Source organism: Artibeus jamaicensis, unplaced genomic scaffold, assembly GCF_021234435.1.
Source record: "Artibeus jamaicensis isolate MK-2021 breed Jamaican fruit bat unplaced genomic scaffold, CSHL_Jam_final contig_387, whole genome shotgun sequence".
In the NCBI taxonomy this organism is placed as follows: domain Eukaryota; kingdom Metazoa; phylum Chordata; class Mammalia; order Chiroptera; family Phyllostomidae; genus Artibeus; species Artibeus jamaicensis.
Genome location: NW_026521812.1, coordinates 3,679,934 through 3,752,022, shown reverse-complemented (window position 1 = coordinate 3,752,022; position 72,089 = coordinate 3,679,934). Strand labels below are relative to the sequence as shown.

Below are 72,089 nucleotides of genomic sequence, written 5' to 3'. Positions count from 1 at the left end.
CCAGTTGTAATACTTCCTTATTTCTCTGGTCGTGTGTTCTATGTCACAATTCTTTCTTTTGCTTGTATGTTATTTAATTACCCAGTTTACTGTTGTGCCACTTTTAAAGCATTGCCCTTTAATTTTTCTCATACACCTTAGTTTCCAGTTTTAAAAAATGTATGGCTTTCCTCTGATCTTCAGGCAGGTTCTCCATGTCATTTATCATTTTTTGAGTGACACATCCTCAATCAATTAAAATCTGACCAGTTCTGAGTAAAACCAGAAATCCTTAATCATGCTTATTATGTGGAAAGGTATTTACTGTGTAATCATGTTCGCTTTTATTTATGTTACATTTTTTACTAAATAGTAAAAACTTTTTGCGTAGAACAGTGTGAACTCTGTACAGTACTATTCTAAGATGCTAATTTTATAACCTTGCCTCCCTGTCTTCTTCACATGGCAGTCATGCATGACACAGACCTTTACCAGGTTTCTGCATTAGCAGGCACTTTATGTGAAGGGTAATCCTATGGAAGCAGTAGAAAGGAGACTATCAAAATAGGAAACTTTGCCTGTTGTGTTTTCACCTGGCAGTGCTTTCTTTTGATGACATTCTTGATGAGCTGTCAGCAGTTCAAGTTCGAACCCTGCGTTCACAATCATGAAATAAGCCAGAATAAAGGGAAGAGTGAACTTTGTACATGCCAGCCGTGACACCAAACAGAAGCGGAGAGAGGGTTTATTTGGTTTGCTAGCTACCTGGTGAATTAACAGTTATACCTGCAAAGAAAATAATAACCTTTACAAAATTATGCTGTTTTATTAGCATCGGCATAATGGTTAAGTTAGTTTCATGAATTGTAGTTACATATGGATAACTTGGGGCAGATACCAGGATTCTCTAGAAGAAGAGAAACTCCCTAGTTTTTTAAATAATCACCCATAATATGATAAAATAGGGGGCACATGGAAGACCTGTGGAAAAAACTGATGCCTTATATTTGAAATGAAATGAAGATGATAAATTTACATTTTAAATGAAAATAACATGACAAACCGGTTCATCACATTTTAAAACCCAAACCAACAACTATTTATTTTTGTTTGAAATGGTTTTGTTGTTACTGGGGAGTTTTTTTAAATTCACTGTTAAATTTAGTTTGAATAACTGGAAATCCTTTTTATTTTTGAACATTTCTCTAACTATGGGTGAAGGAAGAAAGGAGAATAATAATAGTAACCATGGGAATAATTAAATTTGAATGCTTTGTACCACGTGCAAGCACTGAGCTATGTGCTTTGCACAAAATTTTGATTTTCACAACACTCTGTGATAGTGTTATTTGCCTTATTTTACTGGTGAGGACATTGAGGCACAGAGGTGTTAAGTAACTTACCCAAGGTCACATGAGTGATAAATGGTGGAGTTTAGATTTAACCCAAGGAAGCTGCCCCAGGGTCTGAGTTCTTAAACCTGTGTGTGTGTGTGTGTGTGTGTGTGTGTGTGTGTGTGTGTGCACGTGTTGCTTTTTCAACGCAAGCTGACAGTTAAGCTTTTACAGCCACTGTATTGAATGTATTTAGTACCTTGGGAACTATGCCAAGGCTAGGGCACAGAAATCAGTAATTTTCAATAAAGATTTTACTTATTTTTAGAGAGAAGGGGGAGGGAAGGAGAAAGAGGGAGAGAAACATCGGTGTGTGGTTGCCTCTCACATGCCCCCAACTAGAGACCAGGCCTGCAACCCAGGCACATGCCCTAGACTGGGAATCAAACCAGCGACCATTTGGTTCTCAGGCCTACGTTCAGTCCACTGAGCTATGCCAGCCAGGGCAGAAATCAGTCATTTTTGATCATGCATCTGAGAAGCTTATTGTCTCCCAAGAAAACATATATAAATAAGAAATTTCACGAGGTTGCAGAAAAATGCGGTGATAGTGGTGTATGCACTCAGAGTAGGGCTGCTCTGTCTCAGTCTTGGAGATGAGATGTCTTAGTCCCTTTGATTTCTTATTTTACCCATCGTGATTTTAGTTACCTTTTGTACTAGGCTTTCCAAATGTTCACCAAGTCTGGACCTTGTCCTGTCCTGAGCAGTGGACCCTTACCTGATTTTTGTGTGTCTCCTCTTGGATGCCTCACAAGTGTCCTCAAGCCAGCCTGTCTGAAACAGGTCCCTAACCCCTCCTCTTTTCACTGTCTCCCCTGCAGACCTGCTCTCCCTCCCCCTGGGTTTCTGCTTTGGTAAATAGTATCTTAGGCCACAAACCTGGAGTCTTCCTTCATCCCCCTCTCCCTCCGCCCCGCCCCTCATCAGCCACAAAGCTCTGTTCACTCGTCTCCTGGAAATGCCTCTCTCCTCTCTACTTCTTCCCACCTTCCTTCCCCCTGCCATTGCCCTGCCGCTGCCCTCTCTCCCCAGCACGGCTGCACTGAGGACCCCCACTGAGTTTTCTGCCCATTCCTGCCTTCTAGCCCAGTCTCCTGTCCCAGAAGTGATAGGGTTTTTTGTTTGTTTGTTTTGGTTTTTTAATTGTTCAAGTACAGTTTTCTGCCTTTTACCCCCATCCCAGCCCACACCCCCCCCCCCGTCCTCCCTACCTCTGTGTCATTTCCACGGCCCCTTGTTATTGTCCATGTGTCCTTTCGAGACAAGCGATAGGTTTTTAAAAACAAATACATCATCTTTTGCTTCTGTTTTAGCTCACTGTCCTCTCAGGATAAATATGGAAAGTTTTAACATGGCCTGTAAGGTACGATTTGACCCTTGCCCTCATCTCCAGCCTGTTGTGCCACTTCCTGCTCACCCTTCACACCCGAGCAGCCTGACTCACCTCCAAGCTGAGACTGCTAAATCCCTGTCCCCTCTCATGAGACTGAATGCCTAGATTTCCAGTCCATTGTTAGAGAATTGATTGGGTGAAGGTGGTGCTCAGCTATAGAACAAATAGGAGGAGCCACGGGGCGGGGGGGGGGGATCATTTTTAGCAGAAGGAATAGCATAAGCAGGCAAGATATTAATATCCTTTGCATGTAAGAGCCTATGTAAATTGGTAAGAAATCTCAGAAGGAAAATGAACAAAGGACATGAGACAGTTAACACAATAAATACTAGTTAGTAATATTTGAAAAGCTCACCCTCTTTAGCATGCAAGAAAAATCAGGTCAGCATTGCTGGTTCTTATTTATATCAGGTTGTCCAAGATTTGCACAAAATTCCTTGTTTACCAGCTGTGACAGTATGTTCACATGACCGCAGTCTTGTTTGATATGCACAGATTAATGTACGGATTCACATGTGTCTGCATAGGCATAGAAAAAATGTAGTAGTTATCACTGTGGCAGGGTTGTGGGTGACTTTCTTCCTTTGAGTATTTTTTATGTAATCACAAAATGACACGTCAACCGTTTGTAAAAGCCATACAGTAAAGCATCAATTTGAGATACTAAATCTATACAAAATTTTGCTTTCACATAAGGAATTGACATGCTAAAAGTCACGTCTTTGAGTTTAAATCTCCAAATTTGAAGCTGTATTCAGTAAGTGTACTTTTTGTCTTGCTGTCTGTAATTAGATGTTAATTTAAATTAACACTAATGTTAGCACTGACTAATACCGCACTTGACAGTAGGGGTGTGGATGGGGCAGAGCTGGCACGTGTCTTTCCTGAGAATCCACATCTTGGACACCAAAATTTTCTTCCCTTACTGACCCACTGTAGTACATTCCCAAATAGTGGGATTCTTTTTTTTATTGATTGATTTTTAGAGAATGAGAAACATCAGTTTGCCGTTCCACATATTTATGCCTTCATTGGCTGATTGTTGTATGTGCCCTGACCTGGGATTGAACTTGCATCCTTGGCCTATTAGGATGACACTCCAACCAACTGAGCTGCCTGGCCAGGGCCATGAAATTCTGAAGTAGGCTACTGCTTGAACATTTTTAATATGGGGTGGGTATTAGATTATATGTTCTTAAATTGCCAAACATTTTTTTTTGTAGCTGGAACTTCTTCCTGAGAGTCTAAACCACTGACTGATTTCTTCTTAAACAGACGTTCAGAAAATCAGCGTCATTTAAATTTTTCTTCACTACTTTTTAGGTACCACTACAAATATTTTTATAGACTGAAGCATAAAATGCATTCCTCTTTACTGTTTTTTGAAGTGACAGTTGGTGGCAACCCACAGTTATTATTGTTAATTAATTTCCAATAAAACTTTTTTTGGCCCTGGCTGGTGTAGCTCAGTGGATTGAGTGCGGGCCTGCGAACCAAACAATTGCAGTTCGATTCCCAGTCAGAGCATATGCCTGGGTTGCAGGCCAGTTCCCAGCAGGGGGACACATGAGAGGCAACCATACATTGATGTTTCTCTCCTTCTCTCTCCTTCCCCTCTAAAGATAAATAAATTAAATTTTTAAAAAATTTGTAGTTTTCTTAATACAGAGTTTTTTAAATTATAACAATTTATTTTGATGCAGGTTATTCACATGAATGCTGTCTACTTACCAGTCTTAAGAATTAGTATCTAGATTGAGTAGAGATACAGTAGTTGGAGACATGCAGTAAACATAATTTAACTTTCTGTTTAACTTACTGTAATGATTTTTTGGTACCTCAAACACTTTTGCTTTTACTTAGCATTTGTTATGCCTTATATTTTATGTTGGTATGATATGCGATCCTTCCCTTGGGAAATACAAGGATTTTTGTGACCAGGCATATTATTAATAATATTTTTTCCATGTGGTTAGAATACAGAAATGCCAGCCCGGAGGACTGGCTTGGGCCATGCCTGCGAATAGGTCCCAGGCCGGAATCCCGCCCTGCCCACCAGCGAGAGAGGGCGCAGACCTGCTCACCGCCTGAGCCCTTCCTTGCCCCTCAGTGCGTCCGACTTGCCTCCTCCGCTGTCCCTAGAACATTGAGAAGTTCAGAATTGGGATGTTAATTTAACTAAACTAAGATGCTAGCTCTAGAATTGAAATAGAAATTTAGTATATAATCCCTAAATTTATTTATAGTGTGTCTTCATCTAAGAGTTAGAATCAGGAATTTGGGAATTAGGTGGAATCTTAGAAACCATCTGGTCTCGTCTCCTAACCCAACAGAAAAGACTTGTTCTGTAACTTTCTTAGCTGTTGATTAATGATCTGCCTTCCCTGTTTCTTTGTTTTTCTTTTTCTTTCTTCTTCTTCTTTTTTTTATATCCTTCTGGGGATCCCACTACTTTGCCAGTATTTGTTTTTTTGATGTGACTTCATGAAATCTACTTCTGTGTGATCTCTGAAAATAAAAACATTTCCCTTTGTTCCCAGATATTTGAGAACAACGGCTGTTTTTCCTTTCTTGTGCTAAGGGTCCTGAGACTTTTCTTAAACAACTTTTTATATCCCATGTCACCCTACTTCCCTCTAAACATTGGTACCCTCTTTAAAAATCAGGGCAGGATGTTCTACGTGTTTCAAATGACTGTTTCTTCCTTTTGCCTGGATACTCCTGTCTGACCTTGAGGGTTGGTTTGTTTGTTTGTTTTGTTTTGTTTTCTTAAAAGTAATATAATTAAAACTTCATGTTTTAGTGTGACCTATTGTGATGAAAAATCTTTGTCTTAAACAGCTTTTTATTCGGTAAAATTGTGGAAATTTTCAGACAGATATATAGGGAGAGTAGTGTAACGAACACTCATGTTATCTGTCTCCTCCATTTAACTGTCATTAAGCATTAAAGCAGTAACAGGGCATTTTTGTCACAAGATACAGTTACACCTTACTAGGCAAATCTGTTCTGAATAATTGGTTATCTCAGTTTGTGTGTGTGTTTGCTGTGGTAAGATTCTAGATTCTAAGGGAGTCGCCTAAAACTGTATCCAAATCTATTTGTTACTAAGGCCAGATAGTGAGAAAATAACTGTGTTTTAAAGTAAATTACAGACATGCCATTCCCCCTTGAATGAGTTCTGAAAAATAAGCATATTTGTCTGCATAACCACTCTGTCACTAACAGAATTAACAGTAATTCCCTAATATCTTTTATCATTCAGGATCTGTATCTCTTAGAGCTGTTCACTTCAAACTGGGGTTCTGATGAAGGACCATGATATACAGAAGCTCTGGTCATTTTAATAAAAATGTGAACTTTTACATTAATCAATGTTAAATTTTATTTTATTGATATTGACTTATTCGGCCCAGGAAACAGCAAACTTTTTCTTAGAAGTCCAGGTAGTAACTAGTTTAGGCCGTGGGTCCTTTGGTCTCTGTCAGGGCTGCTCCGTGTGCGCACATTCTCACGTAGACACGTGAACACGGTGGCTTCAGTGAAACCCTTTGAACAGAACAGGTGTTAGCCCTTTGGCTGTAGTTTGCTGACTCCTGCCTGACCTGTTAAGGTCTTGGTTTTCTCTCTCTTAGTGTGGCTTTTCTCAAGCTTTGTATCAATTCGTTAAATACTGTTCAGTTACAATATTCAACTATGTGAATCTCCCAAACAGTAATGGCTGCCTTTTAACAGACAATGCTGTATGCTATGTACTTGATGTAGATGATTAAATTGAATCCTTAGAGGCGCCCTGGGAGGTACAGTGATACTAGTACCAATTTCCAGAAAAGTAAGGTATATTCTACACCATTAAACAGGTGTGAAAGAACACCCTTTCTCTAAAGGCAGACCTTTGATTGTCTCCGTCTTGGCCACAGGCATGTGTTGAGAGACTGTCAAGTGCAGCAGTGGCTTGGAATCACTGGGCAAAAATGTCTGTTTCCTAGTCTGCTGCTTGGGGAGCTGCGTAGAGAAGAGTTGGTTTAAATGGCATGTCCTACTTTTAGAAAAGAATGATCCCTGGGAGGCCATGTGGGTTCATGTTGTGTTCGCAAAGTGGTCTCTTCCCAGCCTGTCCCTTCCACCGCTTCTTAAATCATGGATGGTAATTTTGTTAAACCTTTTAGGCCCCTCCCTCATTATCTTCATTTGCAATTTGAATACACTTTAGCTAGAGTCATCTTTTCTGTATTCTAGGGTGTATTTTGGGTTTGGGTTTTTTTTTTTTTTTGCCTTTTGTTAGATTTTAGAGTAACGTTTGCTTTGTTTTTATGGCATTGTTTATTGTGGCCTTTCAGTTTAATATCCTGGTGTAGAAATTTTTAAATGTAGTAGCCTTGGGTGCAATTTGTCTGAAAAGCCAGGAGGTGGCAGTGTTTTCCAGGTGATACTTTAGGGTTGCAGGTTGCTGAAGTAATGTTTTTAAATATTGCTAAAGAACACAATATGTTCTTGTGTGTAAAATCATGGATTGAGGAAGAAGTTGCTTCAACTTCTACAATGTGTTTAACAGGAATTAGAAATGTTACATTTCCTGAAGTTAGGAAGGTGCACTTTTTGCTTTTTATTATCAGAAGGATATATTTAAACTCACACTAGGTATTTACTTCAGAAACTGGAAAAAACACCTGATTAAATCACGTTTTAATATTAGGCCTTGGGTAGTGGGAAAGTAACTGATTATTTAAATTTAAATCAAAATGGAACTAACTTCATTTTTCCTTCAGTAAACCTAGTATTTGTTAGGGTTTTTTTAAGAGAAAAATGTAGACTATAAAACAAGAGAAGAAAAAAAATGTTTGAGTCACTCAGATGCCAACTCAATAAAATAATTGTTAACATCTTGGCTGAATATGTAAACCAAAATGAACTCTAATCAAACATAATTTTTTCCCACATTTTGCACCTCTGTCCACATTCATGTAGTTTTATAATTTGTAAAATCTGTTTAGTAATCTGTTATATAAAACTGCTATACCTTTATTTAACCAGTCCCTTCAAGGTAGACACATAGGTTATTCTGTTATTAACAAAATTGCAATGTGTAATCTTATTTATACTTTGTTCAGTTTAATTTCTCAAGATACATTTTTTTAAAGATTTTATTTATGTTTTAAGAGATGGTAAGAGAGGGAGAAAGAGAGGGAGAGAAACATTAGTGTGTGGTTGCCTCTCACACACCCCCTATTGGGGACCTGGCCCTCAATCCAGGCACGTGCCCTGACTGGGAATCAAACCAGTGACCTTTCGGTTTTCAGCCTGGCACTCAATCCACTGAGCACACCAGCCAGGGCAATACTTTTGAAAAGGCGTCCTATCTGAGACTGCGCCTGGGTTTGCCTACATGAAAGACTACGCACATGCCTGGTGCCCAGGTGGGGCATGGGAGAGACAACCGGGTCAACGTTTCTCTCACACGTCGATGTTTCTCTCCCTCCCTCTCTTCCTCTCTTCACCTCTTTCTAAAAATAAATAAATAAGTCTTTGAAAAAAGTGTTGACTTCATAAACCCTATTAATGCAATAGTATTTCCTGAGGCTGCTTGCCACATTACTAATCTAGAATATGAACGCTACCTAGTTTAGAATATAAACTGCTGAGCTACAAAAATAATCATGGATTTGGAATTAATTTCAAGACTTCTTTGCATTCACAGAGATTTGCTTTCCCCCCGACCCCCCGACATACTTTTACCCTGCATATTGCCCTTGAGTTCTCCCCTCAGCTTATTTAATGATACTCAGAGAGGTAGACCTGCCTCTCTTTGTTTTAGCCTGTTTGATGGAAAAAATCTTTGCGAAGCAGTATATTTGACATAATTTTGGGGTTTTTTAAAATGTAATTTCTCTTTAATGAGTGTTTTTTGTAGTTTATTCTTATGGGATGTGTGTCAGTTAGGATGAGGTTTAGCTGCATGCAACAGAAATTCAACATGAAGGCCTTAATGTGGAAACTGGTTTTTATCTCATACTCAGGAAATCTGGAATTAGGAACAGGGATAAGGAGTTTCATGGTACCAGGAACTCAGGCTGCTTCTCCTTAACTGGTTTGTTCTACCACCCTTCCTCATAGTCTCACGATTCCAGGCTCCTTGAGCTCCAGCTGTCGCATCCTGACCCCAGGCAGCAAGAAGGAAGAAAGGCAGAAAGGCAAAGGGGGGGTTGCTGGCTTAGTTCAGCCCCTTTTAACCGACTTTCCAAAAGACACAAAACCATTTCATTTTACATTTCATTGACAAGACAGAGTCATGTGGCTTTTTGGCTGTACCTGTTGCCCAAGAACGGAAAAGGGTGGCACTTTATTTTGCCACGGGGTACATAGCTAGGCGTCTGGGTTCTGTTGCTTGTGAAGGAAGAAGGGCAGAGTGGATGCAGGGTGAGCAGCTAGGAGCCTCTACTTCGCAGTTGCAGTGTCATCGTGGGAAGTGATGCTCAGATCTCTGTTCTGCCTGTTGATTTGAACCTACCGTATCCATACTTGCTGTCATGTTTGTGTTATTATTTTCCAGATATATGTGCTAAGTACTTTTCACGCATTTCATATAATCCCCGCAACACCATCTATTATTACATACCATGATTGAGAAAACCAAGGCACACACAGATTGCACAACTTACCCGAGTTCTCCTAACTACTAAGTGCTTAGTCAGACATTGAGCCTGCTGCCTAAGATCAGTGCCAGTAATGGCCTCTGTCCTCTGCTTATTAATCTACCTGTGCATCTATTAATCAGGGCCACTGCCACCCCTGCCTCACACCTCATAGATAAAAATCATTTGAGGTTGCTTAAACACAAAACAATAATCAGGTTGAAAGGAGCATTAAAGTTGAGAAAATGCAATGAACTTGAGGTACAGTTAACACGCAGAATTAGATGCAGTGTAATCCTGGATAGGTTCGAGAAGTCTTGGGGTCCAGCCTGTCATTGTGTCCTAGGACACTGAAAGGCAGAAAAGCAAATCGAATTGTCTTTACTTGGACTCTCGGCATCTTCATTGTTTTAGTCACATAAATAATTTGGATTCTTACAAAAGACACTAACTAGTTATTTTGTGGCTGCAAGGAATCTTAAAGATCGTTATAATAATATTGTATTTTCTGATTTTCTCTTTGTGGGTTAGGGAAGCTACATTATCATTAATAATTTCTCTTAAGATATGGAAACCCAGTCAGAGAGATTTGGGGGGGCTGGAATGTGGGTCTTACGCTTATTAGTACAAACTAGGGCTCATTGTGTTGGTTTATGGAAATTCTTCTGTCAGTATTTTTAGAGAGAGAGACATTTTGGAAGATTGTGAACTTGATGAAAATGGTGCAGTGCTGTTTGTTAGAGCTGTCCCCTCCCACCCCCCACCCCACTCCTCACACACACGGATCTGTGAGCTCCTTGGGGACAAAAGTCTGGGCCTTATTCATTTTTTTCTCCAGTTTCCTTACTAGATGGTAGGTATTCAGTAAGTGAATAATGAATGAATGACTAGTAAATGAGAAAAGTTTGTTCATAAATGTTATAAATAATATCCCTGCTTCCTTTAAACTTAAGTCAATTACTCTACTTGAATAGAGGAAAAATAGGTCATCCTTTTTATAACTCTAGCAAGTGTGAGGTAGGTTGTAGTACCATTAATGATTAAACATTGGAACCACACAGGTCACCCTTTGAAAGTGGTGTGTTTGGAGAATTGCCTGTGATACACCTAAAGCACAGTGGCTGTAAAGGCAAGTAGCAAGAGAAAAAACTGGCAGCCTCCTGGCATATGAAAAGCTAATTATTAAATTTAAGCAATGAAAGTTGGATGTTATGTGACATGTTATCTAAGACAGCATTTTTAATGGGGAAAGGAAGGGACATGATTTGATTTAACATTGAAAAATAATACAGATTTATCGTTTTCATTTTAGTGTTCAAGACTATTTGTAAAATTCAGAAAACATTTACATTTAATTACTTTATTTTGTTTTATTTCTCAGGATGTGATCTTCGTGGTGGGAAGCTAAGTTTTTAAACTACCCCAATGGATGCAGACAGTGATGTTGCATTGGACATTCTAATTACCAATGTAGTCTGTGTTTTTAGAACAAGATGCCATTTGAACTTAAGGAAGATTGCTTTGGAGGGAGCAAATGTAATTTATAAGCGTGATGTTGGAGTAAGTATCTGAATTTTATTATGTATGCTACAGAGCCTAATCGTAAGGTGCTATGAATGATGTACTAAAAATGTATTCATTCTCCAGATAGTTTATGAGCATCTTACCATGTTCTAGTTGCACCGACTGCAACAGTGAGCCCTGAAGAAGTGGCCCCTGCTCTGATGACAGAGCAGCTTTTCGAGATGCTTACCAAAAGAATTTGGTAAGATTCGCCGAGTCTTACCAAAGAATTTTATACTGTTCTCTCAGTTTCTTTTGACTGAAGAATAGGGCTTTACTGGCGTGTATACTTACTTACTCAAATATAATTATGTTTGAATGAATGGTGCCTTAAGATACATAGATGGATGGATGGATGTAAATTTTATGTTGTCATAGACCTCTTTAATTAACCAAGATAGTTGCTATTTTTTAGTAACAGATTGCTAAAAGTATGGCTTATATCCTGATCTGTGCATGCTAAAAGTTAAACCTATAATATTTGAAATGAAAGCTGATAACTTGCTTTCACCCTTAGTGTTTTGAGATTACATTACAAATGACAGTGAGGGTTCATTTGGCTTTTGTAAACCAAAGAATGATGAGATATATATCTTATATTTTTTATGAAAATTAAGAATATATATGAAGGCTCTGAGTTCTAGAAATTAGATGCCAGTATACCTAGGTAAATTATTGTTAGTTCTCATACTAGAAACTAAGTAAAGATGAATTAAATTCAATTAAAACTTTCAATGACACACAAAAGATTTTCAAGTTCATCAACAATTCCATCTTCATTTTTAAAGGAATAAATATATCCGCTAAAAAGTTTAGAGGCGCAACTGCCTAATGCTGCTTAACAACTTCTAACATACCATATGGCAGAGAAGTCATCTGTCCTAGGAAGGGTAACTGAAAGGCTGAGTTGATGGGCAAGTTGGTGGTAAAAGACAATTAAATGTAGTGTTGTGTTTTGCAGTTACTTGTGTTTGGAATTTTATCATTTATTTTAGCTCAAATTTTATTTTGGATCTTGGTTAAATTTTGTAGCCCCAGACTTAATAACTTTCTAGTTTGATGCCACGGCACCTGACAGAGAAAGAGAAGACCTCAGAATGTAACCAGTGTTTTAAGGAGACTGAAATTACATTTAGCTCCAGCTTTTCTCCTGCACTCAAAATGAGCGTACAGAACTCGAATATGTAGTAGGTAGTTCAGCTGTGAGACGCTATAAAGTAGTGATGGATACCATGAAGCAGAGGAAGCAGGTTAGATAGAACTTACAGAGGGATGAATGGACGGGAGTTTGGTGGCACGGTGGGGGGGGGGGCGCCTCTGCCGCAGTGACATCCGGTGAGAGACTCAAGTGAAATGAATAAGAAGGAACAATATTTCAGATGCTGCAGAACTCCTTAGGGATGAACACATTTGCCATAATTGAGGGTCCATGTGAACTATAAATTCCAGTTAAGGGACTGGAGTGGACTGAGATTTATATAAACCATGTATTTTTAACTAATTAAATGTCTTTTTGGATTAATGCATTTTTTTGTTCAATGTGGTATTTGATTTCAGAATGAGTGGGTGATGTAGAGAATAGTTATTTTGCTCTTAGGTAAGATTAGAGTAGTATTTAAACATTAAAGTAGCCACACAGAACAGAACCATATATAAAAGTTAATCCTTACTCTGTTTTTTTTCCCAGAAAGTATTAATGAAGCTTAGAAAACCTAGAATTACAGCTACAATTTGGTCCTCAGGAAAAATTATTTGCACTGGAGCAACAAGGTAAATTTCACTTGGGTTTTACTTTTAATTTGCCCTTCATGGAAGGGACAGTTATAGACATAGGAACAAAAATTATATGTACAGTTCGTCATGTTCCTCAGTATAAAATTGACTTCCTGTATAATAGTCTCTTTTTTTTTCTCCTTAAAACCATAGTGAAGAAGAAGCTAAATTTGGTGCCAGACGTTTAGCCCGCTGTCTGCAGAAACTAGGTTTTCAGGTAACATTTTTTAAAAATATCCAAACTGCAGATATTCAAGAATTTATTTTTGTAAAGTAAAAATTTTGAGTTTAGTAGACTAAAGAAATCTGTACAGAAATCACTCTCATGATTGACCATTTTCTAGGTTTTTTTATACTGTTCTTCAGTGCAAAAATTTAGTAGCAAAACTTGTCCATCTGAGTATTGTTAATGGATCCTGGCTTTTTTCAGATTGTTTCTTACAGAGAAACACCAACCTGTTTATGAGTTAACTACCTTTTTAACTCTTTTCTCACTTTTAAACAACCGTGACCCACCTACCCCCCTTCAAAAAAACGTTTCTTTTCTTCCTAAAGTATGTTTGTGCCAGTTTATCTTTTTTTAAGATTTTTATTTATTAATTTATTAGAGGGGAAGGGAAGGAGAAAGGAAGGGAGAGAAACATCAGTGTGTGGCTGCCTCTCACTTTGTCTTCGCTGGGGACCTGGCCTGGAACCAAGGCATGCGCCCTGAGTAGGAATCGAACCAGTGACCCTTCGGTTTGCAGGCCTGTGTTCAATCCACTGAGCTATACCAGCCAAGGCACAAAAACATGTTTCTAATCCTGTCTAGAGTGGTGTAAGTGCGAGGATGAGCAGAGAGCTGCAGGACCTGTTGGTGTGTATACATTAGTTAGCTGGCTCTCCTGCTTGTACAGTGACCATTGCCGGCAGGTTAACCTCATTAGCTATTTTTAAAAGGCATAAATTTGAGTAAAATTAATACATATTATGGACCTGCTAGGTCACTTGCAAGTAATGCATAAATGAAAGAAAGGTAAAGATGAGCCATAGTCCCTAAAGAGGTGATGAGCCTGGGCTGTTTGCAGTTTTGTCGGGAAGTGATGGGAAGGTGAGGTTCCCTCTGATGACTTCAGCCTCCCGACTTGGGAGATGAGAGGATACACTGAAGGGCCCGTGAGTGGCGGGGTCCAGGCGCCCCAGGCGGGCAGTGTAGAGGCCTGATTAACAGCAGGCCGCTTTGCACGATCTTACAGCTTTCTATAACTATCGTGTGCAGGTGCTTACTTGGAGAATGGTTAGTTACCCAGAATTGTGGTTTTACTAGGAGTATTTGAATAGGTGATCAAATAAATCTATTCAAGATACTGTTAGGAGTTGCTGAAGTTATTCACTTGAAAGGACATTATTTTTAGCCTTGGAGCCTCTTGTCTTAGCATAAAATTAGAAATGGTGAGAGAAATCGAAATGAATTAAAAGCACAATTTTATCACTTTATCTTTCACTCTGTTCCCTTAAAGAAAACAAACATCTAACTAAACTCACAGAAAGGCCATTTTTACCTTACCGCATGTAAGACGGAGTCTGATCTTTGAAGTTCAGTGTGCGCCCAGCTATTTATTTATTGACTTTTAAAGTGACACATTTTATGTTGACTCTTGAGAGGACTGTGCTTTGATTTTTTTCCTGTTTGCTCTCCTATTTCAGTAGACTAAATATCCCATTTAAAGTATCAAAAAATTAAACTAAATGGAAGACTCAGAAGACCACAGATGAGCGGCTGTAGTCAGGTTTTGTTTGTTTTCCTGGTGACACTTTTGTGTCTCATAATTACAGCATGTCATGTGTTACTGATGAAATTCTGGGGCCAAGCTGAAGATATTTGTTTTATCTAATTTGTTATATTTTTAAGGATTGAAACTTAATGATTAAGAATTTCCCTGATGAGATTTTTTGTTTGTTTCGGAATAATTTATTGCGCTTTACTTCTCTCCTAAAGGTAATATTTACAGATTTTAAGGTGGTTAACGTTTTAGCAGTATGTAACATGCCATTTGAAATCCGTTTGCCAGAATTCACAAAGAACAACAGACCTCATGCCAGGTAGGTCTTTAAAAAATCAAGGTGACTTGCCAAATTTGAAATTACTTGGCATGCTATAAGTATTTATATATTTATATGTTATCTATAAGTTATTGTAATGTATATAAATTATATTGTGGCTTTTTCTATATAGTTATGAACCTGAACTTCATCCTGCTGTGTGCTACCGGATAAAATCTCTACGAGCTACATTACAGATTTTTTCAACAGGAAGTATTACAGTAACAGGTATTTTATGATATTGGAACCACGCTTGTCATTTATGTGCTGAATAAAAGGTGCCCGTGGTGAAGTAGCAACGATGTCTGATTGGTCCCTTTCAGTAACTTGTGCCCTTCAGGGGGGACCAGCCCTCTGATTTTTAGCACTGTAGATTAGTTTTACTCACTTTTATGTGCTACTTTAAAATCGAATAACATACTCTTTTGTGTCTGCCATCTTTCCCTCATCTTCGTCCCAGGGAGGTCCGCCCTCCTTGTTCCGAGTGTCTGTAGATTGCTCTTCACGTGGCCGTCCTGTGCCCAGTGTGTGGTGCGCTGTGTGCAGGCACTCGGAGACTGGCCAGTTTGTACTGTTGTGAATATTCTAGTATATGTTGCCCTGGCTGGTGTAGCTCAGTGGATTGAGTGTGGGCCTGCGAACCAGACAATTGCGGTTCAGTACCCAGTCAGGGTACATGCCTGGGTTGCAGGCCAGTTCCCAGCAGGAGACGCACGAAAGGCAACCGTACATTGATGTTTCCCTCCCTCCCTCCTTCCCTTCCCCTCTAAAGGTAAATAAATAAAATCTTTAAAAAATATATTCTAGTATATATTTTCATAATTTTTTTTAGTTTATGATATTTCATTTTAAATAGGAGAAACCCATTTTTATGAACTTGATAAAGGTTTTAGATAAGAAAAATATTTAAATACAATCGGTACCTATTTGTACATATTAATGTGTACTTTGTTATTTGGAAGGGGTCTTTTCAAAACGACCTACTAGGCCTCGATGTCAAAAGGTAGCATTAGCCACTGCAGGATGCTTTTTAAAGCTGCTACGGTTATAAATTGTACACAGACATCACTTGGGAATGAGGCCCAACTCTTGCCACAATTGAATTAATGGACATTTCTTTTGTGCCTGGAGTTTTTCTTTTTATTCCCTCAGCCCTTAACGGAGAATAAAAATTATTCACACTATTAAATGCTCAACAAGGAAGTTTTAGTTTTGACCCATCCTGTGGGTTTTCACAACTACCTCAGAGACCTTCACAGCCAGGGCTGTGCCTGAATCTTGAAGACAGAGTGGGGAGGAGCCATCTGTGTGTTTCCTTCTCCCACCTCTGTGTGCACTTCAGAAGGAGCCCAGACTTTGAGGGGCTCTGAAGTGCACTGATAAATCTCTGAGTATAGAATAAAATGATGCATATGTAAAGTCTCTCTTTATTGAGTTAATAGATAACTAAACAACACAATAATGAACTAAAGACAATTGGCCTGCTTAATTAGTGTACATTATAGATTTACATCTGGAATATTTTATGAAATGTTGTAACAATTCAGTCATACTCAGTGGTTCCCATGGGCAAAGCACTATACTATTTGAAGAGGGTAAACTGATTATCAGGAAGGAATGGACCAGCCTAAAACATGGTCAGTACCGGCAGATTACAGAGTGGGCGCGTATATATGTTTTTAGGGTCCCTCTAGTAAGGAGGTATGTGAGGTTAATGAGGGCATTTTTATTCAAAATAAATTCTATGAAGATACTTTTTATTGTCTACTTTTATGTTTCTTTTAAGGTATTTAAGTGAAAGATTACATTTTTGAAAAGTTATTACTAGCATTAAATAGATTAATTGTGTAGCATCACCCCATTTCCGTGAGCTTGTTTCGTTTTCTATCAGTGGAGTGAGCTGTGAGGGTGGGGGCCGGATTAGCAGTAACTCTGTGGGCATTTTCAGACCATGTCGTTTGTAGCAGCCTTGCTACTTTGCAAGCAGCTTTGTGTTGTACTCTGCTGAGTTTCTCAGTGCCCCTGCGAGCTTCAGTTGTAGCCTAACCAGACTGCAGAGACCAAAAGGATGCTAGTTTTCTCTAGGCCCATCTGTCATTTCTTCCTTTAATAAGTGTATTATAGTGCTTTTTATTCTTCAGGTGCACGCTCCTTGTCTGCAGTTTTTTATGTACGCATTTTTCACAGTGGTGCCCTAAAACAAGATGAATAACGTTTTTATTTCAGATCCCCTTAAATTGTCTAGAAAGCAATTATTCTCTTGATATTTATTATGACTCTATTTAATAATGTGTATAGATTTTTTTAAACCATAACCCCAAAACTGTCTGGATACTTTTAGTTCTGAGAAATGAACTTTTTCCTAGTGTTCTCTTTGCCTCCTCTCACCCAGCCCTTCTTCCGCTGTGTTTGTTACAGGGCCCAATGTCAAGGCTGTTGCTACTGCTGTGGAACAGATTTACCCATTTGTGTTTGAAAGCAGGAAAGAAATTTTATAATTCTTCACGTAACTGGTTAGATCCCTAACTGAGCACCTTTGAAAACCTGCTGCACATTGGACTCAAAAGGAAAACTGGACCAACGGTAACTGAGGAAACAGACTCTTATTCCTTCACGGCTACAGTGTACGCTCCAGTCCCTTTGGATTTTATTTCAAACTTTGCTGTAATAGAAAAAGGAAGTTTACAAGACATGACATTGCTGCTTTTACAGAAGGACATTCTATTTATTTTCGCAGTAATTCTCATGTCCCCACAGGCAGAGCTGTCACGGTGTGCACTGCCTTGAATTGTTTTGTTGTTATTTTTTTCCAGTTTGAGCTAATGTGTTTTATTTGTGACTAGTCTTTTACATTTTTGTATGCTGAATATGGGCACCAAAGAACCTGTAAAAGTTATCTTTTTCAATTGAATGTGCACAAATAAAAGTTTGGAAAAGGTCTCTCTTCATATCCATTCTGTAACTTTTATTCCCCATTTTCTATTTTAATAAAAATTGTATTCCTAATTCTTTTTTTTAAATCTATGCAAGCTCAGACTTTTGCTAAAGTGTGTTGGCTTCTTTTTGAAGTGTATTTTGTAAATATATATGCCACGTGTACGTAGGACGTTTTAATGCTCTGTTACCAAATATCAAATAGGATTTTTTTCTTGCAGGTTAGAAATAAAAACATGTATAATATAAGTTTTAGGGAACCAGAGTAGAACTTCACAGAGTAAGCATAGTATTTTATGTTGCTAATTTAATATGCTAGAAAATGTTAAATATCTTTGAAAAGTTACAAAACTATAGTTTTAAAAACAGAAGCCTCTTACTGACAAGGTGCATATGAGAAAGAAGCTGTGACGGGCGGACCACATATGTATGGCCCTCGGCATTCTGGGAAGACTCGGCCTAGTTGTGGGAAATGATCTTAGGTTGGTACTTAAGGCTCCACGAAGTCTTGCCAGAAGTTGGTATGTTGTGCTGTTGCAACAAGAAATGGTCACAAGACCCCTCTGTGCCACAGTGTCATTATAATCTGGTTCAACTTGACCTTGAAAGCCATTTTGCAAGATATGTCTTTCCCCTTGCTGTGTCTCATTTAATGGGGCTAAAGAAGGACTGACTGTTGGTTGTGTAGGATAGCTACTCTGAAAGTTACAGCAAACAGCATTTGTGAAACCGGCTGCCTGCCTCACCCAGGAGCCCGCGGGCAGCGATTCGGAACCAAGCTGGTGGTGTGCTCTGCCGAGTGTGTTTGCACGTCTGTACTAAACGTGCAGCCAGCAGTGGTTCCACCTTAGAGATGAAACTGAGTCCAGAATTAACTTAGCTTCTTAGTAGAGACAATATTCCAACACAATCTTCCACTAAAACCCGAATTTCCAAAATGTTTGAAGCCTTTGTGACAAACTGCAGTATCTTAACTTCCATATTCTAGTATATTTTCCTTACCATATTGTAACATCTTGAAAACTTGGCTTAAGCACTGCACTGAACAGTACATATCATTTTATTTTTATCTTCTCCATTCCCTCCCCTACCCTACTACACTCACTCATAAGCTTGGTTGGGGTGGGGAGGTGGGCAGGGCAAAGGCTAATTTTTATATTTCTTGTGAAAAAAATTGTGATTTTCAGACTTCTGTTATCTCGTTTTACATTTGTGTTTATTTGCTCTTTTAAAGATCCAGTAGGATGGGTAACCTCATAAAAGAATAAAATTTGATGACAAAGTTACAAGTTCTGGAAAGACTTAAAAATTTGAGATTTTCCACTTAGTTTTAATTAACAATAATAAGACACCTCTTCTTTTTTGTGTGTTCCCAAAAAAGCAATATGAACAAGGGAAAAAAACATGATTCTGTGGCCCAGCTACGTAACCAGAGGTCATAACATCTTCAGTATTTGAGTGACTTGGAAACTAGGTAGAGAAGGGAGCAGCTCCTCGGAGAAGACAGCCGTCTGCCATTGGGGTCTGGTTTCAGGGCTGCCGTGGGGTGTCACTGGGCGGGGGTGTCCAGCGTCACCCACAAGGCCTGGCAACGCTGGTGAGAAATGAGCGTGACTCGTGTCTTCTGTGGGCTTTTTGCAAGTGCTGTAAATTCTAAATAAAAACTGTGCATATGGACCTACCAATTAGAAGTATTTCCCCTTTTTATTTTTGAAAACCAAAAAGCTCTGATTGGGAGTGTATTGGGTAAACATTAGTTTGAAGGTAGAATCATGCAGACTCAGAATAGTGAAAGAAAAGTCTTAAGATTCCGAAGTGAAAATCACTAGTAATAAACCTAATAGGTTTGAAACACTTCCCTGCCCATTAACAGTGAAAGGCTAAGAAATACCTAAAATATGTATAGCATTTGAACTTCAAAGAAAATACACAGTAATTTTAATATCTTACTTTCTGTGATGGTTGGCAAAGGGGAAAAAGTTACCGTATTTTTCAGACTATAAGATGCACTTCCCCCCGAAATTCGGTAGGGGAATGGGGGTGTGTCTTGTAGTCTGAATGTAGCTTACCTGGCTAGTAAATGTAGTTTACATTTACTTGGGTGAAATATTATGTTCCTAAATATTTAACCACATTTTTTGCTATTTTCCTCTAAAATGAAGGTGCGTCTTATAGTCCTAAAGATGTGTGTGGTACATTGATTACCTATCTTGATTTTTTTTAAATCTCAATATAATTTCACTGAGGATTCTTAGTGAATTTCTTAAAGTGAACTAATATAGAATACACTTTCCCTTCTACCAAAACAAACAAAAGGGGGGGGGGGGATGCAGGCTCTGACTCACATATGAAGGGCCCCATCACAGAACTGAGATCTCAAATCTTCTCATAACTCCCTCTGCCAGTTTTAATCAACATAGTACATTTCAGAACCAGGACTCTCAGTCATTCTGAATCTCTGAGAATACAGTTTTACTATTTCTTACATCAGTCTTCCTCTTTGTTACAAGGAAATACAGTAGATCACATACCGTAGTATCTAACTTGGGACAATTTGTTACATGCCAGTAGGAAAATTCCAAGATAAATAGGGCTTTTGTTTGTGACTCAGGACTCTCTTTAAACGTTAATCATATTTGTGTATTCACATTTAAGTTAGGTTCATTCTTTTAAGTTTTTTGAGTGTCTTCCATAGTTTATAATATATATTAATAATTTACTGAATTGCTACTGAAGTGGTTTAAGAGTCTTTATTACAGATTTTCTATTGTATCTAAATTTGATTAGTAAAATGCTCCACCAGCTTCGGAAATTTGACTGCAGCAATTCACAAGAGAGCCACCCAGGGTTGTGTGGGTGAAGCTGAACTTTCTGGTATAGCTGGTGATCTCGGTTTCATCAGAGAGAAGGTAGTGAGGGGATCGTCCTGCTGTCTGAATGTCATTTGTAGTGTCTGCAGTCCCCTGCAAGTCAGCGCCGGTCGTGGCCTGCCTGGACGCCATGGCCCGAGGTAGCGATGGTCCTGAGGAACCCATGGAGGACGGCAGGAGACTGAATGCCTTACAGAGAGAACTGTATACGTTTGGCTAAAACGTCAAATCTAATTGTTTAGAGATTTGCAATAAATAACCTGATGGCCTGACTCCTAATGTACACACAGCTACTTCTAAATAAATATGGTCCCAAGAATTTCGAGTTGTCCTTTCTATTCATATTTTTTAAGCGGATGGGAAGATGCTTATCTTTCTCAGCTATTGCAGAATTGCTTGTCACATTATTTCATAATACTTATAATGACATAAAAGATTTTGTATTGCATTATAGTTCATAATTCATAAAAAGGCGCATAATCCTTGTACCTGTTAAACTGCTTAGGAATTATCACTAAAATCAGCCAAGAACCTATCTGAATCTAGAATATATATGCAGTTGTCCACATTATGTCCTGGTTCTTTTTTACACAAGACCCAGTACAAATAGTGTTTTGGTGGGGGGAGGGGAGTTGGTGGGGAACCAAACATTAGGCTTGTGTTTAGACTACTTAGCATCTGAATAATAAAGCTGTAACCAGCCTGTGGTTCAGCCTTTCAAAGCTGCTCTGTGAAAAGGTGGAGAGTGTTGAAATAGTGTTTTGTTTTGTTTGGCCTGGTATCCCCTCCAAAGTAATAGATGCTTGGGGCCTTACCCCTGATTTACCTATTGTGGGTGAAGATGAAATATTGTCTTCATAATTTCATACTGTCCCTTTAAAACTAGCTCCATGACACTAAAGGCAAAAAACCTGGGAGTGGCCAGCGTGTGTTGGTATGAAGACATCATACTGGATGTCCTTAACACAGCATCAGCATTTATAAGGTTCTGGTCGTCCCTTGGACTCCAAGAGCTGCTCTTGAGGTTTTTCTTTTTTGGAGTTGTTCTGATGCTAAGTCCTCCTGGTGATGACTCATAAAGCAAATGTTGTTTTTCACATAGTTCCTGAAAGAGAAAGAGGCACTAATGAAAATGTCATTCTTGGTTTACAGTACTTTAAAAAAATGCGCAGGCTATTATTTTTTTTTAAATCTTCCTGGGCTTTAATGTTTTAGCTATGCAAAAAAAAAAAAAAAAAAAAGACAGTTTTTTAAATTGCAGCCTCTTGATGTATCATAAAATTCAGTATACAGTAGAACATCGGTCAACCTCAGGCAGAGGGTGAGGCGTGGGGGTCTTCTCAGAACAGGGTGTCCCCTACAAAGAGGAGAATTCCGGGGATAATGTTGCCTAGCGCTTACGGAGGCAGCATCCCGGGCCCTCTCATCTTCTCCCATTTCTCAAACTCCACCAGCATGCCTCTAAACTTTCCATCTGCATAATCTGCTCTTTGCATTGTTTCCTCACTCCTGCATCAGCAAAACTCTTTTCTGTAGGACTGTTCCCCTCGGGCAGGAAAGTAGGCTCTAGTATTTTACATGTATTAAAAAAGAGAAGTTCACCTTTGAACCTTGCTCCCCTTTCAAATATCTTTTTCAGGAATTTAACCAATTAATGGACTGCAGTGTGCCTGGTGCTAGGGTAGGTGCTTTGGGTAGAGAAGAGAGAGACTCCAATTTCAAAGAGCTTACATTTGGATAGAGGGGGTAGCACACAAGCATGGGATTTCAGGTGGTGCAAATGCTAGTCAGAAAGGGGAGGGGGAGAGGGGAAGGACACGGGAGGGGGTGTCGGTCATTCTGCTGGCATCTCTAAAGTGGTAACATCTGATCTGAAACTGGAATGAAGTTGGGGAGGGAACCAAGTGAAGAACTGCCAGTAAATTATTGTACTTTTGGAATAACCAATATAGCTGGAGCATGGCAAGTACATGAAAACGGGATCAAAAGACTTGTTTCTCTAACATGGGCTACGCTAGTGAGCAGAGATCTTGTGGCGAGGTAAATAGGGATGAGCAAGGAGAATCGTCAGAGAATGTCCTAGAGAAGAGAAAGGGAGCGAAGTGTTTGGCTTCACATAAGAACGATGGAGCTAAAAGGACAGGGTGAAATGGTGGTGTACTTGGATACAGACACCAATGTGGGGGTTGATGTCTGAGGTTGTGGGGGTCCCTGTGACTGTCCATTGCGGGGAGCAAGGCCCTCGAGGGGGTGAGGAGGGCTGTGGTGGTGGAGAGGTTTCCAGAGAGAGGCGCTATTGAGCAGTCGTCCAGGAGAGAGGCAGTTAGTGGACTAGGACCTGTGTAATGGCCAGGCAGCACCGAGGGCCACCTGAAGTCAGTGGTCTCAAAGTGAAGTGGGACTCAGCCCTGTCCTGCTGTGCTTTCTCAGCCAGGTTCCTCTGCTGATTTCAGAGGCACATATGGTAATCCTTAAAATGTAAATTGGATCACGTCACTCCTATGCTTAAAATATTTCAGTAACTTCCCATCACACTTAGAATGAATCCAAACTCACTCAGCCTCATAAACCCCTACACAGCAGTCTACCAACTTTCTAACCACATCTCAAAGATTGCAGCCTCCGAATTTCTTTTTGTTCCTAGAACAGGTCAAGTGTTTCCGGTTCAGCCTTTGCATTAACTGTCTTCTCTCCCTGAATTCTCCTTTCCCCTGTCTTTGCAGAGTTGGTTCTTGATTATCATCCAGATTTTATCTTAAATATTACCTCTCAGAGGTAACTTCTCAGCAGAGCAATTTCTCAGTTCACTCAATCGAAAGTAGCCCCCGATTGCTATTTTTATCTGCATTTTTGCCCATTAATTGTACCATGTAGAAGATACTCAGCACATAATCGATACTCAGTAAATATTTACTGAATAAATGAATTTAGAGGGAGAAAGGAAGGAATGGCCACATAAAATTAACAATTAGAAGTGAGAAATAGGCCTCAGAACTAAAATATTTACAAAACAAGAACTTGCTGGTTTCTCTCTGTTTCCACCTAAATTGGAGAAAATAGCACATGTGGCCAGCAACCCATTTTGCGTTTGTAACTTGCATGGCAGAGGTTAAATTAAAACCCTTTCAAATTACATTATTGCTGAAATCCTTCCTAACCTCTCAGCTGAGTAACTGTTTATTTTATAAGAAACTTAACAATCTTGGAAGAATATTTGTTTTCTCAGGCTGGTAGGAATAGCAGCGCAAGGACCCAACTCCAATGCCAGAAAGGAACATGTTAAGCAATAGGTAGTATCAAGTTTGAAGTTGATATAATTTCCTCTCTCCTTAGCAAATCGTTGGGATATACACACCATGATTACCCATTTCCCTGGTGACGAAAACGGATTCATTGTTTCCTTAACTCCCAAATTCGCAGACTCCCTTCACTCAGCAGTGTCCTTCCCCACACACTCTTCAAGTTCACTCCAGCTTCCGCGTCCTCGCAAGTTCCCTGGGCTTCCTGCCACCCCACATACACTCCCGTGGTTCAGGAACTGCAGCGCGTTATGCATTTTATTTTTATTTCTGTCTCTGACATTTCCCTCCAGGGGAGCTTGTTTAACATGCATATTTCATACATACTTTGATCAATCTACACAATTCAGGCTGCTTACATTTTCATTTTTAAAGTCATTGCCAACTGGCTGCTTCAAGCCAAGACAGGCCCCAGCCTCTCTAGTTCATGTTGCATAAACAGCAGTTCGCCAAGATTTTTTTTGAAAGCAACTTTGTTTCCGGCCTGCCATCAGGAACGGGCTTCGCCGCGTGTATACACCCAGCAGACACCGCTCCTCCGGCTATGAGCGAGTTTCAAGTGGGGGATTACTTTGCCACCTCTTCTTTTATAATTCTCGGCACCAGTGCCCTTATCTGGTTTTGTTCTTTAGTACCAGCCTCCCGGGACTCGTGCAGTCTGTCCAGGTGTGGACAGCACCTTGGTTTTCAGACCTCTTCCACTTTGCGATTTATAACTTCCTTGGAGAGGGTCTCTGGAGTTAAGATTGAGTGATGGCGTGACTCGAAAATAACAGGCATATGATGCCGTCAAACACATTTCCTATTTCAGAGTCTCGCTCATTGAGACGCATTCCTTCCCGCCCCGTATTGTGTCGGAACAGTTTTGTTTCCTTTGAGATCACATGTTCCTCCGGAATGTCTGATTCTGCAGATCCACTAGATGGAAAGGCAGGCCTTGCTTCATCAAGGCCTGCCTTTCAAATTTTCCTTTGGTTTGCCGTTTGATACATTCTGACCGCCCTCCTGTGAAATGACCTGTGAAAAATTGATCTGAAGGTTTCGTAACTCATCCAGAACATTGTTTTCAAGTTAAACTCGTGAGAAGGAGTGTGACCGTGAGTGATGACAGGGTTGCTTCCTTCCGGTACACTTTCTCCCTGCCCGGACAAGGGTTTGCTGACAAGGGTTTTAACAAGCCTTTATTTATTTATTTTTATAAGTATTTATCTTTAGAGGGGAAGGGGAGGAGAGAAGGGGAGAAATAATGCCTAACAATGCCTCTTGTGTGTCCCCTGCTGGGGAACCGGCCTGGAACCCAGGCATGTGCCCTGACTGGGAATCGAACCACGGTCCTCTGATTCGCAGGCCCGCACTTAATGCACTGAGCTCCACCAGCCAGGGCTTAACAAGCCTTTATTTTTAAAGGACCTTTGCTCTCTCTCGCCTGCACAGCCCCTTCCAAGCCCCACGGAGTCATGTGTGATTTTGCATTCCAAATTTGTAATTATTCTGCTTCAACTGGACCCTCAAAAGCTTAGACGCCACGAAATGCAGGTCTGCTCCTGCCTGTGTACCCGTGCGCTGAGCACCAAACCTCTTCCTCCGCGGAAGGCATTTCTGACTCCTGCCCCCTGCGAACACGTGCCTTCTTTCCCCTCCACTCCTGTGTTCTGTGTGCCTCACAGGCGGTCAGTACAAACTGAACTCAGTGCTGTCCCCAAGCAGCCACAGACTCTCGCCTCCCAAACCTGCCCCTTCTCCTGCCCTGGGTCTCATTTCCGTGCAATGTCGCATTGAATGCTGGCTTAGTTCCCTAAGCTGGAGAGACCGCAGTCCCCGCTCCCTCGGCCGCCTTTCCGGGGTCAGCTCCGAGCTGTGTCGGCTCCGTCCCTGCGCCCCGGGCAGCCCCACAGCCTCCTGCCCGACCCCTCCAAACCCTCTTCGTCCCCCTCCTTCGGCATCTCCCCTTTCCATTGGCCAGACTTGGCCAAAGCACTTGTCAGGAATCTGCTTCCTTTTCTCCCCTGCCCGGCTGTTTTAGTCCTGTCTCTACTTTCCGGATAAAACCCAAATTCTGTACTAAGACGAACGAGGTCCTGCCGGCCGCTCGGGCTCGCCCCCAGCTCCGCACCGCCCTCTTCCTCGCACGCCCGGGAGTGTGGGGGCCCCTCCGTGCAACCCCTCCTCGGCCTCCCACACCTTCCCCTTCGCCCAGATGACGCTCTCGAGACAAGACTGCGCTGGCATTATCTTTCTCAGGAAGCTTTTACAGGTGAAATCCTCCAATAGACTTCTCTCTGTGCCTTCCACCCCGGTGTATTACAATGGTCTGTGTTCTTGTCTGCCTCTTAAATAAAGTGAAGAAACAATGGATTCTTCCTCTGCTGTATCTTCAGCTCTTTCCTAGGACCGCATCTGGCCCCTGGAGATGGCCAACGAAGGGCTGAATAAATAACAGCTGGCGCGGTGGAGAAGGGAGTGCCCGGCCCGGCCCCTGGGTCTCACTTCTCCGGACACTGACCGCTTCCTCCCCCCGCTGCACAGACTAGAGATTCAATCACAGCCTGTGGCTGGCCACTGCCTTCCTGACCATTGTATTTCTCTTCGTAAATGAATGTTTCATTTTACTTTTTGGAAACGGGGCCTTCTCTTTATCAGAAATTAGCCCTACAACTTGACATTTAACTTACGGCTTGAATGAAGAAAGAAGTTTTTCTGCTTACTAAAATAACATGGTTCCAAAATGTGAACCATGTAAAAGTAAAATGATTTCCACCATCTTGCTTCCTGTGCACCCCGATAAACCAGGATTAACAGTTTGGCTTACATAAATATATATGCCTACCACCATTTCAGGGTTATTCTTCCTTCAGATAAAAGCTGAAGAAGCACTTGCCCACAATTTCTGTAGCAATCATGCCTTTCCGGTGTATTGAAAGTATCTTCAGAAGAAAGTCACCAACTATAAATATGTAGTTTCCCCCAGTTCATAAAACTCAAGAACAAGTATGTCTTCATTTGCAAGTGTAAGGACTGAATCCTAGGCAGAGTCACAGGCCCACTCCCTTCCCTGCCCCCACACAACACTCACTGGCAGGCCGGTCTCAGCCCTCAGAGCTGGGAGCTCTGCAGCCGAAAGCACAGGAGTTTTTTACGGCCTACTTCTTCTAAGTTAAAAGCTTAAAGCAATGTTCCCATGTGAAAGTTATTTAACGGGCTTTCTAAATGCCTATTCACCTCAGAAACTCTTAATCTTTCTTAAACGTCTCTGGGCCATATTTGGAATAATTGTAGACGTTTAAGCCCGAGTTTTCCCAGTAACCCCAGCACTAACAAGCTTTGAGGCCTTAAAGAGACTGGCAAGTGTGATAGAGATGAAGAACTGAAGCCGTGGTTCGAGAACAGGGTGAGCCTAACGTTCCAGGACCTACTCCGAACCCTAAACAAAAATCCCCTGGTTTCTGGGAAGGGAGAGAAATGGGAGGGATTCTTTGATCATAGCCCAGCAGAGCTTTGAAAGGCTCACTTGTGAAAAGCACCGAATATTCTAATTCCTTGGCTGTGTCACCCAAACTGAATCCATGACAGAGAAACTGGAATTATGGTTGAGATATGGTTGGTTCCACACCAAAAGGAATATCCTAAAATAAGGTCAAGTCTCATCTTGATTTAGCTGTGTATAAAAGCTGCGCGCCTGACCAAAGAGCGCCGAGCGGAGAGCCACGTGCATCATACTTACGCCTTTGCCAGCTCCACGGATATTTGTTCCAAAGAGCAGCCCTTTGTCTCGGGTATGAACACGATGACAAACACCAGGGCCGCGATGCTCATGATCGCGTAGGTGAAGCACACCCACGGCAGTCCAATGAGATCTGCAAAGGACGAAAGAAACCGGTTAGAAACGCATTTTCTGTCGCTTCCATCTCACTTGTGGACGGCCGCTTCTGAGAGCAGGTATAAAAACATGAACTTTCAAACACTCAGTAGTATCCTGGGAAATAGTGGTACAAGTTAAAGATAGCCAGCCTCCGAAAGCTTCGTGTTTACAAACTACCCCAGCTTTCACTGGCAGAATAAATAGCAGTCTTGTAACCGTTGCAGTTTAAATCCAATGCTATCTTTCTGGTGAGCACGCTTTTCTTTGTGCTCCTTGCAAAAAGAGAACCTGAGACAACGCAGAAGCGTGTAAGGCGGAAGGTAGAAGGTCTCCTCTCTCCCCTTCTGCTGCACGATGCCTCTCTGGGAATCACTGCTGCAGCAGTTTGGTTTCTGTTAATGGACATTTTAAAGACATATTGATACAGACGGACTCTCTTGGAACAAACTCACCCTTTTTACTCTGATTTTTTTAATTGATTTTTTTTAAGTAACCAAAATCTTTGTTTTATTATTTATATATTTATTTTTAATATGTTTATTGATTTTTGAGCTACAGAGACGGAGAGAAGGAACAGGGGAGAGAGAGAGAGACATTCATTGGTTGTCACCCATATGCGCCCCGACTGGGGATCGAACCTGCAACCTGGGTATGTGCCCTGCACAGGAATCAAATCTCCAACCTTTTGGTGTGTGGCACGGCACTCCAACCAACTGAGCCACACCAGCCAGGGCCTTCTTTATTTTGAACTGAATAAATTATTTCATGTTGGCAATATTTTATCATCTAGTAGCTAGTGTATTTGCAATGCTTCTTCCTAGATTCAGAGAAAAAAGTGAATGGTTCTAAGAAAAGGCATTCACTTGCTTAGCTGCAGCAGCAAGAAGCCTGATGGGTCTCGCTTGCCAGCCTAGTTTTCCCTCTGACCACCTCCAGCCCAAGGCACAGTCCCTTTGTAGTTACTGACCAAGGTCAAGGTATGTTAGTTGGTGGGAGATGCTCCCTGTGCACTGGAGCCTGCATTTGCATTGGACCAGACCTGGCTCAGCAGCAGACGGTCCAGGGGGGCAGGGTGTAGCGAGCAGGAAGCTGGCTCTTTTTGAACACAGGTTCAGATGAACCGCACATGGGCTGGAGCCCTTAACAGCTGCAGCCACAAATCATGATCACTCAGCCAGGGAAACTTGACCAAGTAGTCATATATGAGGCAGTTCTGTAAATGCGGCGTGGAGGGGGCTAAGCACATTAACCACTCACTGGTCAGCCAGTGCCGAGGAGGGCAGAAGTAGGGAGGGAAATAGGAGGGACTGCTCTTCTCTGGCATTTTATTTAAAGGGATTCCTCCGTGTGTTTCTTGCTGCTTTGCCCAAGTGAATTCTTAATAAAGTGCTTGTAGACATGTCCTTCTTCCCCTCTGGGACATAAAACCGGAATATAGAAAGAGAAAAAAAATGGTGGCCTCATCAAACTTGTCCCCTAATCTGTTTGAACACTTTCAGTAACACAGATTCTCTCTGCGTGGTGAGCCAGTCCTGCCTGTTAAAAAGGTATTCCTTACCAACTCCTAAGTGCAAATCTACCTTTCAGGAACTCGGGTTCAGAGGTTCTGCTTTGTCTTCTGGACCAGCTCTGCCCGCCCCTTCTGCCAGACAGCGCTCCAATACTTCTGTGTGCTTCCACCCCTTCCTCAAGCATCCTCTGTCCGAGTCAAACATTTTAAAGTCTTGCAATTATTCTTCACCAGCCATAATGTTAAGACGAGTGTCTCCTTCTTGTTTGTCCTAACATCAAGCTCATTCGAGGTGTGGGTCATTTTTACTAAGTGCTATCCTAGCTAAGTGTTAAAATGTAGCGCGGGATTTTGCAGACTAGCTGTGAGGAGGATAAGCTTGACAGGAACCCAACCTAGTAAGTGTAGCAACTCATAACTGACCAAATAGTGTATCTAAGCAACTGCTAAGCCTTCCTTCCGGGAGGCAGGAGCTTTGGGCATCTAGCCCCTGTCTCCTTTACTTGCTGCAAGTAAATGAAACTATCTTGCAACAAACAATTCTCACAGGCCTCGTTCTTGAATAGAACACCTAAGAAGTGAACCCCTCGAGCTCAGTAGCAATAGGTCACATGCCCATGTCATCCCGTTTGTACTTGGTTGGTGGACACACGGCAACCCTCTTAAAATATTTAAACAGTCTTCTTAAAACACTTTACTCAGAGCCGAGCACAATCCTGCAGCCGTGTCAGGGGTACTGCAGAGTAAGTCTGTCTCTCTGAAACACTGTGTTTACTGGTAGAGCCGAACTGGCGCTAAAAACGTTGGTGTCCAAAGGCTTGCTGCCTTCTATCTTTTACTGGGAAATTTACTTTTTACTTATCTATTTATTAATTGAATTTTATTGACTATGCTATTACAGTTGTCCTGATTTTTCCCCCTTTGCTCCCCTCCACCCGGCACCCCCTACTCCCTCAGGCAATCCCTCCATCCTTGTTCATGTCCATGGTCATTCGTACAAGTTCTTTGGCTACATCATTTCCTATATTGTGTTTTACATCCCCATGGCTATTCTGTGACTATCTATTCGTATTTCTTAATCCCCTCACCTCTCACCCATTCTCCCACACACCCCACCTCCCATATCTTTATCTTCAATCTTTGGCCATTTTAATTATGATGTGTTTTGGAGTGGGCCTCTTTACATCCACCTTGTTTGGGACTCTCTGTGCTTCCTGGACTTGCATATCTATTTCCTTCATCAAATTAAGGAAGTTTTCTTTCATTATTTTTAACATAGATTTCCAATGTCTTGCTCTCTCTCCTCTCCTTCTAGCAGCCGCGGGAAACAGATATTGGCTTGCTTAAGGTTATCCCAGAGGCTGCTTACACGATCCTCATTTTCTGAATTCTCTTTTCTTCTCATTTTTCTGAATGGTTGTTTTTTGTTTGTTTGTTTGCTTCCTTATGTTCCAAATATTTATTTGATTCTCAGCTTCATCCACTCTATTTTTGTTTCCCCATAAATTGTTCCTTATTTCAGTTAGTGTATCCTTTGTTTCTGACTGGATCTTTTTTATGCTGTTAAGGTCCTCACTCAGTTCCCTGAGCATCCTTATAACCAGTGTTTTGAACTCTGCATCTGATAGATTCCATTTTGGTCAGCTGTTTTTCTGGAGTTTTGATCTGTCCTTTCATTTGGACCATGTTTCTTTGTCTCCTCATGTTGGCAGCCCCCCTGTGTTTGTTCCAATATATTAGGTGGAGCTGCTATGACTCTGTGTCTTGGTAGCATGGCCTAATGTAGTAGGTGTCCTGTAGGGTCCAGTGGCAGAGCCTCCCCTATCACTCAAGCTGGGTACTCAAGGTGCACCCTTCATGTGGGCTGAGTGCACCCTCCTCTTGCAGTTGAAGCTTGGTTGCCGTTGGCAGAGAATGGGAGGGATTTACCCACGCCGGTCAGCTGCAAGGACTGTCTGTGGCCACTGATGACAAACTTCTGCCCTCCATGGAGGACATGCTGTGCAGGGCAGGGTGACGGTGCTCCAACGTGGTCTGTGGCTGTGTACGCTGTGTACACTGGGTACACTGGGTACGCTGGCCCTGGGGTTTCCCAGGTAGTACAGACCAAGGTCAGTCCCCACCTGTGTTCTGCCTGCTGCCACCTGCAAGAGCTATAAAGTAATCTGCAGATGGCTGCTCCTTGCGCTGGGCTTGGAAGCTCCCAGGCGAAGCCAGACTGTGAATCTAGGCTGGTTGCAGCTAGTGTGGGGCCGGGGCCCACTGAGGCCAGCTGTTGCTTGTTTGAGAAGATCTAAGAAATTGTGCAGTATGATCCATGACCAGCTATTCATTTGGAAAAACAGCTTGAGTGGGAATTTTGGACTATTTCTAAAAAAGTATGAAGTGCACAAAATTTTAAAGTTTTATATAAAAAATTCAAACCATGCTTATTTAACAACTCCTAAAGTTCCAAAGTGGATGTACTTACAAAAGTGCTTGACAAGATTCAGAAATAGTATATAATATAGATATATAGATATAGATATAGATACCTACACTTTTTAGTATGCATCTGCTTTTGAAAATTTATACACGGTATATGCATATTATCCACATTTTCCAGTGGTGTTATGATTATTTTTTTATACTTTGAATCATGACCCAAATACAAAACTTACCCTTGATTCGCGTGTGTCTTAAAATCTGAAGGTTTTTATCTCTGTTTCTCCTCCCCGGTCTCCCCTGCACCCCCTCGTTTCAATGAAGAAACGGGGTCCGTCGTTGGATGCTCTCCCCAGGCAGGGTTTTACTGAGTGGCATCATGTCACTTGGCTTTCTGTCCTTTGCATTCCCTGTGAACTGCTGCCCAGGTCTAGAGGCCTGCGGAGGTTCAGGTTTTGTTTCTTTGTTTGCGACCTTTAAATGTATGTGTATCTATGTATAAAGAAAAAAAGGAAAGAAAGAAGCCTCAACTCCTTGGCCGAGTTTGGAGGGGGCCGCGGAGCCACCTCATTATTTCAAAAACTGAAAAATGAAGGGAGAGCTTTCCTTTCTTATATGACCCCATATGTCAGGTAGGCAAAAACTATTAGTTATCAGAAATTCCTTCTGACAGTTATAGGAGAAATTCCTCCTTCGAGAAGCAGTTCAGATAAGAATTCGGAAGGAAGGACAGGACATAAATACCGGAGCTGGGCAGTGCTCCTCCTTGAAGGAAGCACCGTGGCCAAGCAGGAGGCCAGCGGACAGGATGAGCCTCTGATGGCAGGACACGGGCCGGCCCCTGTGAAGGAGTTTGCAAGCAAACAACCGAGAAGGTCTAAATCTGAAAACCCTAGATCTAGACAGCAGTTTGCAGGGAACACCAAGGACGGAGGTCGTGCCATATGATGACAATCAGCAAAATCCCACCTGGGGAAACTACGAAACAAATGACCCAGTTTCTGCATTAAAGATGTAAAGTAGGGAGAGGGAGGGGATGAGAAGTGAGGATGGAACCTACAAGTATCAACAGACATATCCATCAGTTGTAAGTTGTATATTTGGATTGTGATTCAAACAAACAAAATATAAAAAATAATTGTAAGACTGAAGAATGTAAGCATAGACTATATATTGATGCCAAGGGATTTTTATTAATATTTTTAATTTGATAATGATATTGTGGTTATTTCAAAAGTCTTATCTTTTAGAGATTCATGATGAAATTTTAGGACAGATCTTTTAGAGATTCACGATGAAATTTTAGGACAGATCTTTTAGAGATTCATGATGGAATTTTAGGACAAATGGCACTGTGTCTGAGATGTGTCTTAAAATAATGTGAGAGGAAGAGCAGGTGAGGTTATAAATGAATTAAGGTTGGCAGCTCTGTAAGTTGGGAGGAGGTACATCAGGTTCTTTGCCACTCCCTCTGCTTCGGAACATGCTTGAAAATGTCCACAGTGAAATATTTTCCAGGTGAGTGTGCTTTACATTAGTCCTAACTGAGAACACAAAGACATTCAAGGAAAAGGACACATCCTTACCAGTCACTGTCAAAAACGTCAAAGAGATGAGGAGGTTGATGCCCCAGTTCATACTTGAAGTTAAAGCCATGGCTTGTCCCCTGATTCCACCAGGAAAAATCTCGCTGAGCACCAGCCAGGGCACTAGATGAAAACACAGAGGGGGTGGGGAACAGCAGAATGATCAAGAAGCCATCGAAACTGAGGGGAGGCCCGGCCCACGGCTCTCCGGCTGAGTCCTGCGTGATTTTGTGGTTGGAGAAGAGGGTCTTGTGCATTCTGCTTACCTCCAGCCACAGCCAGGTGAGAAACCCTGAGAGAGGCTGACAATGGCCCCGGAGCAGGGGCAGGGATTTAAAGTGCTGTAAGTGTCCCAGGTCTGACAAATGCAAATGAGAGGGGCAGTGGGCGGGGCCGCCTACTTAGCACAGAACCTCAGTGTCAGCCCCTAGCACTACCGGCTATGCCTCTGGGGTCTTTTTCTTAAATTTCTTTTACCCTGACCTTGAAGAAATCCAACATCACAGCTACTGAGTGGGTAGGAAATAAAACTAGGAGGGTTCAAGGAAGGAGCTGGCTACTCTCACTTGTACTTGGGCTTCCTGGCCTGGGCAAGCCAGCTAGAGCAAAGTCCTAACTTAAACAGAGCTCCAAGGTTTGCTTAGTGTACCAAGGTTTGATTACTAAACCCCTGGATTTCTGACAGGAAACACTTCTGGGCTTGAAAACCGATCAAAGAACTTTTTATTATCTGAGCATGACAGGGAACCTTATAGGACCTGGCCGATGGGACTAGGAAGTAGAGGAGAAAATTAACTTGTCTCCTGCTCACAGTCAGTCAAACCAAGTTTGTCTAATAAATTGGCTGCCAGTTCCTACAATGGGCTGAGCACTTTACAAACCTTGTTTGATCCTCAGAAAATCCCAGACAAGAATATTACTATCCTTCTTTTATAGAAGAGGAAACTGAGGCATATAGGAGTTCATAGTCAGCCAAGGTCACGGGGCTCCTATGTGGTCACGAGGTTTCTAAGGGGCAGAGGTGGCATTACGCCCTGGCAGTCAGTCTCTGGAACTTATGCTTTTTAATCACGATGGTGGCTCAATGAATATTAGTTAATGAATAATTAAATGTGGAGTACAGACATGTTTAATTCCGAGGAAAGGTGGATTTCGGAGCTGCCCCAGCCTGGCTCATGGCTAAGTTGCCTCGTGTTGCAAAGCCAGCATTTATATATCAACCAGCTGCATCTTCCTAACCCAGAGGAGGCAGTGAGAGGAGGAAGCAAGAGGCCAGGAGAGACCCCACTGGCCAGCAACCACATGGCCGCCCATGCCAGAATCAGTCAGCTGTGCCTGGAATTTCACAAGGTCTTCCATCACACTATCACTCTCTGCAGAGAAAACATCTGCTCAGAGTAAATTTGCTGCCTTAAAGTAAGAAACACCAATTAAGTAATAGAAGAGGGCAGGAAAAACATGTTTTTCTTGATTAGCTTTTCCAAGTAAATCTACGCAGGGTTACCTTTAGGGCCTGGGAGAAAAGGAACATGGTTATTATTGTTCTGATCAATAGGGAATTCAGAAACAAAATTGCATACCCCTCCCCTCCGCTTCCTGCCCCAACGTCCCTCATTAGGTTCCTTCAGACTCTGTCCCTGGAGATAGATAACCTTGCCTGGACCTTTGCAGGGCTGGGGCACTGACTCTGAGTAGAGCAATGCCTGCAAAATTCTGGTGAAGCCTTTGTAGTGACCTGTCCGTGGGCAAATACAAGAAAAAATTATGTAAATACAACTTTTTGAAGATAAACAGTCTCTACCACAGAACAATCCCCCTGTGTCTCTCCTTGTCATGGGCAGTTCAAATGGCTCAGTGTGGAGCGGGTCCCTGTCGCCTTTTGCTCTGGCAGCCGGAAGAAGGAGGTGAAGGAAGGGACAAATCATTTTTTTTTTTAGTGGAGGAATTAGCCCAGGTTTGTGTGACCTACTTCCGTCCCCGCCTCATTGCCTCTGAAACCCCATCTTCCCCTCCCCACCTCTCACCAGGATGGCCTCTCAGACTTATGTAGTGGGGTTTTGGGAAAATCGTGGCTGTGGCCGTCACCGCCATGCTGGCCACGGGGGAGAAGGAGCTGGCCCTGCTGTCACGGAAAGCGGTGGGTCTCACCAACAGGAAAATGGGACGGACACACAAAGGGCTCGTTATAAGTGCTCGGTCAGAAGAGCCCGTTGCCCGAGAGCCCGAGGTCCACACTGACCGCCTCTCCTAGGCCTGTATTCAGTGCAGCGTGGAGCCAGGTCCTTGGGTGCTCTGACCAGGCCGTGAGCAATAACTGACGATTCAGCGAGAGGCTTCCCTTGGTCTCACGTGAGACCAAGGGACTTGTCGGGCAGACCTTCCACCTGACCGTTCAAAAGATAATGTATCATTGCTGAAAGCTTCTATGTGTTTTTAGAGAGAATTCTAAATCCTTTCTAAATTCTACTTCTACGAGAAAGAACTCGAGAATTGGTGTCTTGGTTTGTCGAATGCACTGGATGCTGCAGCAACCCTCCAGTGTGTGCGACAAGGGTGGTTTGCCTCCTGGTGTGGGGCCTGCCAAGTCAGAAATACGGAGAATGCTACTTTAACTAGGATTTCAGAGCCATAAAAATCACAGGCTTTCAGGTCCAGAGGGAATGAAGTAAAAGTCAAAATGCTGCTAACAGCGAGAGAGGGCTTGCTGAAAGCGTTCGAGCTTGTCCAGGGCAGACAGGAGCCAGCCGGCCAGAATCTCACGCCCCGTGCTCCCTGGGCTGCGCTGTGAGCGCCCCTAACAGAAAACACGCGGAAGCTTTGTTTCAGTTGGCAAGTGAGGAGCACAAAGGGATAAACCGTCACCTGCGGACTGTGTGGCTGTCTATAGTGACAAGTGTCAAGTTCTTCAAAAATCACTGATGTTTTCTCTGATGAGATGGCCTGGCTTCTTTCCGAAGGAAAATCAAGTCATTGCCACATGCAATAGTAAACACATGGTGGCTGCCTCTGGCTGTCCTGTTTACCCCCTTCCCTGAGGATGGGCCCCCGGAAGGTGCCCAGTGCTCTTTGCTCGTGAGGAATCCAGAGTGTTCGAGGTGCAGCCAAGACCGACAGCGAGCGCAGGCACTGTAGTTCGGCAGGTCCCAAAACAATTCTCACTGACCCCTGTTATTCCACCTTCGACCCCATCATTCCAGGACTACCGACCTCAGAAATGTATGTCTATCAACATCAGTGTCTGCACGTGCCTTTAAGGCCTTCTCTATGCTGCAAAGATTGAGGATATTTTAGATCTGCAGGGAGATAATGGCGCACAGATGCTGGAACTCAGATCGCACTTGGTATTAAATCAGGCTGCCTGCCCGAACTTGCCTGGCCCTGGTGCAACCTGCAGGCCGTGTTTATGGCTGCACAGTGTCATAAAAAGACCATAAAGGACAAATACGTTGCTGGTCTCTGTGTGCAAGGCAGGACACGGACGTGGGTTCGCAGGAGCAGTCCATGGAGGTGACTGAGCCCACCACCTGTGCGCTGCCCGGCTCGTCTGCCCCTCCCGGGCCTTTCAGAGTTAATCTGCGGCTCTCTAGGCACACTTTTCCTTTGGCTTCAGTTCTTCCTTCACCACCTGGTATGGTGGCCCCAGGGGTTTTGAAAGTCTCGTGGAGGTCTTGAAACTCTTACCAGAAAGTTCCTACCAGCTTTGGAGGAAGTTCTATGCTTAGGCTGCATTTGCATTCAACAACTCCAAGTGCAGGCCCTGGAGCCAGGGGCCTGCACTTGGTCTGAGTGAAGCCAACTCTTGGGGCTTCTATCGCCTGTGCAGGTAGCAGGCAGCACAGCGCCCTCTCTCTCACTGCTAGGGGCCACTTACCTGCACACTCGAAAGGGCATATGCCCACTCCCTTCTAACCAGGTGTCTAGATTCCGGCCTCCTAAGTTCCCTAAGTGGGAGCATCACGTTCTTTGAAAGGTGTGATCCATCGTGGGCCACCACCTTCCACAACAGTGGTGTGGGAGCTTTAATTCATTAATTAATTTTTGAGTATTCTCTCTTGGCTCAGTCTCTTTGAGTTTTGGTCACTCCTGGCCTTGTACAAGACACATTTCATTCAAGAATATAATATTGCACTTCTTAAATAACAAACCAAGACATTCCAGGGTGAGTGTTGCTTACCTCTAGAATAACATGGTACATTTCTACTCTAAATAGATGAAATTTATTGATCTGAAGAATAATAAAAATAGATGGGAGAGTTGAAGACATTTTATAATAGTAGAGTCATCAGTTTTTCAATTAACAACAAAAGTTATTTCTAATATCAGCTGATAGCCTGAATAAGTCATCCTCCAGTTTTACTGAAGCAAACTATTGAAAATATGTAGGCTTATGAAAGGATTACTATCTAGTTATTAGAGTCATTTTCCCATCCCACACTTACACCAATTTTCCAACTGTCTTTTATATTAGTTTCCTGAGGTTTGGGTAATGTGTGACGTGTGTCGTAAGGTTTCTGAGGGGTGACAGGTGTGCTTTCTGTTAAGAGGGAGCACACATCGCCAGGGAGAAAAGAAGGAGAAATGTGAGAGGACAGGTTTTTTGAAATTGAAATGGATTTCCTGCGAGGCATGGTTAAAGGAACACTTGTTACAGGGAACCCCCAGGGGTACGCATATCCTAATGTGCAGACCACTGAACTAGAGTTCGAAGTGAAAAAAAGAAAAAGAAAGAGGTACAACAAATTAGGGTTTTTTGGCTTAAAGTATAACATGAGTGTCATGATTTAGAAGGAACAGTTTATTCTGTGCTTTTTTCGTAAGTGATGCTTCGGACTTCAGTCAGGAAAGTATTGCAGTTTTTAATATTCCTTGGGAAAATTCTTAACCTTGTGTTCTGGAAAATAGTAAAGAAAAAAATGTATGCTTGTGTTTATGTATTTATTTTTAAATGATTGCATTGTGCTTTCTGGTTTTTTTAAAGTTTTATTTATGTAGTTTTAGACAGAAGGGTAGGGAGAGAGAGAGGGAGAGAAACATCAATGTGTGGCTGCCTTTCATGTGTCCCCTACTGGGGACCTGGTCTGCAACCCAGGCGTGTGCCCTGACTGGGAATCGAACCAGCAACCCTTTGGTTCACAGGCTGGAGCTCAATCCAGTGAGCCACACTAGCCAGGACAAATGCTTGTGTTTATTAAGATAGTGTTGCAACCTTAGTCTGTTTCTTTAATATCCTTAGTGTCCAACATTCATAACTTTCAAGAGCACAGGACTAGGGTTGTGCTGGGCTGAAGCAAAAGTGCAGCACTGATGTGTGATGTGAACAGATGGTGACAGAACTGACGGTGCCCTCCACTATGTATGTGGCTGTGCTCACGCTGCAAAATGCAGTGTTGCGCTCTGGTTCTGTGGGGTGCAACTGCCTCATCATCTAACTCCAAAGAGGAACACAGGGTTTCATTTGCTCCAGGGACACGATGCCTTTCGGTTTTTCCTCTTTCTTTGGGGTGTACATTGAGTGTAACTATCCAGATACATTTTGCATTATGTTAATGAGTAACACCAGAGTACAAAATAATTCGCCACTTTAATCAAAATTATCTTTAACTTAATTAACTAAAAAAAAAGGAACAGTAGCAGTGTGAATATTGGTAATAACTGAAACCTAAGCTTTAAACAAACAAACAAACAAACAAACAAACAAAAGATTGGCAAGATCTTAAAGGTAAACACCCTTAACACAAACCCAGTGTGTGAACATGATTGTGTAGTGGCTACATTTAATAACAAAACTCTCCTGTTTAAGGAATAATTAGTGCAATACAGCTTTTCTCTAAAGATAGGCAATTGTCACAAGAATGGTGGGAAAGGACCCTGAACACTAACAAAACCTGTCACTGTGTTGGTTCCAACATCGGGCCTGGGGTCTACAGAGAAACATGAAGGATAGTAAATCTCTTGTGAAACATTTGATATCCTTTTGATCTGTAAGTGTCTTTCTTTTAAACCCAATATGCAGCTAAATAAACTTCTAAGTTATAACCTACAGTTCCACATCCCTGGAATTGTCATAATCATTAACTATGCAAACGTCATTTGAAAGATTTCTTTTGGAAGAGCCAGAGTTATTTAGGTATACATTCTAAATTTAAGTGTTATGACAAATGAGCCTTTTTCTTCCTATGGCTACCCCTCTTCCAAAAGGCTGATTAAACTCCATAAAACCAAACCAAACAAAGCTAGGCTCTATAATGTTTGAACCTTAAAAAAAATTCTAGTTTCTTGTTTAAAACAGAAAAGCAGCCTTTTCAGGATACTTTCTGTGAGAGACAATTCTCCACGGGCCCCTTACCTCTCTGCATGTCTGACCATCTTTGTCCAGGCTACCTTTCCAAGGATGTTCATTACACAAACAGCCTTCGCAGACAGATGTAGTGTCTCACCTGGAGTGAAGCTGTATTTGGTACCCAGTCAATTAAAGATAAAGTCTCCCTGCAGAAAATAAATCGAGCTAGCTTACCGTCTATTATAAAACATTTGGGTGCCCTAAGCCTGGGTTCCTGTCCTCTAAAATAATCCACCATGGCTATAGTTGTAATCTGACCTTCTTCGTGTGGCCTTGCGGATATTGGGGCAGGGACTGGTACAAATCTGATATCCTGGCTGTTGTTACTGCATGGAGTAATAAATGGTTCCTTGTCTCTGATCAAGAAATCTGTTGCCAATAGCCATAAAACTATGACAGACCAGCTTGCTAGATTGCTAGTGGGCTAACATATCACCCAATTTGCAATTCTTGAGAGTTTGATTACTTGTGGCTATTGTGTAACTTTTCTGCAAAGATCTTTTATTCCTGTTATAAACTTTGGACTACCCATTCATATCTGAGGAATTTAATGTGATCCTTAAGCCTGAAATAATCCACTGAAATATTTCTATAAGCTCTAATGCTAATTAAGTAAGCAAAAACAACTCCTAAATTTCAGCTTCATATTTTCACATATTTTTCTTAGTAAAAAAAAAAGAAAGAATTACCTTAAATTATTTTTGGCAAGAAGTCAAGGTTAAAAACATTCAATTATTAGACCAAGGTAGTAATAACCACTCCATGATACAGCTAACCTCAATTTCCTCCCCTAGGGGAAGGGCTGAGTCTCCTATTTGGAGAAAGCAAATAGATGTTTGGAAATTAATATGTTGCCTAACATTGTTAAATTTGTAAATGACCTTAATTCTAGTACATTTTTAATGTGACCTTTCTCTAATTCATCAGTTGAATTAGAGATGGCCCTGAGTTCTGAACTGAATAACTTTACTCAGATGTAATTTTTGGTCAAATGTCCATAGGGTTCTGCACAGATCACATTCAACTCGAATTTCCTAGGTTCACGCCAGAGGAGATCAGGGTGTCCCAACCCCAGACAAGAGAGAGAAAAAGCTTTAACCACAGAAGCCGAGAGAATTCCAGAAACATCTCTCTTTTTTTTAGGTATTTTTGGCTCATCTAGTAAAGAGTTATTGAGTCCCTCGTGTGGGGCAGGCCCTGGGAGACAGTGCACAAGACAGTCTTTGTGCAGAATGGGACAGAGAGTCTAAGTCGTACCGATTCAGAAGAGTGGACCTTTGGTGTTCCTCAGCCAACGTCACGTATTCCACCTGTCACCAAAGCCTTGGGATTTCCTGTACAACCTGTTCGATTTTCTAAGAAGCTCTCTTCACTGCAGGTCATCCAGAACTGCACCACACTTCAAACCCCAGGTGTATTTTTTTAGTCTCCACCCAACTAGAGGGAAGGTGAGGAGGGCCATGGCATCGCGATTCAGCAGGAGGTTGATGAAGCCGTCCTGTGTGTCCGGACATGGCTTAAGCAAAACACCTGCTGAGGTCAGTGCTGGCCTTATCAGAACTATCCACCTCTGTTTGAATGTAGCCAGATACTTAACAGTACTAAGAGCTAAATGTATTGAGTCCGTGCTGAAAACTGAACACTAAACTAGGTACACTTTGTGCAGATTGCTTCATTCAGCCCCACTACTATAGAGAGACCGGCGGTATTGCTCCATTTTCTAGACAGGAAAACTGATGCCTACAGAGATGAAGTGACTTGTCCAAAGCCCTACCTTATGGAGCTGGGACCCAGAATGATGCCAAAGCCTCATCCCAACACAAACGCCATGTTACACAGCATCCATAGGTTTTCTGTTCTCCTAAACCTTCCATCCATGTCCTCCTCAAGGCCATCTGACCTTCCGCTCTTCCTGCTTAAGATTCCTTCCTCCAACGGTTTCACATCAAGCTGTGGCCCAAACGTCACCATCCCAGAAAGACCTTTCATGGCCACCCTATCTGAGATGACCCTCCTCCAAGCAAGCTCTTTCATTTACCCTTCTTCGCTTCTCTTTATCACTCTCACCTCCACCTTTGTGAAGTGGTATTGTGCACGTCTTCATTTTCTTGCTTATCGCCTGTCTGCACACTAGTTCTGTGAGGGCCGGGTGTGGACCTTGCTAGCCATTCCTGACTCTCCAGCACGTGGCACCACGCCCGCTACCTCACGGGCGAGCAAGACACACGTGCTGGTTGAGTGACTGAATCAGTGAGTCTCCAAGGCTTTCTCTTCTCTTAGAAGCTGGAGTTGTTTCTCCAGGATGATTTCTTGCTGGAACTCCTGCTTATTTGGTAGAAGAGAATGGGAGAGGTGATCGGGTGTCTCCTGTCTTTTGGTTTCAGGCATAGGTTCTGTTTGAATGTGTGAATACGAAGATAGTTAAAGGGTGGCAGCCCTTCATAACTGAACTTAATATGTGACCTTGGACAAGTTCCTTTCATTTGTTCATAATGAAAATACTTTAATCATGACATGGAAGAGGAGGTTAATTAATTTACAGAAATAGGAATGTGTGGATTTTTAAGAAGTCCTGGTAATTATTGTGAACAGAACAGGCAGCCACATTATTCTAAGTTGCAGTGACTGTTTGAAGAGGGCTGGGTTTCTACACGAGCATCACCTCAGATGAACTCATGAGGCAATAACTCTATGCCTTGTGTTCAGGCTCGTCTCTGCTCCACCTTTAAAGCGTGAATAGAAGGGAAATCTGTGTGTGGCTTGAAGTCCTCACAATGTCAGGACTCCTCAGCTCTGCTCAGAAACTTGAACCGCCATAGAAAAATAGTTTTCAAAAGAAGCTAAAATGGTCATCAGGACCGCCCCTGAAACACTACAAAGAGTATGGTATAGGACATAAGACTTTAACCTAAAAATACAAACACTTCTTTGGCAGAAGGAATTATGGTATGATTTAATATAAGTCAGGAATGCTGTTCTAAGCCAACCCACATTTAAGAAGGTTTAATAAAAATGGTGTAATCTTGCTTTCAGTTTTACTTTAGAACAGCAAGTACTTTTTCTTTTGTACCTCTTTTTACAGAAAGGATTTGCTTTATTATAAGCAATCAACTCTCTAAATAAAATACCTGAGCAATAATCACATTAGGTTAATAAGCTTTAGAACTCACTCAAGATCTGGTATGAAAATCTTGCTCCTAATAAAAATCTTCTCTAAACTCAACTGGTTTTTGCAGTTTGTACCCATGCTCTAGAATATAATGTTGGTGATTGAATTGCAAGTCCTGTGATATGCTTTCCTTAGAAAAGAAAAATAAAGTACAACATAAAAATGGACAAAAGTGACTGACTTTTATTGCTAAGTGATTCTTAGCAATAAAAAAAAGGACAATGATTCGGATCCCTTCTAAAAGCTTGAGGAGAATCAGTAATCCCAAACTACATGTGGGAAATAACTGCTTGTTCTGCTCAGAGCACTGCACGTTTCCCAGCCTGGGGCATGAACACCCACTCAGCTCAGTCCTGGGAAACAGCAATTATAAATCGGAGAAACCACAAGATGAAGGATTGTTCCCCTTTCCCATACCCAAACGTCCTTCAGCTCTGAGATTCTCTATCTCACTAGTATTGGTGTTGGTCTAAGAAATTTTCAAAGGGGCTCTCTTCACCATGTTGTTGCAAAAAATCCCAGAGGGATCCAAAAAAAAAAAAAATCTGGGACACCTTTTAGGTTCCCTGTGTATGAAATTCTGAAGTAATTATGAATTAACAATGAAAAACTCTAAAGGCCTCTCACTACTTGTTTCTAAGCACTACTGATTCCCCTGCATCTTTTCTTATGAGCAAAAACAGAAAGATTTTTACAATCATGCCCATGTGACAAATTATTCTGCAGAAAAACTCGTGATGGTGTTTGGCAGAAACACAAGTTTCCTTGGCAGCCTAGAATTTCTAACTTATGTACGACTTAGTTTTCCCTGTAGATAGCTTGACACGTGTGAAGAAGCACACTTTAGATTTCCTTTATCTGCATCTTATTTTTAAAGTCCTTCCTCCCCCTCCTTAGAAACACAAATGTGTTCCTGCAAGGTTTTCAATCAGATTTATGCAGTGTTCACTTAGAGGGAGAGAAGAAAAATATGTCATTTCTTTCTTCAAAGAGTTTAAAATCTAATAACCATATTCTGGCTAATAACCAAAACAAACATACAGAAGCAATACACAATCAGTAATGACTACATTATATTACACTGTGCATTGTTCCACGTATATAACATTGTTCCATTACGCTGTAACTTCCATTTATATTATACCCTATAGCAACCCAAACTTACGTGCATTTGCTCACATAATGCTCTCTGTGTGAGATAAGACAGGTATTTATTACGTCTGATTCATAGATTAGAAACACCCTCATGAAGATAAATGACTTAAAGATCATACAATCAGAGGATACAAGACCTGAGATTAGAACCCAAGTTTTCTGATTTTAAACTCAGGCTTTTTATCAGCCAGAAATGACCTACGGTACCCTATTCATAACTCATAGTTCATTTGTATGAACTATGAGTTCAGATTTCTGAGAAATAAATTCCTAGAGGAAAGAAGAATTTCATTGAGCTTTAAAGGTAGGAAGGGTTTGGGTAGAGTAGAGGAAGTGTAACGTGGTGGGAAAGGAAGAAGCCCAGGGCGGCAAAGTTTTGGCTCATTGCACAACGCCAAGGAGCATCGTTCATGTTGTGGTCTGTGTGGAACCTGTATGCGCTTCTGTAGGAATGGTGGCCCCAGAGCGCAACTCCAGAACTACAGTGTGAACGGTGCCCCCTGGAGTTGTGCAAATGCCCCGATATAGTTGAGTAAGATGATGGAGGATCTTGAAAACCATGGAATTTCCCCTTCAGAGATGGGTGATACAGCAGCAGAGAGAGCGTGGAAATAGGCCTCTGAAGCCTGGGGTTTTATTTCTAAATCTGTGCGATCCCAATGTCCTGGCATTTCTTGTCTCTTTTTGATAAAAAAGGAATGTTGGACTAGATAACTCCTAATCTCCTTTTCATTTTGCAAGGCCTTTGACTTCTCTGCTGTAGTAGAAAGTAGGATACCCTGGAAGGTGTGTGGACACGGGTGACAGGAGGAACGTGGTATGTAAAGAACACTGGTGTGGAGGATGAATGGGCATGAGAAAGGCCCAGAACGGCAGGGAACTACAGGGACAATCTCCTAACAATCTAACACTGGCTGTAAGGGATACGTGATAATGGCAGAAATGGGAAGGAAAAGATAAACGGCAGCCATTAGTGAGGGAAAATCCAACAGCATTTGGTCATCGACTGGATTGGGAAAAGGTCCTAGGGCATCAAGCCCAAGTGGCTGGCGTGGTGACTGCCACAAAGGAAAGAAAGTTAAGTTCTCCTGGTGGGAGGGGATAAGAATTCAGGATCGGGCTTCTTGTGTTTGGCTGACAGTGAAGCATCAAAGTGGAAAAGTTCAGTACTTGTTGGGAAAAAGGAACTAGAGGTCATGTGAGATGATAGAATTGGAGATAAGTGAGACATCAGCTCAAGGGAGATAACTAACGTTCCTGAGAAAATGAATACGAGCCCTGGCTGGTGTGGCTCATTGGATTGGGTAACAGCCTGTGAACCAAAATGTTGCCGTTTAGATTCCTGGTCCGGCACTTGTCTGGGTTATGGGCGGGGTCCTCGGTTGGGGGAGGGCAAGAGGCCGCTGATCAATGTTTCTCTCCATTTCTTTCTCCCTCCCTTCCCCTGTCTCTAAAGATAAATTTAAAAAATTGAAAAGAAAAACAAATACGAAATCTTCTATGATGCATTGGCAGAAGAGGTTTTTTTTTTCTGTTTTATAACTAAAGAAACAAAAGCCAAGAGACATTAATTGAATGACTTCTTTTTTGAGAAATAAATGGAATGTAATCTAGCTATGTATTTTAATAATTAACATTTCCATGAAAATAAATAAATGTCTCTCACAGCAATTGAAGACAGAATGTAGAGCCCTTGACCTCTGAAATATTCCTTTCCTTGTTTACTCTGGCAGTTTTGTGGTCTGTTAATTTAGCTAAGCTGGAACTACATTCCCCAGGATTCCCTTCCCTGTATAGTCCTGGGGTTAGGGTTGGCAGGAAGAGATATTTGCATAAGACTTGGAAGGCCCAGGTGTACTCAGCCTTCTGCTTGGTGGGATTAGTACAAGGCCCAAGGGGGCATTGCAGCTCCAATGTGTGGTTGTGACCTGCTGGTTCTCCATGCTGGTGTGGGGCAGCAGCTAGTGTGGGGCAGCAGCTAGTGTGGCCAGGTCTCCTCCAGCTTCTCCAACTGCTAACTGCGCCAACCACACTGTCAGGGCTGTGTTGGAGAAGGACACCGGTTTTTCTACAGGCGGCTTGCATCATTGGACTTGATGCACTGAAAGACAGATGTGGGCTCCACTTTCTTCTCTCGGATCCAGTTGGTCCTAGCAAGGTCTGCTGTCTCTGCTTCCCTGCTGGGAGTCGAGCTTTTCCTCCTGGTGCTCTGCTGACCTCCAGGCTGCAGCCGGATGCAGAGGCTGCTGAAGGCTTCCACCCATATCTTCACCAGCTTCCTTTCATGGCCTTGATTGGCATCTTTCTCCTTTCCCTCTAATTGTTCCTTCTAAACCTTTGCTTTCCCAGCATCTCTCACAACTGCCTTAGGTCTAATTCCTGTAGGAAATTCCTGTCTCACTCACAGTGTTCTGCTTTCCTGACAGAAATGCTCACAGTGTCTTATTAACCAGGCCTTTCTACAGCCAGCCTTGCTTTAACTGACTGAACTTCGTGCAGTTCACTTAATTCTCAAGGTACTGTTAGCGATCAGAAAGGGGTGATGAAATTTTAAAACACGTATTCCTATTTTTAAATAGCCATCACAACAGACTGAGAACCAGTATCAAAACAGTAGCTACAATGAGATCCGGGGACATTATCTACAGAATTTAGGTTCCTGACTCTGGGAGCTGCCAAAGCACCCAGAACGACCCAGTTTTGGTTGTTAAAGTGAGAGACAGAAGGAAACTCTTTGCTTAAGCCGCTGTGTTTTGGTCTTTGTTATAGCTGAGTCTGAATTCTAACCAATGTATACATTTGAACATTATTTTAACCAAGTTCGCTTATTCAAGTAAATGAACATCAAACACCTCTGTAGTCTTATCATTATCCTCTTTTTTCCCGTAGCTTAGCCTTGTAAAAAGTACACGCACATTTACCTAGCAGAGCTTCAGAAGAGAGACGTTCTCTATCTTGAATAAAATGCAGGCTGGGCCATTTAACAGACCCATGTGATGGACAACAATACACTATTTTCATTCATTCCTATGTCTAAGCATCCTCAAGGAGAAGACCGAACTAAAAAGAATTAACCTTCACTATCAAGACCAACACGAGACTGCCCAATCCTCCCTCAGTCTGCTGATTAACACTGAAAATCAGAGGACAAGAGACGTTGTCATTCTTTCGAGCAAGTCACTTAACTCCTCTGAGATTCAGCGCCATCGTTTGTAAAACTTGGTGAATAGCTCTCCTTCACAGGCTTGTTGTGAATGTAAAGGAAGCCCTCCCAGTGTGGAAAAACTTTCTAACCCAGTATTTGCCGTAATAGGTAACGATAAACATTAACTGAATCTAGAGCTTACATTTTATTCTAAGGATTCACGCAGAATACTATTCAAGTAATTCTAAAGGGTAAATAAACGGCCTTCCATAATTTTTTCTTCAAAATTAGGTTGCATTTTCTGAGAAAGGGAACTCTTGCTCTAATAAAATAACGTATCAAGTGACACTAGTGACTTTGTCATTACTGGTTTGCTATGTTTTTCAAAGTTACCCAAAAACTAGCGAGAGAAATGTAGCAAGAGCTTAGGAAAACTCTTACCATGAATAAAGTTGGTTCTGGAAGTTACAGATCAATGTTTCTCATATTATAATATGCACTATGTCACGCTCTCTGCCTACCTGAAAGTTTCTCTGCATTAAGACAAACAGAAAATTCTTTTCTTTTTGTTAAGCTTTTCTTAGATTCTTAGTTGATGCTTGATATTTCAAATGATTAGATCAAGAAAATTGATATGAAAAGGAAATACTTTTCACTTTGTAATGAATATATAGGAAAACGGATGCTGGAAGTGAAAATCAATGAAACAGTAACCACGACCTGAATTTTATCAAAAGAGTAATATTTCTTGTACTTATTAGTATAGAAAAATTCACAAACAAGGTCAAGTTATTCCTGGGTACAAGGTAGCACTCATATCTTGCCCTTCTTATAGAGTTTAAACAGTCTCTGAAAGTAAAAGTGTAACTCCCTGGCTCAGATTTCATTAGCTTTTTATATCAGAGTAACCATACAAGTACAGTGTGGACTTCATGTGTGTGGCCCCTGCATGTTGAAACCTCAATCCCCATCCTGAGGACATTTGGAGATGGGTATTTGAGGAGGTAATCAGTGCATCACCAGACTTAAGCCCTCATGATGGGGTTAGTGTCCTCATAGCTCTTTCCTCCCCCTCCCCTTTTCTCTCTCTCTCTTTTTCTTTGTCCACAAGAGGACATAGCAAGAAGGTGGCATCGACAAACCAGGAATCGGAATCTGTCAGCCCTTGGTATTGGACTTCCCAGCTTCCAGACTGAGATAAGCATTTATTGTCTGAACCACATAGCATTTGGTGATTTGTTATAATCAGTAATAACTTAAGACAAATGTCTCACCAGTACAAATCCAAGATTGTTAAATCCTGAAATAATGGTAGAAACCCATTTCCAGGAAACTGTTCATTAATGGCATTTATCATTGGTAAGTCTTTAAACAGCAGGGTCAGGGTTCAGGAACAGACCAGAGATCTGAGGCATTTCCTCTATCTGCCCCTGCACAGTCCCTTATGGGGAAGTCATTCTATTTAAAGAGCCAGAAGAAGAACAAGCTTCTGATCACTGATGTTTTGGACCATGTGGCCCGGTCTTGCCATTGCTGCTCAGACCTATAACTTGGCACAGCAAGTGGCAGAGGTGCTCAGATTCCCTCCCTTGCTCTGGCATTTGATGAATCAGTATCTAGAAACCGATGTCAGAAGCAGGAGTAGACTGAAAGATGAAGAATTAGAGGTGGAAGAGGGGCCATATCAGCCTTGTGCAAGTCCTGTTGTTGATGGACTGAGATTAAGCAGGCCAGACATGCTGGTTGCTGGCCAGAAAGAGGTGGACACAGGATTGTATAATCTCCTTCAAGACAAGGACATTATCTGTCTTGTTTATTACCGTTTCTCCAGCATTTAGCATAGTTCTTGGTTATTACTTGAATAACTAGTTAAGGAGTTAACAGTAGATCACTAACACTGCCCTAAAATGACTTTTTTTCCAGAAACATCACCCGGTTTCTGGCACCAGAAACCCACATTTGACCATGTGATTCCTTTTCTTTCAACACAGCCCGTGTCTTGTTATTATTCCCAGCTTCTCACCTGTTCCTGTATTTGAGCAAGTTTGCTTGGTCCTTGATCTTTGTTAACAAAGATTTAATACCAACTCTATGTGTGTGTGTAGGTGGGAGAAAGAGAGAGAGAGTTGAGGGTGATGCAGATTAAGCACTTCATTTTCTAGGGAGATGTACAAAAGACCTTTTACAACCTCTCCACAAAGAGGTTTAGACTTTCAGGCTGAGGCAAAAAGATTAGGGAACTTCAACAAACAAGTTATTCTAGCAAACCCTAGAGAGTTTGCTTCAGAGAAGGGTTTAAACACCGTTACTGGAGTAGACTGGCCACGTAAAATAAAACACCCTTGTAGCTATCTCTCTGTAAATTGTTTGGACTCTGTTTAATAGGAGTAACGTGAATCCCATTCTCCTGCTTAATAGAAGAAATTGCCCTGGGAGGTTACTGTGCTGATAAAATACACTTAAAGAAATAATGGATCCTCCTTCTTAACTCATAATCCCCTTCTTCTTCATTATTACCAGAATATACCCACTATTGTGTCTTTAAGAAAATCTTGATTTTTTTTTTCCTTTCACCTATGAAGAAACTCAGGAAAGAGATGTAAAAAATAATGTTATCCCAGTAAGCTTGCTTTCATAAAACAATATATCCTCCTGGGCAATAAATATCTTTCAAGGTCTGGTTCACCTCCAATCAGTTAGTGTTAAAGTACACCCATGTGACATAATGGCAAACTTACCCTTTGGGTGAATGCTGGCCCTGCACATTTCACAAAGCCAGCATAAGCCAAACATACTTTCTCCACTAGTAGAAATATCTGGTGGCCAATATTATCCCTGACATGCGTCTAGGAGTTCTGCATACAAAGCACTATAGCAGCAGGACACTCTCACTGGTCAGAAGCAATTCACTAACACTTATAAGGGGTGAGAGGGAAGGGCTAAAAAATAAAATACTTACTCGTTCCTAGACCAATTGAAAAAGCAGCAACATAAACAAGCAAGCTGGCTAAGGACAGCCATTTCAAAAAAGGTGGGACTTCTGCAGGGTCTGTGACGATCTGGGATTCAGTCTGGCTTAGTCCAGCACTTGGTAAGAATGGCGAGGTCATCTCCCCTCTCTTACCCATGTCATTTCTTATGGGCGTTACCAAGCTTCTGCTGTGGGAAGTGATCTTCTTAAAGGGCTCTCTAAGTGTTTCATTGCTGGCTGACAAGTTGCTTGAACCATAAAACACAGACTCATCCAATGACTGGTTGATAAGACTATGGCTTCTGCAGATATTGGAGAAGTTCATGTGGGTGTTGAGATTCACGATGCCCATGGTCATCAATGAGGCTGCCATCACAGAAGTGCCAACGCAGAGGAAGGTTTTACCCCCGACGTGGTCTACTAGCACTGTGGCCGGGATGGTGCTGATGACCTTGACAACCCCAATGCCTGTGGAGGCGAGGCTAGCTGCCTCATTGCTTTGGAAGCCAACAGACTTCAAAACAGTTGATGCATAGAATAATATGTTTGGCTGGCCAGTGATTTGTACAAAAAATACCAGTGTTATACCTATCATTATTCGGGTCCTCATGTTGTCCTTGGAACGAAACAGATCCCAAAAGCTATACTGATATTCATCTTTCAGGGAAGATTTTATTAGAGTGAGTTCCTCTGTGGTATCTGAGATGGCTCTCAACCTTCCCAGAACCTTGCCAGCAGCTTCCTCCTGTCCTTTCATCACCAGGAACCGGGGACTTGGAGGAAGAAAGTACATTCCAATTGCTTGCAAGACTCCCAAGGGAATGACAAGGCCAAACATGTACTTCCAGCCATGAGAAACACTGGCAAATGCATAATTTGAAATGTAGGCAAAAAGGATGCCAGTGACGATCATCAACTCATTCAGTGACACAAGAAGACCCCTTCTGTGTTGCGGGGCAATCTCAGCGATATAAACACAAGTGGCAATTGACGAGAGTGAAATGGAAACCCCTATAGCAATGCGCCCCACTATAAGAATCGTGTAAGATAAACTGAATATCAAGACTAGGCTTCCGAGTCCAAGCAGGCAGGATGACAAGATGATGGCAGCCCTTCTTCCATGCCTGTCAATTAAAACCCCTCCCAGGAGAGAGGCAAGCAAGGCCCCAATGAGAAGGGAGCTCACGACCATCTCCTGCTCATGGCAGGTCAGGGCTAATAAGGTTCTTATCTGAAGAAGAGCCCCGGAGATGATCCCAAGTTCATAGCCCACCAGGAGGCCACTGACAGCAGCCGTGACAGATGACAGGAGAGTAAACATGCCGCAACCTACAAGCAGAGAGGAGAAACAGGGGGGTCAGTTCTGAATTGTTATTTTAAACATTTTATGTGTGAACCGAGATTTGACCTTGTGTAAGTTTTTCATGGCACTGAGTATAAACACACACATAAGTACAGTAAAATAAGATGCTAATAAAAACAATGGTTACCTATAAAAGAAAAATGTCCCTTTTCTTTCATTTTTGGGAGGAGGGTGGAGACATTAGGAAGTCATTTCCTTCTATTTGTGGTGTTGCTGTTGTTTCATGTTTTCAGCCAACAGTTATGTAAGATAAGCAGATGAAAGATGATGAAGACTGAACAAACAAGAACGCTGTTCAGCTCCAGCCTTGGCGTTGGATCAGAAATTCAGATAGCCTGGCTCCTCTGGTCCCAGCTGGTTTTCTGTAGGCAAATAGGGGAGGATTGAGAGGGTAGGAGCCTCAAGAAGTCCTACCAGCTTCCCACCATGTACCTCCAGGGAAAAGGAAGCACAGCTTCCAGGGAACCTTCCTTCTTGTCTCCTTGGCCACAACTGGGCCACTGTTGGCTTTTGCTGAAGCACATGAGAGTGTGGGGTCGGGAGGTGGTTTGAGGAGGTGCCTTAACAAAGTCAAGGCTGCATCAGAAAGAAAGAGGGGAGAAATGGATGCAGGGGAGGGAAACAACCATCCATCACGGGCTCCAAGTAAGGAAGAGGGGACAGAACATGGGGAAAGAAGCTCAAAGGAGACTTCTATTTTAAGAGCATGCTGTTAAAATCTGGAGAATATGGCAAAATGTTAACAGTTATTAATTTTTGATGTTAGATACATAGGTGTTTGTTATGTTTGAAACCTGTCAAAACAGAAGTGAAATAAAACTAAAGGTAGTTGAGGGAAGAACATTGCAGGTACAGGAAACAGCAGGTTCCAAAGCCTGAGGTCATGTTTCAAACCTGTCAGGCAGCCAGAACCTCATGTGTGGGGCATAGCATGAGCTGAGAGCAGTGGGTGGGAGGGGGCATCAGTGAAGGTGCATAAGTGCAAAGGTGTCCCTCGTGCAGGCCTGGCAGGACACAGTGACAACTTTATATTTTATTCCAACTATAATGGGGTCAGTGCCCACCGACTGGTAAGAGAGCATGACACTCTGAGTGTCTTGCTGCTGTGTGCAGGTGAGTTCTTCAAGGGCAAAGATGGGTAGCAGGGAGTAACGTGTTGCCTTGGTCTTGACAAGAGATGATGCTAGCTTAGACTGGGGCGTGGAGTGGAACTGAAGGCATGTAGATTCCAGAGTTAATTTGGAGGTAGAAAGAATAACTACACTAGCTGGTGAACTGAAGTTGGAGGACACAGCAATGGGTCAGAACCCAAGGTTTCTCCATGGTTGGAGTAGTTGGTTGGGTGAGATACTGGGAGATCAGGAAGAGGACCGCCTATGAATGGGGGTGAGAGGAGCACTGGAAATCAGAAGTTCCATTTTAGACTTACAAAAATGTTCTGCTTGTTTTACCCACTGAGCAGAGCACCGAGCATACAGCTTTGGAGCAGAGAGTGGGTCAAAGCTGGAGATATGTGTCTGGGACTCAGGAGCACGTATTTGGTATTTAAAGCCCTGGGAATGCATGAGATCACTCAGAGCGACAGAACAGTGGAAAAGGAGAAGCAGGACTAGAACCTCGACTGAGGGTACACCAACATTTAGAAGAGCAGGCCACCGTAAAGGAGATGGAGAAGCAGAAACGAGATGGATGTAAAAGCAGTAGAAACATGATTGTGGACATAATGATCACAGACCGAGCTAAACTATCTAATCCTGAAGGAGGGGACAGAGGGTGCAGTTGAAAATGCTGTTTAGCTCTAGTGAAGGAAGCAGGTCAAATAAAGGGGATCTCAATCTCTTCCACCACAAATATCCAAGGTACTTTGTATCTCTGGGATCCCGGTGGGATATAGGAAAGTGGGAGACTCCAAAAAGTAAATTCAAAAGAGTTAAGCATTTAGATGGAGGAACAAATAAGAATGCAATAATCCATAATAAAAGTAATTTATGAGCACTTCAAATACAAACCACTGAATTGGGATTAAATCAGAATTTGTCCATGAAAACAAATAAACACTTGCAACATTTACATGGTAGGCATTTTCTTTGGTACTTGGGGTACATATAGCAGCGAAACAAAGCAGATGTGGCCATTGCCCCCTGAGAAGCTTCACATTCTAGTGAGTCTCTATGATCTATTATTCATTATGTGCTGTTTTAATTTTTACACAAAAAATAACTTTATAGTACTCTCCTATAAATTCACTTGTGTCCTTGGTTTCCACATATTCTTTTTCTATGTGATCTTAAAATCTTCAACAAATCCCTCACGCACGAGGAGAATTGTGTCAAATTCTTACATTTGGATAAGAATATTATTATATTGTTTTATATCTTTATTTGTCATCCTTCATTTTATTCATGTGCAATGTGTCGATTAGCATGTGTATTTTAGCTATTGGTCTTTGATACTCAGATTGGAGAAATAAGTGACTTAGAGAATGAACCACTCCGTAGGCAGACGGAATGAGGCACTGCAGAAGAGGAGTCAGAGTGACAGAGGACAGCATGGACACACTGAGTCAAGGACACACTGAGTTGTATGTTTTAAGGACCACTGCCCCAAACTAGCTGCCCCACTCACCTCATGACTGCTACTTGTTAACTGCGGAATTTCTATTCCAGTCCTCAAGTTGCCCACCAGCAATGCTGGACTCCAGTTCAGGGTGGGAACCTAGTACCTACAGCTCCCCAGATTGCAGCCCTGCGGCCCCACCGTAGGACCTGGCAGTGAGTGATTCAGCATGAGCCACCCCAAGGTGTGTCTTGGGTATGCAGATTACTTTGAGTCAAAGGCAACCAAGATCCTGCGGGCTCAAGAGAAGCTGCACCTTCCCCTAACTACCTAGAAAGACTTAAATTTAGGTGCCCATCAGTAAATGAATGGATCAAAAAATTGTGGTACATATACACAATGGAATTCTATGCTGCAGAGAGAAAGAAGGAGCTACTACCTTTTGCAACAACATGGATGGAACTGGAAAGTATTATGCTGAGTGAAATAGGCCAGGTGCTGAAAAGACAAATGCCATATGATCTCACCTTTAACAGGAAGCTAAACAACAAAACAAACAAGCAAGCAGAAAAAAAACCAAAGACACTGAAATAGAGAACAAGGGGACAGTGACCAGAGGGGAGAAGGAAGGGAAGTTAAGGGGAAAAGGGGGGGAGGGATTTGGAGGAACAAATAGGAAGGACACAGGGACGAGAACTAAGGGGGGTGGAAATGGGAGGGAGGTGGGGAGCAAGGGGCGGGGGAGGCTGGGATGGGAAAAATAGACAAAAAACTGTACTTGAAAAATAACTAAATAAAATTAATTATATATATATTAAAAAAAAAGACTTTGGCCCTGGCTGGTATAGTTCAGTGGATTGAGCACAGGCCTGAGAACCAAAGGATTGCGGTTTGATTCCCAGTCAGGGCACATGCCTGGGTTTCAGGCCAGTTCCCAGCAGGGGACACACAGAGGCAACCACACACTGATGTTTCTCTCCCTCTCTCTTTCCCCTCCCCTCTAAAGATAAATAAATAAAATCTTTAAAAAATAAATTAGGACTGTGGCCCATGATAAGAGGTATCACGAGGAATAACTTTTTACCCACCTGTATGATAGGGCAAACTATTAATTACTGAACATGACTTCTCCCTGCAACTGCCTTCTGGTGCCCCGAAGTGCCTCCCCTCATCCCTATTTCAGAATGTCCTATGTACCTCGGTTTCCCTCTCTGGCTCTGAATCTCTCGTGGGATCTCTACTCTCCTGTCTGCGAAGTTCCCATACCTATGGGTCTAATTAAATTTGATTATTTTCTCAGTCTCATGTCCGTTTGATTATTAGACCAGGGAAATCAACCTTGACGATAGAGGGAAGTTTCTTCCTCTGCCCTCAACTTCCGTCACAGGTAATTTTCCCTGTGCCGTTTTACCATGTGAAAACGACACAGAGAGACGTAAAGAGTGGGCTTCCCCCTGTGTCTACTTTTTGGTTGACGATGATAGAAGTGAGATGTTACCCTACGGATGCCAGAAGTAAAGGGAACTTTCCCAAGAAACCTTTTAGGGAACAGGAGGAAAGGCGAGTGTGTCAGGGGAGTGGGGTTTATAGTGGCCTAAATACGGTGGCGGAGTTTGGGGCGGCTGGGTGGACTCAGGAAAAGTAGCCAGTGCTAAAGGAGAGAACAGGGTGAGGAATCACAATTAGTGCCTTTTCAGAAAAAAACAAAACACCCAGCTGTGAAGTCAACCAGTCCACACTTAATGTTCCTGATGAAGTTCAGCCTTTTCGGTCCTTTTTCTCATGGCCTTGCTTTACAGGGGTCTTTCCTCGATGTCCCGCATTCTCCAAATGTGCTACGAGAAATGCTCAGCCTTTAGTGGACATCGCAGGAGTGGCAGATGTCTGCAGACTGTCAACTGGTCCCCACAGGCTGTTGGGTCATGCCTGCCGCCCCCATTGTTGCCTTGCTGGAAGACCCCCAGTCTGATGATGCAATGAGGATTCTTCATAAGGTAATAAAGCAAAACTGTTCCTAGCAAAGATGGGATCGCAGCCAGCAGCCTTTATGCAAACGAGAGCCCTGAGACCCTCAGTGAGGGCACAGAGGGCTGCCTGCGGCCCCCACAGGCCAGGAGACCCCAGCCACTGCTGCCACAATAGCGGCATTGTCTGCCTGCTCACGGGGCTCGGTGCTCCGATGAAAGCACGACTAACTGGCAGGCACTGAAACGCTCAGTTTTTCCACAATATTTGCGTTTCTGCTGCTTTCCTTTCCTTTCTGCCATCTGCCTATTATAGCATGTGTGCATAATGCACACACAATAAATACTTGCCCTCTGACTAAATCCTGCAACAGAATGAAAAGCATGCACGCCAGGTTGGGTTTTTGTTTTGTTTTTTTGGCAGGCAGCCAGGTAATTTACACAGCTTGACCAACTGTGAATGCTTCACAAATTCTAACCCCCCCCTCCATTTCTTGTTTCGCCTGAGAGATACTTGCAGATGCCCCCAAATGTCCTTGCAGCTGTGGTCTCCCTTTTCTCAGCTCCTTGTCCCTAAATAGTGACCCACCTTTCAAGAGTCATCTCAAGTGTCAGCTCCTCTGTGACAACCACCTTGCTTAGCCTTATTCTGCTGCTCCATCCCCAGACTTTCTGTGCTTCCACTGGGCATGAACTGTGTGTTTGTAGGGCACCTGTCACTTTTTAAGACATTCATTCATTTACCTGCTTGGCTTCCCATCAGACCGAAAGTTTCCTGAAGCCAAGAACTCTGCCTTACTTATCATATTCTCACCTCTAGTTTTGGACACAAGGTAAATACTTAATAAATTTGTTAAGTTAATGAATAAAGAAATGAATGATAATGGTACTACAGAACACTGACCCTTGGTTTCCTTCTATACAGAGCTCTGTCAGCAGACCAAGGTTGATACTTAGTGTTACATAATGGTTAGTATATTGAACTTGATGTTTACATAAATGCTTAGCATTTAAACAGAACACTGTTATCATTTCTATAAAGCTTTCAGCACTATTATTATTAGCCTGTTAACAGGAAAAGCATTGCATAGACCATGAAACATTTCACTGTCACTCATGTATTTATATTTTATTAAATGTCAGCCCAGGGCCTCAGCCCAGACTCGGCGCTTGGCAGACCCCTTTCGGCGGCCAGGTTTCAGGCCCCTGCAGTCTCCAAATACCCTTTCTCCAGCCCACCCGGACCGCTCTTTGTGGGAAATGCCGTGCACTTTTCCAGACTTGTGCTTCTCTTCACACTGTTGCCCCTCACAGCATGCCCTTCCCCTTACTTCGGGGTCTAGGGAAACCCGATTTATCTTTGAAGACCCAGACGAGAAACATCCCTTCCTCTGCAAAACCTTCCCAGACCCCCTCTTCTTGGTCAGCACTAATCTCTCCTCCCTCCCTCTCTCTCCTTCTCTCTCTCTCTCTCCCTCTCGCCTTTGCACACCTCGGATCATACTTAGTTACCTCTGTTTCCTGCCTTAGGTTGGGAGTTCCTGGACAGCAGAAGTGTCTGTGGGGTGCGGTGGGGGCCCAGGGGCGGAGGTGGAGGCAGCTACACTGTACCTGACGCCTGAGCTCAGTAGCCGGGAGGAAGGAGAAGTGTACTGGCTCAACGGGAAAGCCCCCTCACCGCCTCCCAAGGGGCACGACTGGGGAGAGACGAGGAGTGGTGTTTCCCGCAGCTGGTGAAGGTCCCAGGTGCTGCCTCTGGTCCTTGGACCAGGTGTGGTATGGTATTCTGCGTGGTAGCAAACACTGGGCTGGAGCCTTTACTTAACCACTCTCCACCCTCCCCTGCAGGCCGATTCTTTCTTGTGCATACAGTGAAACTAAGACCAACAGCAAGTTTGACCTCTCTCTCTGTACCTTTCAACACACACACAAAAAAAAAAAAGAGAGAGAAAAGAAAGAAAACAACTTTGTTTTCTTTTTTATTTTTCTAATTCTAGCTTTAATTTAACATTACTTTCAGATAAATGCTTTCCTGGAACTAATTTGTCCAAATTTTATTGGCTAGTGAGGCTTAAACTGGGGATGTTGTTTAAATTTGTATATTAGCCCGTCCCTGAATCTTGCTTTGTTTTTAACTATCCTATTCTGCCTGATTATAACTTTTATCCCTTTATTTCCTTCCACTCTTTCTTCTTTCCTTCCTTCAATGTGAAACTTCAACAAGGATAAAGGTGTTTGTTTCGTCTGTGTTTTTCTCCAGCTAATTAAGTTTTACTCTAAAAAGATTTTTTTCCCTAATTATCCCTTTGGGGTATTTTTTCTCTCCATTTATCTAAGAAAAATTATTTATGTGTTAGTTATATATATTCATTTCTTCTCTTATCTCTAGCTCCTTGTCATTTTAATGTGCATCTAGAATAACTTCCCATATTTGGCTTCCACATCACCACTTTCAGATAATGATTCTTCTCTTGCATTTTTAGCTCTCACGTTCTTTACTGTTTTATGTGGGTCTCTTTGCCTCTTTGTTCTCAGCTAAAGCTTCGCTTCAGTTTACTCATCGTTTGATGTTCTACATCTGTTTTTTCAAAGTCAATTTTAAAAATTATAGAAAATAGAAATCAGTTGTTTTACAAAATTCATTTCTCCTGTAGAAAGCAATCTCAAACTGCACACGTTGCCTTTGTATTGAAAACATGCCTCCCAGGGACCAGACCTTCTGCGTTCCCTTTACCCAGTCCCCCCAAATTTTCGATGATATTTGACTGCAAGCAACCCCCAGCTTGACAAACAAAAGTTTAAAACATTGTGGCTCTTACTGTTTAATTAGCGAGAAGACCAAGTTGAGTTTGGTGTCTCCAACAATGCTACCCATTCTCCTGCGTCCTCAGAAGGTAGGCTTTTGTCCAGACGTGTCCTATGCGCAAGGTGGCTGCCATAGATAGCATCAAGCATAAGATTCACTCACAACCACATTCAAAGGCAAGGGGCAATGCAAGAAGGCTTAGGGCCAGACCTCTTTGCCTTTATCAGGAAAGAAAATTTCCAGAAGCCCCTTGGAAGACCATCAGGACACGCTGCTCCAAAATAGGGCACCTCGGCCTATCGAACACTTTAAGGTGAAGGAGTTTAAGAAAATGGCAGAAGCCGAAGGGTCCCCCTGGCCTTCTCACTCTTTCCCCTAAAGCAGGTCCTAATGCCCTGTGACAAGTGCCCTGGCTACACCAGGAGAAAAGGAACTTTCTGATCTTCAAAAAGATGCCAACAGGAATCCAAGCCAACAGGCCCTGCTTAGCTTCCCCTGGTTTCTTATACTTATCTCATACCCCCTCACGTATTGTATTTCCGCACTGAATCTGGCGTACAGGTATTTAGGTGTAACGATGGCTTTGGGTCTTCATTTCCTTATGAAGAGTCTCATATCTCATAAAACTTGCATTAAATCCACTTGGAGGCTTTTTGCCTGTTAATCTGTCTTTGTCAGTTTCATTTTCAGATCCAGCATGGGACCCTAAGACCATTGAGGAAAACTTTTCTCTTCTACTACAAAGTTACCCTAATGTCTCATTGACCAGAATCCATGGGATCTGTGGTCAGACTTGGCTGCAAGAGACTGAGAATCGATTATCTGAATCTTTTACTTCCCCAGGTAGGAAAGGCAGAAAATCAGAAGGGGGTTCCCACAGCTATTGGGTTGGGAGTGACTGACCCCATTCTAGCCACCCAGCTGCAGCTGCAAACGTCTCTTAGAGGAGCCACTGATGTGCCCAGTTGCTCGCCAGATTTCTGACGGCCAGAAGTTATTTTTCTAGTGTGGCTCCATCGGACCAAGAAAGGAATTTTTTTGATCCCCTGACTATGAATAAAAAATATTATCTCTGCATTAGTTAAAACATCGTGTGAGTCTTTGCTTGTCAAAATCAGTATACGCAGAACTACAACTGCTGGAATGAGCCACTGCAGTGGCTCCTCTGGGCTTTGTCCCTTCTCACTGACCTCATGTCCCAAAACGCAAGGAGCGTTGTTTTTCCTATTCAACCTAAAGTTGCTGAAATCTTAGATATTGTAGCTCCTGAAGACATAAAGAAAGAGAAGTCATAATGACAAGATAGGATGGAAAAAATTGCATTGTGGAGCGAAAAGTTCCGACACTCTTAAAAGATCCTGGGGGCTGTGGAGGCATCTTCTCTTTTTCTGGTTGGTAAAAATTCTGTTTCTTTTTTTTTTTTTAAGATTTTATTATTTATTTTTTTAAAGAGGAGAAGGAGGGAGAAAGAGAGGGAGAGAAACATCACTGTGCGGTTGCCTCTCACACGCCCCGTACTGGGGACCTGCTGCACAACCCAGGCATGCGCCCTGACTGGGAATTGAACTGGCAACTCTTTGGTTCTCAGGCCAGCGCTCAATCTACTGAGCCACACCAGCCAGGGCTGTTGGGTGAAAATTCTTTCAATGAGGGATACACAGTGAGAGTTTGTAGAAACCTGACATTTCGCTGTCCTCTTTTTTACACTACCGCTGTGCTTGCATTTTGTTTAGGGGTAAGTCCAAACTCAGTGAATGTGTCTGACTTTAATGATGTGATACTTTTTCTTATTTCTTTCCATGTTTCGGGGGGGGGCGGTTTCAATGGACAGTTAAAAATGGTGAATCTGGAGAAGAAACGGGGAGCTATCTTACCTGGAGACATAACCTCTAGGATGGAGGTTCTGAGTGTGAATGAGATGTGGCAAGCTATGGACATTGTAAAATCGATAAGGTTTTTAAAAGGATCTTCATCCCATCAATAATTATTAACTGACGGGAAAATAGCAAGTAACACACATATCTGTACTTTAAGATTTTAAATGTAAATGTGATCGTTTTTAAAAATTTAAAGTGCTAGTGAATGCATAGTAGCTTTCTGTCTTTTTATATTTTCTAATCCATAAATGTCGAACTATGAAGACTATTATGTGAGAATTTAAATTTGTTTTTCTATTTTAAAAGGGAGACTGTGTACTTAAAAAATGGTTAAGTCACCCCTAGTCCTTTTTGAAATATTTTATGTAGGGAAATAAAATGTGAAGAATATAATTTTGTAAATCCTGTCTCTAAAACTCTTAGGAAGAACACTTTGTTTACTAAAAAAAAATGCTTGGATGGCCACTGGGGTGTTAGGGGAGAAGCCCATGGGCCATGTTGTTAATATTCAGGCAGACTATGGGAAAGAGGGGGAGAGAAAGAGCCAAGATGTGTCATACAATCTAAAGGCAGAATTTTGACAAATGTGTGTGTATGGGGGTGGAGGAGAGAGGGTGAGGGGCCAGGAGGGGGGAGAGAGAACCTAGAAAGGTCCAGAAATAAGACAGAAGGTCAGAATAGGTTGACAAGAAAGGGGACAGGGAGAGGGGGTGGGGAGAAAACCCCAAGGAAAAATAGGGCAAGAGGTCTGTGGATATTTTAAAGTTCATTTACAAGAAATTCCCTATGGTGGATTTGGCAAGAGGATTTTAGGAATGGGCCCAGCTGATACTTAATTGCACTGAGCTGTCTTCAGATCATCAGTAAAAATTTACAAAGAGCTCATAAGAATGGGATTGGAGTACATGAGGGGAAAGGGGCTGTGATCCACCTACGGACTGGGGCAGAGTGAAGACTAGTTGTAGGAACGGCAGGAATCCAGTGGGAACAGGAAGCTGGCACAAGAAGCCATCAGAAGAAGAATCACAAGTCTCCTGAGGAGACTGAGTGTGTCTGAGGGTAGGAGGAGGCGTGGGGAGCAAGGAGGCTTGTGGGTCTAACCTTCCAGGGGACTAGAGCTATTTTTATTTAAACAGTAAAAGGATGACGAGCCCATAAAGCTGGAAGATTTGAAGACATGCACATGAGATTTTCCAAGACTCCCTAATTTGTCAAAAGTACCATCACTTTCAGAAACTTTCTTGATTTTCTTAAACTGATTATGGTCCCTTTTGAAGAATTCCTCCCCTCGTGGCACTTAGGCTCACAAAGGTTCATGCGATTGGTCCCTGCTGTCATCTTCTTTCCCTCCTTCCAGCTCTGTGTTTTCATCATACAAAAAATATTTGCAGTTCCCTAAACGTCCCCAAACTTGTATACAAGCTGATTTCTCTGCTTATAATGCTATCCGTAAACCTAGGCGCCTCGGTTATACTTTCCTGACTTGGCTTAGCAACACTGTCTTGCAGGGGCCTTTGAAACCGGCTGAGCCACCCACTGGGCACCACCATTGCGTTAAGGGTCTGGCCGCCTCCTCTGCTGCAGGTGTCCTGACCTCTGTTTCTCTCCACACGTTGCTAGTACACATCTGCACTGCATGGAAGTCGCTTGGTCATCATTAGACCCAGGGTCTACAGTCATCTTTGAATCCTAGTAGACACTCAAAATTTGTTAAATAATTGTCTTGTAATTATTTAGATTCTTACCTTCCTGATGAGTTGGTAAAATCTATAGACATGAATAATGCCTTACATTGTTTATTTACTCTGAAATATGCAGCACCGTGCCACTCAGTAAGTATTACTGAATTAAAATGTTCCTTAGTTCAGCTGAACCAACACTTCTCTACTCACTCATTTAACATTGAACGATTCAGCACGTATGATGCTCTAGCACCGTGCTGGGCACAGATGGCAGAGCGGTCCTTCTGGGTGGGCAGTGCAGTCAGTAGGGTGGCTATCGTGAGCAGTGTGTTGAGGCATTTTCTAGGTTACATCTGGATTTGGAGGCACGAGATGGTGGCACTTGTGCCACAGGCATAAGGTCCCTCATGGGGATGAGGAGAAAAGGCATAACGCTTCCTCTTATCAATTGCACAGGACTTCCCAAACATTTGCAGTTGGCGCAGACCTTTGATAGATCCACGAATATATATTATACCTGCGAACTTACAATTTTATAGAAAAAGACATGTTATGTGAAACCAGTTGGTTACTAGGAAACCAGCTAAAATACAATGCAATAAATTTCTGAAAGGAGTGTAACTGGGGACCCGATTCACAGATCAGATTACAGAACAGGCCCTGGCTGGTGTAGCTCAGTGGACTGAGCACAGGCCTGCGAACCACACAATCGGAGTTCGATTCCCAGTCAGGACACATGCCTGGGTTGCAGGCCAGTTCCCAGCATGGGACTCATGAGAGGCAACCATACATTGATGTTTCTCTCCTTCTCTCCTTCCCTTCCCCTCTAAAGATAAATAAATAAATAAATAAACAAATAAATAATCTTAAAAAAAAAGATTACAGAACAGAGCAGGAAGTAGACAGTGATGCTGGATGCCTGGTCAGGTGGGCAAAGCTCTAGTTGGATGTATGATACTAAGGATTTCTGCGTGGTTGCTACCTAATACCTGTGCTACCTGGAGGAAGTCACTTCATTCTTCTCTGGGAAGCACCTGGGCTCACTGGTGAAGGTACAGTCTGGAATCGGGGTGCCCGATTAACTTCCAGCAAGACTTTCATGTGCCTACCTGTTAGCTTTTCTATTCCTCTGTGTTCTTCTCATTCCTAAACTACAGGTAATAATATTGCCTACTTTATAAAGTGGTTCCAAGAATAAATGAGGTAGAGGCGTACCTGGAGTGTGGTAGGAAATGGTTAATAAACATTAGCTGTTGTTCTCTCTGCCTCAGTCTCCTTATCTGTGACCGGGGGGAGATATGACCTCATTGGAGTGTTGTAAAGATAAGAAGTGAAAGTCGTAATAGAAGTTCTTGGCTCACAATGATTCAACAAAAATCTGTTTACTCTGAATGATGGGTAAAATCTCCGTAACACAGAATTAAAACTTTGAAACAGCCTCTCTTACTGATAGTAAAGAAAGTAAAATATATCTTGTTTCCACCATTAAAATGGTATCTTTTTTATAAATTCTTGAATTCCTTTATTTTTGGTAGTACCTATGTAATTGGGCCTACAGCATGAGACATTTTCCCTGTGATTTTGTCTTGAGTTTTCTACAGTTTGTTTCCAATGGAAAGAAATGTTTCATCAGTTCGGGAATGCTCTCTCACTGTACAAATTAGATTGATTTTCATAGCAACTTTCCCCCCATTCTTACAAAGCTGTGCACAATGGGGGCTGAGATACCGAGAGCCTTGCGCTTCCGTGATGCCATTTCAGGCAGGTTACGAAATCCACATGCACGGAGTTCCTGACTCGGCCTCCCCTAAGTTGTGGCAACGAGTGTGTACAGGAGCAAAACATCTTGGATAAAATAATGCATAGTTAATAGTCCCCGAGCCTAACAATGCCAGGCAGACCTGAGTCACAGCGTTTCTGAGAAACAATTACTTCCAAGGGAAACACAATTTAACAGTTTAAAGGTAAATTCTTCTTAATTTGCTTAAGGAAAAAACACTCCTATAAGTTAAATGAAAGACAGCATTTTTCTTCCTGGTATTTTGGAGAAACAGTATAAAGTGAGTCACTGCTCAAGAAGAGTGAAACCTCCTAAAATTGGAATAATGTAACAAATTGCTCTAGTCTTATTATTACTTCTGCTAAAATTGTATAGAAAAAACTGTCTATCACTGAGGCATAGCCAGTTAGCAAATGCAGAAATGAATATGCTGTGATGTAGGAAGGAAAATGATACCACTAAGCCACAATAAAATAGAAAAAAATCCATATTAATTTATGAGTTACTGTAAAGGTGATATATTTGACTCAAAGTTTCAGCTGGAAAGTTTTGAGGGGGGGAATTTAGGTTTTATGCTTTTAACTGGGGTTGGGTGCTTTTTTAGGGAAGATAGGCTAGGAAATCATCCTTATCTGGTCTTTGGTCTGAGGGGAGGAAGGGTTTGACACCCCAAAGTATGCTTTTTGGAATAGTGATTATTTCAAGCAGGTTAGTTTTAAGAAAATAAAGATTCAGAAAAAAAATCTTTGGCCTTCTCCCTAACTAACTAAAAGAATTTTAGAGAAAGAATCTGATGCAGGAAGTGAGCTACCGTGATAAACAACTACAGTTTCATAGGAACTGTTGCGACAGACAGGAACCTAGCAAAGCCCTTCTGCGACAAGTCTCCTCTGTGTCCCATTGTTAAAGGTGGCCCAGCACACAGGTGTTCACCAAACATTTGCTTTCATTGCCATAGGAATTGCCTTCCCTCCCTACAATGTCCCAAACCACAACATTCCGAGTCCTCCCCAGCTGAAGATGGCATGGAAGCTTCAACCGCCTCCGCTGTTCTCCAGCCTCATATTCTTACAGGGCCCCTGTGTATACGTAGGTAATACATTTGGTCATTTTCTCCTGCTAGTCTTTTTCATGTTCATTTGATTTTTTGGTCCAGCCAGAACTGGTAAGAGGGGATAACTCTTTGGAAATAAGCCCATTACCACTTTTCCTCCTTCTCACCACCGTAACTCAGTGTCCTTTTACAGGGTTTCCATTCCCTTATTTTAAATATTTTATTTTTATGTTTATTTTTAGAGAGGGGGAAAGGGAGGGAGAAAGAGAGGGAAAGAAACATCAGTGTGTGGTTGCCTCTCACATGCGCCACTCCAGGGCCTGGTCATTCCCTTATCTTAGTCAATAACTCATCCTCTTGGAGAAACAAAACTGAACTAGGAGCCTGAACTCCGCTCAACTTAGGAATCTTATAGAACCAGTTTGTGCTCATAAAATCTCTGAGTAAAGAGCCTCGCTAGCTCTTAGAAGCCCAAGTTAATTGCACTCCAATGGAGGGAGGTTTGGAACTCTCAAAACTTTTTAAACCCAGAGGCTGAATAGAACTTGGATTCTCTCTATTGAGAAAAAGCTACCTATAAAACCAGATTAAAGAGCTAACTATTCTGGAGTGAAAAATAATAGGCCATACATCTACAGCAATTAAAAAATGCATTTTAATTGGCTGATTTACCTTTGATATAAAACTATAAATTGAAGTTTCTTCAGGCAACTGCAGGGTGGATTCACTGCATTTTTTATTCTATTTTTACCAGCTACTCTAAGGTCTAGAGCACTAGAAAGTTACCCTCCGAGAATTTGCAAAGAATATGTCTCAAGGGCTCACAGTAGAGTCTTATCAGCTACTATAAGGCATGTTCTTGGGCTCTCCAGGCCTCAGCTGCTACTGACAATCTTACTGAGAGAAGGGTAATGTTTAAAATAATTAACAACTGGAACAGGGGCACTGATCTATCAGAATACACATTGACTATCAAACCAGTCCACACACACTAAGTCTGCCAACTAATTCAGTCAATCTAGGTCAGCAGCACTTGTTGCAGCTCCTTGGCCTGCCTTCATCCATGGTTTTTGTTGTTTGTTTATTTGTTTTTGTTTTTAATTAAAATACAGTCATACCTCAGTACTCATTGGCTTCAGAACTCATCAATCCCTATACTCATTGAATTTTGATGAGAAAAAAATGTTTCAGTACTTGGCACTTGCTCAGGTCTTATTACACTTGCTAGAACTTGTAGCAGTCACAGAGTCACACTGCAAGGGAAAATGCTTCATCGTTTGGTGCTCATTGGTGTGGGCCCTCATCACGAGTTCCAGAATGAATTAACAATGAGTACCGAGGTACCACAGTACTTTCAAGTAATTTTTTAAGTTTTATTTATTGATTCAGGAGAGAAAGAGAGAGAAAGGGGGAGGGAAAGAGAGAGAGAGAGAGAAGCATCACTTTGTTGCTTCTCCTATTTATGCGTTCATTGTTTATGAATTTATGTTTCTTATATGTGCCCTGACCAGGGATTGAACCTACAGCCTTGGCATAACCAGATGATGCTCTAACCAACTGAGCTAGCCAGCCAAGCCTGCCTTTGTCCATGAGTGTCAGGATCTGCCACCGCAGGTTCCCACCAATGTGTGTCTGATGCTGCTGTGGCAGCCAAGAGGGGGTCTGTGGCAAGGAGCAACCTGTCTGCCGTTTTTTGGTGACATGATCTTAAAGGGGAATGAGAGCTCTTTAAGATCTGAATGAGCCCCACACCACCCAGAGATTTCCTGAAACAGCTCCTGCCGTGTTCGTTCAGAGCCTTCTCCCTTCCTAGATCTTGGAGAAGCCATTAGCCCAGGCGTTAGTCATGAAATGCCTCAACTTTAGACTTTTGAGGTGATTTCTAGCCACTCAACAAGAGATAAATGACTGAAGTAAAAAGGGGAGATGGTTCACTTTAAATCTGGCCTTATTTCCACACAAAAGAGTCCGTAAGGCCCTCATAAGTTCACATGTCTATAAATCCAGTCACATCTTTGGGAATGTCAAGCTACACACAATTTGTTTTTGTTGTTATCAGACACTGATGTGTTCAATACGTGTTTTTAAAACACAGTGATTTTTGTCATGGATTTTGTCACTTCACTTTTAATATATGGAAAGGCTGTAGAATTGGGAATTCTGCAGGGAACAATGGCCATTCCTCTTTGTTCTTCCAAAGTGACTGGTCTGTTGTTGGAGTTGCTCCTCCCACGACTAATGCCCTGTTATTAGGTCAAGCTGGTTGGGCTGACTTTCTCTTTTCTGGGGATAAATTTGGTCCCCAACTTCTCCATCTCTCTTATAAGTAGACTTTCCCTTGGGCTGCCCAAGGAAGCCCGAGAAAGGAGGTCAGGTCAGGCTAAATCTGGGAGCCCAGTGCTCAGTAGGGACATGTAAATATGCCCCAACCCCCTGCCCCCCCAAAAAAACCATGCCTGCTTACCCAGAGTATTGGTGGGCCTGTGTTTTGCTCAGTGGGATCCCCAACCAGGAGTCTGCCTGCTGGGGCTATAAGGACTGGTAGGGAACAGAGGCAGCCAGGACACAGGGCCTTATTTTCTCCGCCTCTCCTCTTCCCACTAGAGTGGGCCATGGCCACCTACTCTGCTCCCATTTGTAAAAAGTTCACAGCTTTAAACGTATTTGAGAATGCCTCAGAGTATTTAAGTGATTAGCGGAGGTGTGCGTTTACTAAATCTCAGACTGCGGCATCTAAGGTTCAGAAGGATGTTAGGGAGCATGCAGTGCAGCTCTTTCTGCTGGGTCAGCGAGCCCGGTCCTGGCGATTGGGTTCCAGCTCACCTGGCAGCTGTTCCTGTGGTACTGAGAACCTGTACTCACGCAATGAATGCTGTTCTTGGCTTCTGACATTTAGGGCAGATCCAAGGGGGGGAAACAGTGCTTGTGGGGTGTACAAGGGCTTAAGGAATGCTCCCCCACAGCCAGTTGTTTGAATCCTGAAATTTGAAGAGCCTGGGAGACCCAGTGTCTGACTAGAGGAATAGGCACTAGGCCTGGGCCAGAGGTGGCTACGGTCAGCTTTGCTCCAGCCACTGCATGAACTTGGACCCATCACACGTTTTCTGGCCTCCTGTTATTTTTGGGTGACATGTCCCAGGACACCACATTTTTCACTCCACCTATACCTGTTGTTGGCTCTAAGAACCAGGATTTCAATTGAGTTCAAGACTGCCCTTTTGAGTCAATTATAACAAGTCTATGGCCCAGGCTGGCATGGCTCAGCGGACTGAGTGCTAACCTGTGAACCAAAGGGTCGCAGGTTCAATTCCCAGTTAGGGCACATGACTGGGTTGTGGGCCAGGTTTCCAGTAGAGTGTGTACGAGATGCAACCACACACTGATGTTTCTCTCCTCCTCTTTCTCCCTCCCTTTCCCTCTCTCTAAAAATAAATAAATAAAATCCTTTAAAAAGATCTATGAATACTGAAACATACACTAAAAATGTAGCCACTTAGAGTCATTGATTTTTGAAAGGGAATTTCAGTTCATTAGTGCCTAGTCACTATAACAAAGCACTCCTCCCAGGTTCCAAGGTGTTGGTGGGGGAGCAACTGCTAACCCTTTCGTTGTGTGTGATAGCATCGGGGATGCAGTCACAGAGCTTAGAACTCTTGTTTCCTTTTCCCGTATCTCAAACGATTTAACTGCCTGGTCTTGGACGGTAAAACTCATTCCTCTTTGTGCTTTAATTGTTTCATCTGGGATTAGAGAGAGACTTGCTACCTTCAAATGCGGGAATAGTATGATAATTATTAAGCATATTTTCATACTCTGAATGAAACTGTGGGAATTTTAAAATACAAAGAAGTCAAAAGAAGCATTTGTCAATATTATTTTAAGTCTCAACATCTTCATAAAACAGATTAAAATATAATTCCCGCAGCTGAGGTTAAGTAAGCTGTGAAAACCACAGAGTGAGTGCTGGGCCATGCATTCATTATACACGTATGTATGTATGTATTGCCTTTGGGTACCAAGAGATAGATGTTCACAACCTAGAAGAATTACAAAAGTAATACAAAAGTAGTAATAATAAAAGGCTTGCATTCATCTAAATGAAAACTATACATAGCACAAATCAAAGTTTTATTCACTTAAACTTTTAGGGAAACATTTAGGCTCCCTCTTCTACATAATAAAGTTTCATTTAATATGTAATTTATTTGGAGTATTATTCATTTATAATGTCTTTTCAACACGAACAGTTGCACCTTAAATTCTGTGCATGTATTCAACCTTTGCAAATATACACACATCTTACCTTCCCTCACTTAACTGTGAACTTGCATAGTTTAACCTACTCAGAGTCCACTGTGCTTTCAAAGCCGTATCAAAATTAAATAGTCAATTTCTAGTTGTTACGGTGGAGCTCCCTCCAGGAAAAGGTTTCTCTTCATCTTCTTTGTGCCATGATCACTGGCACTATTTTAGTTCACTTTTAGTTCACTTTTTTTGTTGATGTCACTGCCTCAGCTTGTCCTTCAGCTCAATCCTGAGACGTTTCACTCGAACCTTGTAACTCTCTCCCTTACCCGCCCCCCCAAGAACAAGCTTCCCTCGCCTGCTCTTAGACTCAGGAGCCACAGAACATGCTTAGAGAAAGGTTTGCTTAATTCAGGCCTAGGCTGTATTGACAGATGACCCCAGGTATTATTCATTCTTGAGTGGAAGTGGGAAATCAAGAGAAGGCTGAGCACGGAGCCGGGCAGGGAAGAATGACAGCGTCTCAGTTCCCCAGACGGACCACTAGGTGCCTCAGTCAGAGAGGTCACAGACTGAATGCTGAGATCAGACAAACCCCCAAGGCAAAAGCAGGTAGATTCATTCCCAGGCAAAAGCGTTCTTTATCATTTGGTGTTTTGGATTTTTCATGAAATTCCAATATATGGCTTGGGAATGCATTACATAGTTGTGGGGAGCAGAATTGAGAAAAGCCATAGGAAGGAGAGAATTATTTGCGTTTAACTTCATTTCTATTATTATTCATCTCTAATCTTTTGAGAACAAACTGAATGAATAGGAAGAGGCGACTAAAACCGTGCAACGCGTTTGTGGGAACTGTAAACGTGGAAGTGAAGAAAAGTGTTTGGTGTAGCAACATAACTGAAATGAATTGAAAACTTCCGAATTTCACCTCTCAGAGAAAGAGTATTAAACCTCAGTTCAAAAGGCTAGTTTTAAAGAACTAGGAGCAAGGAAGCCATGGTTTTAGGCTCCAAACAGAATAAAGCTCCAATTCATTACAAACAGATGCTGGGAACTTACAAACAAAGTTGTGTTCATTGATTATGTAACTAAGCATTTTATGAAGGCTACTTCACCTGATTTTAAAAGTGGCTGTTAGAATGTGCAGCTGTTACAGGCTGCCTGTGTGAGACAACAAATGAAAACGTGTGTGTGTGTGTGTGTGTGTGTGTGCATTTGCGGGTGCGTGTGTGTTTACACATGGGACTATCTTACCGGTCAATCGTGCCAAAGTGAAAAAAGGATTTACACATCACATTGTCAGCACCGCGGATGGGACTCGGCTTAAGAACTGCGGGGCTTCAGTCTCCGAATTGCAGCTCCTTATCACTCCTCCCACCAGATCCCGTCTCCTTCTCCCGGTGCACCTAGCAAGCTCCCGTGTACACACACACACACACACACACACACACACACACACACGATTGAGACGCGAGTTCCGCTTGCTTCTCTAGCCGGTCACCGGAGCCCATCTGCCTCACTTTACCTCTGGCCCAGGGAGGATGCCGGCGGCCGCTGGCTCTGTCGCTGCCATCAGTCTCGGCTGGTCTCCCCTGCGGATTCAGGCGACCGCGGGCCTCTGTGTTTTCAACAGGTACCATGGTAGAAGTTACAGCCTTTGCTTCGGCACCAAACCACTCCCCCCCGTGGCAACAGTGGTCACTTGCCCCATGGTCGCATGCTTAAGAAGGTGAAAAAAAAAAAAACTTCAGGCAAAGCCAATGTGATTTGTGACCAACTTTGTTTCTATTTCTGAAGGTTTTGCCCTTTTCGGTGACACAGGCTGTTGCTATTCCAAGCAGCCTATCACAGGCAGTGGGAGGGCCCTGTCTCCGAGGGCTGTTTGTGCCTTCAGACGCAGGGCTGGGCGCTGGGGGTTAAAAGGCTTGGGAAGAAACGGAGCTCCGACTCTGCATTTGGCCGTTAACGCTCAGAGTCCTGCACCTTTGAAAAGAGGCACGGAAAAGAAACGGGCAGATTCAAACGTAGGCTGAGAGTGCGGGCCCAGAATACTCACAGATGGTATCCGTTAATCTTGCAGAGAAAGGATCAGTTTATGCCAACACATACCAGAAGGGAAAGTGTGTCAAATCTTCAGCAAGACTCTTATGCCAAGACTCGTGACACTTATCCGTTTACACAAAGCATAAAACATCTTTATTGTTTCAACCGGATTTTACTCCAGGTGGATGCTTCTTGTATCCCCTCTCCAAGGCCTGCCAGACAAACCCAGGCCTGAGACCAAGCGCGCACAGACACACACTCGCAACGGGTACATTCTGCGGACTTCTGCTCTGGGATCAGAGCAAAGTAATCCAGGTTATTGATGCTCAGTTGTCTTTTAAGGGAGGAGCCCACCCCGTCTTCCTCCAGGTTGTGCGATAGTCTGGTTCCAGGAGGCGGGCATCTCCAGTTCGCAGAGGCCAGACTACAAGCCCCTGGGTGTGGGCGTGACGATCCCATAACCGGAAACGAAACCAGGCCGTGAGAAAGGATTTTTTTCTGATATTTGAATATCTCTATATAAAAGGTTTTACAGAGTTCTGACAGCTGCCTTTGGCTATGTATTCAGCAAATCACATTTATTGAAAAATCTCGAGCAGAAATTAGAAGTATTTTAGAAAACCATTAGGAGTGAA

The 72,089-nt window shown here is 42.4% G+C and overlaps 2 protein-coding genes across 2 annotated transcripts in view; one reads left to right on the top strand and one right to left on the bottom strand.

The window, feature by feature from the left end:
* TBPL1 (TATA-box binding protein like 1) overlaps nucleotides 1–17,759 on the top strand; it is a 27,383-nt gene extending 9,624 nt beyond the window's left edge. Inside the window, exons 2-7 of the mRNA XM_037132766.2 lie at nucleotides 10,783–10,961; nucleotides 12,652–12,734; nucleotides 12,891–12,954; nucleotides 14,716–14,819; nucleotides 14,953–15,047; nucleotides 17,238–17,759. Coding sequence (XP_036988661.1) covers nucleotides 10,827–10,961; nucleotides 12,652–12,734; nucleotides 12,891–12,954; nucleotides 14,716–14,819; nucleotides 14,953–15,047; nucleotides 17,238–17,317 — 561 coding nt within the window. The 5' untranslated portion in view covers nucleotides 10,783–10,826 and the 3' untranslated portion in view covers nucleotides 17,318–17,759. The remainder of the gene's footprint in view (nucleotides 1–10,782; nucleotides 10,962–12,651; nucleotides 12,735–12,890; nucleotides 12,955–14,715; nucleotides 14,820–14,952; nucleotides 15,048–17,237) is intronic.
* A 2,377-nt stretch (nucleotides 17,760–20,136) lies between these two features.
* On the bottom strand, nucleotides 20,137–71,168 carry SLC2A12 (solute carrier family 2 member 12). Its single transcript, XM_037132765.2, is given in 6 exon segments — nucleotides 20,137–21,651; nucleotides 21,653–21,728; nucleotides 27,644–27,776; nucleotides 33,302–33,424; nucleotides 50,070–51,410; nucleotides 70,937–71,168. Coding segments are annotated over 6 exon segments (1,845 nt in total). The 5' UTR covers nucleotides 71,052–71,168; the 3' UTR covers nucleotides 20,137–21,594.
* Between the last annotated feature and the right edge of the window lie 921 nt (nucleotides 71,169–72,089).